We start from the raw sequence: 72089 nt of genomic DNA, 5'->3' as shown, positions 1-72089 counted from the left end.
TCTTGCCCGCTGCTGCGAGGCGACAGCAAGTCTCCCGTCTCCGTCTTTCCGGAGGCCGACCCACCTCAATTCCGTTCTCCCTCCCCCCCCCCCCCCCTCCCTCCCACCTACATTCACTACTTGCGCGCTTGGCCTGCTCCTGGCGACTCCTAGGGGACAACCAGGATACGTCGCCACAGCTGTGACTTGCCAACCGGAGGTCTCGAAGGCACTGCGCAGCGCTCGCTGCTAACCCTCGCCTATGGTCGCAGAATCTTCCCTGTCGGCGGGAATGTCAAGTCGAAGTGAAGAACGAGAGAGACCAGAAACACATATACGAACAAGTGGACGCTCGATTCAGTGAAATTCGTGTGGAAGGAAAAAATAACTGACGTCTCAGTTTCAGTCTGAAGCAACCTCGACGTTGTACTCTACAGAGTGATGTAAACACCCTATGAAGACTGAAGCGATGAATCAAAATTTGTACCAAAGTCAGGACTCGAGAAAAAGAATTCAAATGTGTGAAATCTTATGGGACTTAACTGCTAAAGCCATCAGTCCCAAAGCTTACACACTACTTAACCTAAATTATCCTAAGGACAAACACGCACACCCATGCCCGAGAGAGGACTCGAACCTCCGCAGGGATGAGCCGCACAGTCCGTGACTGCAGGGTCACAGACCGCTCGGCTAATCCCGCGCGGCGCAGGATTCGAACCCAGGTCTCCTGCTCACTAGTCAGATGCGCTAACCACTACGCCAGCCTGGCACACTGTCTTCCTCCAACTGTTCAGACTACACTAGCTTGCCTCCCTCCTCAATAAGAATTCCAATTTACGCTTCAACCAACTTGGTATTACCCATAAACTAAACAGCATTGCAGACTGAGCAACATAATCCATAACAAAACTGCTGCCTGAAACTAATTTTGAAAGACTTCCAGACAAGTAATGCTACTCGCGGATATATGTCTTTACACTGAGTGTTGCTCCTTTTCGTAAGACAGTTACATGTCACTGCAGTATACGTTTAATTGTAGTAAACAATTCTGAATGCAGTAGTGGTTGTGTAAAATGCTGTATTCAGTTCAGGACACGATGAAGTTAATGACCATAATTGTTCCCAATAATTTGAAGAAAAAAATATAAAATGTCCACAGAACATTTTTCGGATGCCAGTATCCCAGCGAGGGAAAGTATTGAGTAAGTGTGGTCAAAGCCCCGCAATGTAAGTTTTTCTGATATTTTGGTCAATAATGGGTAGATTTTTCCGCGATTTCAGGTTAATGTCATAGGTTGAGTTCTTACCTACAACCTCTCCATATTCCATCTCTGTTTGGTTATTAACTAAAAAGATTTTACAGTTCAGGTAAAACAAAAATTGTGTGTTTCGACCCACAAAATGGTGTAAAGCCCGCAATGTGTGTCTTCCCTAATTTTGAGGTAAACATGGATAAATACAGATGAGTACACAATAAAAGCTTTTGAAATCAACCATTCTAACATTTTTTTAGTAAAGTTACGCAGTACAATATTGAACTGAGATGTCTCCTAAATTAGACCATAATGCTTAAAACTGCTTGTACAAAAATAATACTTTCTTCTTCACGAAGCGATAATTGGAAGGGCAACTTGAAAGTGTTCATTTTTTGAGACTAAACTATCTAGGGTATGGCTCTAGTTGGTTTTTTCCTTGGGATACTTCTTTGCCAAACAATAAGCCCATACCTATGTCTGAGCTGCTCTCAAGATGTGAGAAGTCAAAACTAGCTGCTTGATCTGTTTTCTTTCTTTGTTTGTCGTTGATGGAATCTAGTTTATGTCGCTTGCTTCTATAGCATCCTCTATTCTTCCCTGGCACGTCTTACCTTCTCAGTAGCAACTTTTTCTTGTCCCACGAATTCTTCTTCCATTCATTCGTTATGGGATGTGGAAGTTATAAATACAGATTTAAATGTTTTGCCGTAAAGTTTCTCCAAAATTTATTTTAGACAGTGGAATTACATCTTCAGGTGAGGTAATCGCACGCAGTGTGTCGTGAATGTCACCCTTTCCCGGTGCCATTCGAGAATTGTCGTCACATTGTTGGAGATGCGACGATTTACCCTAAAACGCCAGGCGGGATTTTCCCAATCTCGACGTTTTTTGACAAATGAATTACTGTTTATTTTGCGGTCCCAATGGAACAGCTATTTCCAGGCGACAGTGAAGCGTAAATGCAATAATGTCAACGAATAATTCGCTGATTCTTCTTTTCAAACCCTACATCAAACAGTGTTCAAGTAAAACGTCGTGATAAAAAATCGATTTAAAATATTAATACAAGCTAAATGGAAACAATGCCCTTATAACGAGTCTGACAAAGGGAATGCTGTATATTTTGCTACTCAGAACAAATATGTGTTTAAAGCTTTACAATTTTTTGAAGAGAATAGTATTTGGGAGATAGATGAGGATCAGAACTCCACGATACAAAAAGAAGTTAGTCTTTCCATTAACAAAGCTACGCATGTGCTTCAACCGTTTCATAAAAACAGCTTATTAACATAATTCCACAGGCTTCAAAATTACATTCCTAATTTAAAGTACATAAAATTCACCATCCGACACTTCCGATTGTAAACAGTATGAACAATGCATGTCATGAGTTAGCAAGGTTTCTCCACGAAACTATTAAAAAATCCTTTGTTTTTCGAAATAATTATTCTGTCGTCAATAGTCAAAATCTAGTCAGTAAAATCAAAGATCTACAGTATGGTGAGGATAATAAACTGTTTCCACTAGATTTTACGATCCTATATATTAATGTACTTGTTCAAACAACTATTGACATCATTGAAAAGAACATATGTACTTTTAAAAAGATATTTCTGATGAGCAGATCACTGACCAAATTCGTTTACTAAGAATAGTCATGAAATATATATATTTTGTCTTCAAACTGTACCATCAGCCTGACAATGGATAACCCACTGGCAGGCATCTTGGTTGATATTTCCGTTAATTCGCTGAATGAAAAATTCTTCAATAATTTTTGAGTTGATAATCTGGGTATTTTGTAGTGTTCTGGGTATGTAAACGACATTTTGGTCATATACAGCAGTTCGCTGGAAGGAACTGAACAGTTTGTTTGAAATTTTTCGTAGTCATCATGAAAAAAATCAGCTTCATTTGTGAATTAGAAAATACCGACCGTCGGCTTCGTTACTTGGACTATGGTATTGATATTGACAACAGACTTTATTTCGGTATTTTTCGAAAAGCCACTGATCAGATGGTGCCCGCTACTTCAGTGGGTCCTGATTCCCATAGAAAAGCATTATGCCATGCACTCATTCATCGTGCAGTTTCTATACGATTTTCACGTGACAGGCTTACCGTAGAGATAAATTTAGGAAAAATTATTGCAGTGAATAATGGCTATGATCTCTCGTTGGTTAAAACGATCTTTGTAGTTAAAACTAACGCTAAATTTACTAATTTAGGCACCAGTGCTGTTTCTTCAGTAAAGAGCAGAAAAAGTTTTTTCTTTTCCATTTTTAGACGCTATTTCCTATAGAAATCTTCGTCTTCTAGTTAAAAAGTAAGGATGCATTGTTACTTTTGTCACTAACAATAACTTGCAAAAAAATGCTGTTCGCAATCTCAAGTCCACATTTGCTCCTATACACGGTCCAGGAGTTTATCGTATAGGAGAATGTGGAAGATCTTTGAATACTACGTAAAAGGAATATTTGCTGGGAAAAAGAAGCACAAATGTACATAATTCCGCTTTCACTGTTCATCTGTTAATTTCTGGACACAAACCGAAAGGTATCGATGTAACTTCCATTTTTCACAGAGAAAAAAAAGTCATAAGCTCGATGTACTTGAAGAGCTGGATATTTCTGAGGACGGTAGGATCATCCTCAAAGAACAGTTACAATCACGTAAAAAATATTTTTTCAATGGTTTAATCCACTACTCGCAGAATTTTGATTCCTTTATTTTCTATGTTTTTCTGCCTCAAGTTCCGAAACATCTTTTTCTTCGAATATCGTAGCTGTATACTTCTAAAGTTACCCCAATGCACATATTTTTTCGATTGTGTAGCTTTTTGTATAAATGATTGTTAATTTCCTGTGTTATACGTATTTGTAATTTCTGTATAGTCTAGTAGATGTCTCTGTTATACTTCATTTGCTCGAGCTTTTTGTATTTTTAAAAGTACATTAATCTCTCTTCATTTGTATTTTGTTTTCGTAATTGACTGTTGTTTAATTCAGTTATTCCTCTTATAAAGTCTCAAATGGGTACATGTCACTTGTCGCGCTCGATAGACGGAACAACTTGAACTGTTTCTGTGGCAGCAATGTAAGCAAATGGTTCAAATGGCTCTGAGCACTATGCGACTTAACGTCTGTAGTCATCAGTCGTCTAGAACATAGAACTAATTAAACCTAACTAACCTAAGGACATCACACACATCCATGCCCGAGGCAGGATTCGAACCTGTGACCGTAGCAGTCGCGCGGTTCCGGACTGAGCGCCTAGAACCGCGAGTCCACCGCGGCCTGCAGCAATGTAAGCCACAGCGCCTATAAGTCTGATGTTGTTCCTACCAAAGCATACGTGCCAAAGCCTTGAACACGTTTAATTTTAATTTTTGACTTGAGCATATCTGCTCGAAACTTTGACCATTGCTTTCTCGCAATGTAATTTGCGTAAGTAACCTTTGTACGCCATTAGCATTGTAATCTTAGTAATTTTGTCAAACTTCATTTTTCTATATATTTTGTAGGGTTTCTTAATATTTCATTATGGTGAAGACATCCTTAGAGGTGTCGAAACATAGCTCAGTGTACCAAACAGTTATTTGCAACCGGTTGACTGTGTAATTCCTGTGATGACAATTATACAAACTATACATTTTGATACGGTAAGAGTATTAGCACGCTTTAGCTTTGTACATTCGAAATTTTAAATTTCTTGCTTTACTAAGGAAATCTAAAGGCAATAGCTTGGATGTAATGAAATTTCAGATACACGGAGGTGACAAATGTCATGGGATTGAAATATGTACATTTACAGATGGCGGCCATATCGCGTACACAAAATATGAAAGGGCAATACATTTGGGGAGTAGGAAATGTACTCAAGTGACTTACGTGATTATGGCGGCATGACAGGAATTAACAGACTTTGAACGCGGAATGGCAGTTGGAGCTAGCTGCATGGGACATTCCATTCCGAAAATCGTTAGGGAATTCAGTATTCCGAGATCCACGGTGTCAGTATTGTGCCGAGAATACCAAAATTCAGACCTTACCTCTCATCACGGACAACGGAGTATGCGTAAAGTTATTAATACTAAGAGACAACCAGCACTGTGTAAGAAACTGAAGAAATGAATGTTGGACTGACGACTAACATATCGATAGAAAAGTGCGGTGAAATTTGTCTTTAATATGCTACGGTAGCAGAGGACCGACTCGAGTTCCTTTGCTAGCAGTACGACTTCGTCTGCAGTGCCTCTCTTGATCTCGTGACCATATCGATTAGACGACGGGAAAACCGTAGTACGGTCAGATGAGTCACGATTTCGGTTGCCGAGAACTGATGATATCGGTCGAGTGTGATGCAGACCCCACGAAGCCATGGACTGAAGATGTCAACAAGACGCTATACAATAATGGTGAGGGCTGTGTTTGCGTGGAATGCACTAAGTGATCAGGATGTCCTTTAATCCAGCTGAACCAATCATTGACTGGAAATGGTTCCCAAAAATATCACGGGTCACAATTGTTCTCGATTGGTTTGAAGAACATTGTGTATAATGGGGGGCGAATATTTTGAGCACCCAGATCGCCCTACATGTGTCCCTTCGAACAATTGTTCGACATAGTCGAGAGGTCAGTTCGTGCACAAAATTCTACATCGCGCAGCATTTTCGCAATTAGGGGTGGTTATAAAGGCAGCATGGCTCAGTGTTTCTGCAAGGGATTTCCAACGACTTTTTGAGTCCAGGCCACGCCGAGTTGCCGCAGTAAGCTAGGCAAAAGGAGGTTCGACACGATATTAGAAGGAATGCCATGAGTTTTGTTATTTCAGTGCATTTGCAACGAATGGTGCGTCTCAGTTAAGCCTAAAGTTACGTGCTCTAGCGTGAGCGGGCAAAACTTACACAGTGAAATGCAGTGGCTCCTGGCCAGTCATGGGAGCAGTTACTGATACATAACCAACACGGATTCAGGAAATATCATTGTTGTGCAACACAGCTAGCTCTTTATGCCCATAAAGTAATGAGTGCTGTCGACAAGGGATCTCAAATCGATTCCACATTCCTATATTTCTAGAAGGCTTTTGATATCGTTCCTCACAATCGACTATTAAGCAAATTGCGTGCAAATGGAGTATCGTATCAGTTGTGTGACTGGATTCGTGATTTCCTTTCTGGTCACAGTCCGTAGTGATAGACGGTATCATCGAGTATAATAAACTAATAGCCATTAAAATTGCTACACCACATGCATGACGTGCTACAGTCGCGAAATTTAACCGACAGGAAGATGATTCTGTGATATGCAAATGATTAGCTTTTCAGAGCATTCACACAACGTTGGCGCTGCTGGCGACACCCACAACGTGCTGACATGAGGAAAGTTTTCAACCGATTTCTCATACACAAACATCAGTTGACCGGCGCTGCCTGGTGAAACGTTGTTGTGATGCCTCGTGTAAGGAGGAGAAATGCGTACCATCACGTTTCCGACTTTGATAAAAGTCGGATTGTAGCCTGTCACGATTGCCGTTTATCGTATCGTGACATTGCTCTTCGCTTTGCTCGAGATCCAATAACTGTTAGCAGAATGTGGAATCGGTGGGTTAAGGGGGGAATACGGAACGCCGTGCTGGGTCCCAACGGCCTCGTATCACTAGCAGGCTAGATGAGAGGCATCTTATCCGCATGGCTGTAGCGGATCGTGTAGCCACGTCTGGAACCCTTAGTCAACAGATGGAGACGTTTGCAAGACAACAACCATCAGCACGAACAGGCAGTCACACAACTGATACGATACTCCATATGCACGTAATTTGCTTAATAGTCGCCTGTGAGGAACGGTATCGAAAGCCTTCTGGAAATCTAGGAATTTGGAAGCGATCTGAGATCCCTTGTCGACAGACAGGAGCGCCTGTGATGGTGTTCTCAACGACGCATCAATGGCAAAACGTCATTTTTTCGGATGACTCCAGGTTCTGTTTACAGCATCACGATGGTCGCATCCGTGTTTGGCGACACAGGGTGAACGCACACTGGAAGCGTGTATTCGTCATCGCCATACTGGCGTATCACCCGGCGTGATGCTATGGGGTGCCACTGGTTACATGTCTCGGTCACCTCTTGTTCGCACATTTCAGATGTGTTACGGCCCGTGGCTCTGCTATTCATTCGATCCCTGCGAAACCCTACATTGAGCAGGATAATGCACGACCGCATGTTTCAGGTGCTGTACAGTCCTTTCTGGATACAGATAATGTTCGACTGCTGCCCTGGCCAGCACATTCTGCAGATCTCTCACCAATTGAAAACGTCTGGTCAATGGTGGCCGAGCAACTGGCTCGTCACAATACGCCAGTCACTACTCTTGATCGACTATGGTAATGTGCTGAACCTGCATGGGCAGCTGTACCTGCACACGCCATCCAAGCTCTGTTTGACTCAATGCCCAGGCGTATCAAGGCCGTTATTACGGCCAGGGATAGTTGTTCTGGGTACTGATTTCTCAGTATCTATGGTCTCAAATTGCGTGAAAATGTAATGACATGTCAGTTCTTGTATAATATATTTGTCGAATGAATACCCGTTTATCATCTGCATTTCTTCCTGGTGTAGAAATTTTAATGGGCAGTAGTTTAGAAGTGATATTTGGCGTTCCGCGAGGTAGTGGCATAGGCCCTTTGTCGTTCCTGATTTACATAAACGATCTAGGTGAGAATCTGAGCAGCCCCCTTGGACTGTTTGCAGATGACGATGTAATTTACCGTCTAGTAAAATCATCAGACAATCAATTCCAATTACAAAATGATCTAGAGATAATTTTTGTCTGGTGCGAAAAGTGGCAATTGACAATAAACAAAGAAAAGTGCCAGGTTATTCATATGGGTACTAAAAGAAATCCGATAAATTTTGGGTATACGATAAATCAGACAATCGTAAGGGCTGTCAATTCGACTAAATACCCAGGAATCACAATTACGAGCAACTTAAATTGGAAATACAACATAGATAATATTGTGGGGAGGGCGAAACAAAGACTGCGCTTTGTTGGCAGAACACTCAGAAGATGCGACAAACCCACTAGAGAGACAAACTACACTACACTTGTCCGTCTCTGCTGGAATATTGCTGCGCGGTGTGGGATTCTTACCAGGTGGGATTGACGGAGAACATCGAAAAAGTGCAAAGAAGGGCTGCTCGTTTCGTGTTATCGCGTAATAAGGGTGAGAATGTCACTGATATGATTGGGTGGGGGTGGCCACCACTGGAACATAGGCGGTTTTCTTTGCGGCAAGATCTATTTACGAAATTTCAATCACCAACTTTCTCTTCCGAATGCGAAAGTATTTTCTTGACACCAGCCAACCTAGCGGAAATGATCATCATAACAAAATAAGAGAAATCGGAGCTCGAACGGAAAGATGTAGGTGTTCCTTTTTCCCACGCGCCATTCGAGAGTGGAATGGTAGAGAAGTAGTATGAAAATGGTTCGATGAACCTTCTACCAGGCAGAGTGAATTGTAGAGTAACCATGTAGCTGTAGATGTAGACATGCTTATGATGATAACCCCTGCACGCGTTCATGAAATTGCCTCGAAAGGAACTTACTGGTAACATGGCGGCTTATATCCTAGAAACTGCTGTTCCTTAGGGTGCGCTACCCGTTGAGGATCTTTAATTTGGAGATGAGCATAGATTTCTGATTCTTCATATATGTCCATAAATCAATCGTTCTCCATTGTACGAAGTTCAAAAAATGGTTCAAATGGCTCTGAGCACTATGTGACTTAATATCTGTGGTCATCAGTCCCCTAGAACTTAGACCTACTTAAACCTAGCTAACCTAAGGACATCACACACACCCATGCCCGAGGCAGGATTCGAAACTGCCACCGTATCTGTCGCGCGGTTCCAGACTGAAGCGCCTAGAACCGCTGGGCGACTCCGGCTTGTACGAAGTGTAACGAGGTGGTTTTCGACATTTTTCACCCTGTGAGTATCATCTACGAATTGAGTTGTGAGGGATACCGGCTATATGCAGATGTGAGCGATTACCTAATGTACAGGTGTTTCCGTAATAGCGCGCAAAATTTAATAGGACGTAGAGGATGCTCCACTGAACAATTTGAGGTAGGGACCTGGGGTCGAAGAAATTAGCTTAAGGAGATAACAGGAATAAAATTACATTAGTGTCTACTTTTTTATTTACTTTACTTACATTTAACTAGAAATACCATCGCCGGCACAATGAACGTACCATTTGTACTGTACTGACATCGAAGAACAAGATTCTGACGCACACTGACAAATGTCCCTGCTGTATTTCGAACTACATATCAGGCAGCTACAGTTCTGGCAACGTAATTCAATTTCCGTGTCCACTGGGTTCTCATATTCAAGTGAGTTTAGATACCCCGATAGGATAAAATCAAGGGGATTCAGGTCAGGTGACCTCGCAGGCCATGGAACAAGGAATATAGTATCTATACGGTTGCAGACATCGACACTGAAGTGAGGCGGTGCACCTTCATGTTGTATCCACATCCTCTCACGACTGGGACACTGTAAATACATTACAACAGAGCCACCTTTTTGACAGCTAAAGTTAACAAAACCTGCATCATGACTTCCTAGAAATTAGACTCTTCCTACATGTTTTCTTGCAGGAAAAAAAGAAACTACATGTAAATAAAGAGCACAGTACGTGTAAACGTGTAAGCACGTGAGTTGTAAATAAGATGGAAAGTGGTAATTCTAGACAAAACAGAAGGCAAGTTCACTTCCTTATTTCCGGTACCTGCCTTGTCTGACCTCAGGTTTCCTACCTAAAAGTGTTTAGTGGAGCGTTCTGTATGTCCTGTTACAGTTTTTCACGCTCTTACGGGAACACCAAATATAACACAATTGGTATTTCATGAATAACTGACAGTTCACTAACCAGATTTGACCGTCGCATTACACCGTTTTCTCGTACCGGAAAATGGATATGTCACGCTTGATGATATACTAAAGGAGAATTAATAAGCCGAGGTGTAGTCATTATTTCATATACACTGAGGTGACAAAAGTCATGGGGTATCTCCTAATACCGTGTGAGACCTTATCTTGCCCAACGTATTGCAGCAATTAGACCTGTCATGGACTCAATAAGTCGTTTTAGGACCCCTGCAGAAATGTTGAGCCATGCAGGGTTTTGTGCACGAATTGACCTATCGATTAAGTTCCATAAATGTTCTATGGGTTTCATGTCGGGCTAGCTGGGTGATAAAAAACATTCGCTCCAACTGTCCGGAATGTTCTCCAAACCAATTGCGTTCCCGTGACATAGCACACTGTCGTCCATTAAAATTCCATCGCTTTTTGGGAACATGGAGTCCATGAATGGCTGCAAATGGTCTTCAAGTGCCAGAACATCCAGAGAAGACAGTCCATTATGTGCAAACACAGACCACAACATTATGGAGCCACCACCACAGTGCATTGTTGACAACTTGGGGTCTGCATCACACTCGAAACCTACCGTCACCCCTTACCAACTGAAATCATCTAGGGTCCACCCGACGTGGTCATGAACCCAGAAGAGGCGCTGCAGGCGATGTTAGCAAAGGCAGTGGCATCCGTCATCTACCGCCATAGCCTATTAATGGCGAATTTCGCCTCACAGTCCTAACGGATATTTCCGAGGTAGAATGATTTCTGCGATTATTTGCTCGTAAACTTTAAGCAAATGCCGATGCTCACGGTCGTTAAGTTTAGGCCCTCGGCCACTCCTTTGTCTTTGGTGAGCAATAATGACTAAAATTTAGTATTCTAGGCACACTCTTAACCTTCCGGATCTCGGAATACTCTGAATTCCTTGATGATTTCTGAAATATAATGTCCCACGCGACTAGCCCCAACTACCTTTCCGCGTCAAAAGTCTGCTAATTCTCGTTGGAATCTTTTCACATAAATCACCTGAATGCAAATGACAGCCCGCCAGTGTACTGCCCTCTTATACCTTGTGTACGCGACCTGTATACTCTGGTCAGCAGGAAAATTATGACCACCGAACGTTTATCTTCATAAATCTGTTCAGGCGTTAGCAGCGTCACGGACAAGGAATGTTTCCTAGTCAGACACACACACGGAGCTTGTAGTATCAGTGAGCGTGTTGTCAGCCTGTAGAATGGAGAACGTGCTTGATCCACCTGAGTTTGAGTCGGGGCAGATCATGATGGTGCGGAGTGCTGTGATGATTACCTTCAACACGTGGCGAAACCATGGCGAAACCACGTTCAGACGTCGTGGGGTTACGCGGCCGCCCCTCATTAATGATGTCGGACGTCGTAGGCCGGGTGTACTGAAAAAAAAAACAGGACAGGTGGCGAACTGAGGAGCGGACTAAGATCAGAATTTACTGATGGTCAGAGTAAAAAAGTGTCTGAACACATTGTGCACCGAAAACTCCTAATGAAGGGCCTCTCCAGCCGTCGACGCCTGCTTGTACCAATGTTGACACCTCAACATTGGCAACTACGACTGAAATGGGGACGTGTGCATCGGCACTGGACGTTGGCGCAGTGGCAGAGTGTTGCATGTTCTGGCGAATCCCGATAACTTCATCATCTTGTCGACGGGAGGGTGTGAATCCGTTGCCTTGCAGGGTAACAGCTGCTTGACACCTGTTCTGGGGGACGGAGACAAGCTGGTGGCGGCTCCATTACGCTATGGGGATATTCACGTGGGCATCCATACATTCATTGGCGATCGTGCAAGACACGAGTAAGGAGTATCTGATTGGAGACGACGTACCCCCCTTCATGACGATCACGTTTGTCGACGGCAGTGGCGTTTTCCAACAAGATAACGCGCCGTGTCACAAGGCCAGGAGTGTGATGTAGCTGTTCGTAGAATACAGTGGCGAGCTCCAATTGATCTTCCAGAAGTGAACCCGATTAAATACATCTGGGGTGTAATTGAACGAAGAGTCAGAGTTCAAAGTCTCCCTCCCCAGAATTCACAGGAGATGGGTGGCTTGTGTGGGCAGAGGTTGTGCCACCTCCCTCCAGTGACCTACCAAGGCTCATTGCTTCTATGCCACGACGCGTCGCCGCGGTTTTCCGTGATGAAGGTGAACATGCTGGCTGTTAGGTAGGTGAGATACGTGGTCACAATGTTGTGGCTGATCAGTGTACGTACATGTCGCTATCCCATGACTTTGTCCTCTCGCTTTATATGATTTATTTTGTTTGATGAAAATTCTTGAAACTTTTAATAAATGTAATTGACAAGTGGCTCCATACAGGACATTAGTGCCCTTTAACTCAGAATATATATATTAAGGTACTGAGTCACTCAATACTTTAATATATATGTGAGTGAAAAGTCACTTGCGGAAACGATGACGAAATGGAAACTTTACACCACTGATGCTCGAGCCACAGCATTTTGTTGCCGTCCAAATCTTACGGCTAATTTAAAGTGTCTCGTGAGGATAGTGCCAAATTTCAGCATGCGATGTGGAATCCATGAGTAGTCACGACGATGCATTTGGCTACATTAATATCGTCAGATCACCGATAAACCACCTGTGTAGTACCATCTTTAAAATTTTATGTCTAAAGACTGGAAATTGAGGCCTGCAGTGCGAGGCAATTTGGCTTCTAGGTCGATTATTACCAATAAATTGACTGATGTGTTAGAAGTTTCATATAAAACTCAGTACATAGCTCGTAAGAAAAACAATTACAATGTGTGGAAAATATTGATTTGACATCGAATACTTGGATGTCGGATAGTAGGAATAGTTTTTACTTTATCTGTTATTTCAAATAAGAAATAAAGTTGCCATCAAAGCAGTACGCAAACTGCGCAGATGCTAACGAGGGGAATGAACACCTTACATTTTTTCTCTCAACTCGGTTTGGTTGCCATACCTTCGGAGAAGTTCCAACCAGCGCAGACGCGAACGTAGTAAAGAATGTCGGACGTTAATTGAGCTTTTCCTGCCAACTCAGTTTCAACGAGCTTACTGTCAGCTCGGTTTACGAAACGGGCTAACCTGAGTTCAGATTTTTATTAACTCGAGTCAAACGCGTAGCATGGCGGGCGAGGCTGAGTTCTGACCCCACTGCCGCTGTCGCACTGACAGAACCCGGCATTATCCGAGTCAAATGTCAACACTGTGACTAACTCTGGCGAACTGAACGTCACTGACTTTGGTTCTTCAAACTGCAGTAACTTTTGATGAAATGTTTTATTCGATCTAAATTCGCGAAGTGTTTGATAAGTGTTATTGATTGTATTACTGGTATTATGTGACCGAACATTGCCAGGTCCTGAAAAGAACTTCCTCAATTTGAGGAGTTTTTGATTCGCCTATAGATGAAAAAGAGAAGTGCAAAAAAATATTCCGATACTTACAAATATTCTTAAAAGTATATTGATGCATCATATTTGAAAAAGAAGCGTCCTAGTCAATATTGTGGACTCTCAGAGTTAGACAATAATACTTCGATATTTGAATGTACCTATAATCGTTCCTCGAACACGGGTTTGCGACGAGCTCCGGTTTCTTCTTCTGTTCATATTGAACTTTCAACAGAACGATTACGTCAAATTCGTTTGACCGTGCCACGAAAAATTATGCAGAAATATAGAGATGATAGGCTGATTTGTATAACAGTTAAATATTATTAGCCACTGCAATTTATGGAGAGTGAAGTTTCTGCGAAAACACCTAAATATTAAATGCTGATTACAAAGTGACTTGAAAAAAAAAAAAAAAAAAAAACACTGAGTTGTTAGGAGGAAAGTATAATACTGAGTCTGCAGCTTATAAGAAAGTAATGCAGAAGGTTGAACATACTGCGTTAACATCTAATATTTGGAGTCCATAAATATATCTGGACTTGAAAAACTAACAAGTGTTATGTTAGTGTGACTGCCCATTTTACAGGAGAACCATAACTGCAGTTAGCAGTGATTTCTACATCGGAAATACAAGTCGAAAAGATAGCAAATATTATTCGACAAATATTGGAAGACTGGTAGATAACAAAGTAGTGACAATTGTTAGAAACAACGAAAAAAGCTATTAGTGACATTTTAAATAAGTGACATCATTTCTGTGTCATTTATAGTCTCAATATTACAGCAAATAAATATCAGTTGTTCCAAATGTTAAATAAATGCCGTACGACTGTCTCATATTTCAAATACAGCACAAAATCTTCGCACGTCTTGGATGGCAGGCAGAAGCAAATGAATTTGGATGCAATCAAACTAAAGTAAGATTTTCGAATTAGCTGTAACAGTTCATTTTACGTGCTTGATCTTCTACTTAAGTCCAACATTCTGCTACTTTACCAACATTGGAATCACCTCCGACGAATTTGGCTTCACAAGAGTTGTTATTGGTTGAAGACCGCATAGCTCTCTTACCTCTGACTAGGTAACTGCAGTTTTATCTGTTAAAAAATATCCGTCACTATCATCTATTATACTACTTGTATTCGGTCTACAAAAAGTCTTAAAGAGCGAAACCACAACGACAAGACAGGCAAGTACTTACAAAGAAATCTTGCTAGTGCATTAGAAAGGCGACTTGGGGTTAACGATACTAATGAAATTTGAGGCGTTTTAGACTAAAAAATATCAGTAATTTTTGGGCAGTCCAATTCCACTTCATTTTGTACAACATCTGCGATGGTAAAACTACATACTGAATTACCGCATGCAGACAGGGAACAATGCCCTTCCAGTTCTAGAGCGAAAATGACTCTACCTGCTACGCTGCTTAAAATAGGGTACAAAAATTTGTGCATACCGGAAGACTATTTTCGAAAGCAGGTATTTTATGTAATGAACGAAGAAACCCACTAAGGCCCAAAAAATTCAATAGAAGTCTTTTCCCCAACACAATTATTAAAAATTACTTTTTGAATAAATTTTAAATTAATGTAGTAACCTTTGGTCACTAGATTGAAGTAATCATATTAAAGCATTAACATTTTATTCATGTATTAAACACAGCCCTCCCTCTTAAAGTTCCCATTTTCTTGTTATTTTAAATCTGAATTCATGTGCTGACTACCTGCTCTCGGTCATGGTACTATATTTTCAACAACACTGCGTCTAATGCATTATATCTTCTTTAAAGCTTATTATTAATATTTCTTCAGCAATTCTTAAAATCTGTTGGTAGATTAAAAACGTTAACTTAAGTCATATTTTGTGAACTTACGACCTGCAACTTTTAGTTAATAATACTCATTGATTTCCAAATCACAATAAATATTTTATTTATTGCTCAAAGAATAATTTTAATAATCATTGTTCAACACTAATTAAAGCAAAAGTATAGTGTGAGTGCATACATTGTATCATTCAGGACACCAGAACATATCATTTCAGAGATTACTCTCTATTTGACATACTGAAACTGAACGGTGACAGCTGCCATTGTACATACCGTCCCAAGATCACCTTGCAAATGGTGACTGTAATCAAAGCGTTCACGAGATGTATTCACGAGACGTTCTTCGTCGCATAGTAAAATACAACTAACAAGAATGCGTTTTAGACTGTATAGAATCTACTAACTGAAGAGCGTATGACATGTGAAACCAAAAGATCTTTTCAAAATTCATAATTAATTATAGTGTGAAACGTCCCCTTAGAAAAATTATACAAGACTGTGCTTAAACTGACACACAATATTTTTTGCGCAACGCAATCTGACTTTTAAAAATCCCTACGAAAGAATGGCCCTGACTAACATTAACCTATACCTTTCACAAATCACTTACCTCACCAAAAATCTTCGTTACTCGAACTACTGCAATACAGCGAGCGCCACTACTGCCAGCTAAATAAAAGATTCAAATTACGGAAGGCACTAACTACTGATAGGCACAGTTAGCAAATGAAAGATTTTAATAGAGAACAAACAATGTATTTACCTTAATAGTATATCAGTTCATGACATCCATTCTTCAAAATTTCAAAACTCCGCTACTGCTGGCGGCTCACCTCCAACTGCGCAACGCTACGCGCTGTTAACATCCAGCTGCCCAACGCTACAATGGCGAGTATTACAACAATCCCAACCAGCCACTGACTGCACACAGCACAGCCAGTGATTTTTCATACAGAGCGCTATGTGGCGTTACCAAAAAAAAAAAAAAAAAACCTTAGCAGCCTACTTACAAGTGTATATAAAATAAGTATTTGAAATTATAGCATTATAACTGAAAATAAAACATCATATATAAAGTAGGCCCAGGAATAACAAAAAACGCGTTATCGATAATGGGAAAGCAAAAGAAATAAACGGGCTTCTCACAGTAAATAAAACGATGAATACCCAGGGACTCGCATTTAATCACGTCGTTTTAATGCACGCTCTACACAACGTTGTTGGCACACATACAAGTACATACAGCAAAGTTGTCAGTTGGAACCTTCGGCTCTGCTTCACAATAAAGGCAAGATTTCTCTTCATTGTAAAAACGTTGAAATTTTTCGGCCTATGATGAAAAAAAACCAGAAAGAAACTGACTTTTATGAATTCTGAACGTTGTCTACATGAACCACTGTTCCAAAACAAATACGCTATATCCAATGACATTTGCCAATTATTAATTTTGCTGGCGTATACGGCATTTGTATCGTTGATTGAGATCTATTTTTCAGTACGTACATGCAATTACATTACTTGTAAAGTGTGGTCACATGTGGCAGATTATAGGAAACATTAAATAGATCGTCCAGTTGTTCAGGTGCTTTAAATCCGAGATAAAGCTTAAGACATTTTATTTAGGTAAAGGGGATGATGCCTTCAACGTCGCAAAAGAAACCGGAAATGAGCAGAAACTGGCAATAAGTAACAGACGAAGCAAAAAAGAATTTAGGGAAGCGTGGCAAGAAGAGAGATTGAACAGGCGTTTAACGACAGCAAACAGATCCTAAGGATAAGTACCGCGCACGTTGTAAGACAGTTGATAGTGTTTTATTTGTTAAGGCACATAAACTGCAATGTATACAAAAATTGAGGGCACAAAATCTTCATAATGGGTGCTGCAATATGCTACCAGCACGTGAAATGATGAACAAAACTTAATTGTGCTTATAAAAGGCAGTTATTTTATTCGAAAATCGTTCAGATAGTGACAATGCATAAAACCACAGCTGTCCAGCTTTATAAAAAATTGTTATTACTAAAATGGAGTCTGATAACTCAAATGGCGTACTTGGAAATCATAAGGTATTATTGTTTGTGTATGGTTAGAGTATCCAGGTGTCTGAATTTAATGTGACATGTCCTACTTTTTATGGCAATATCCTGCCAAAAGTTATATATATATTTATTTTTCGTCTATTGTTAAACGAATAATAAGGCTGTTTACTGATTTTTTTAGAGAGTGAGGATAAGCATGGTTAACGTTGCTCTCGCAAAAACTGATTGTAACTGTTTCTTAATAAAAGATTAAAATTCCTAGCTGTCCCTGTTTCTATTTAAAATAGGTAGTTTAAGTACGTCCAGGTGCATATGATATGTATGAAAAGTACTGTTACATTTCCGTTGGGAGTAATGCCTTTAGCTGTCGTAAGTTACAACCAAGTTGTGACTGAAGCAGTCGTGAATAACGGAGACAAGAAAAAAGTCCCACAAAAAACATAACTGCCATGGAAGCACATAATTTGATCGCAACACTATGAAAAAATTGCCTTAGATGGCCAAAATGAAAGCGAAGGATGATAAATTATTCATTGTTACTAAATGCACAGATGGTTCCCCGGTGGTTACTGCTACTTAAGTTGCAATCTAGTAAACCTAGAAAGGTAGAAAATTGTATAAGAATCATTGAATCTGTCGATGGACAAACGAAAGTAGACTGAAACTATCCTGCCAGGCACAAATACCTAGCGGCTCCTATGGGACGTGGTAGGAGAGAATCTAGTGCGGTAAAGTAGACCTGTGCAACCCCTACGTCGCCTTATTAAAAATGTAAACGGAGCCTAAGCCAGCTGAATCTGACCGTGATTTGAGAGACAGCATTATGTAATTGCCGAACAGCTATGACGCTCCTGGGATGACTCGAATTTCAACTGTTCGTTTGTCTGTCTGTCGTTTTAAAATATTTTTAAGAAAACAAGCAGCATCATAAAGCGTCTTTGAGGTGTAAAAAAACATCTTCAGTTACTGCTACTTACAATTAGGATTCAGCATGGTTCATACCAGTGAGACATGATATAAAAATAGCCTTATTCACGTGAAGAGAGATAAGTGAACTTTATCTTACTTTTACGTGTGTCTTTGGTTATATGAGATGTTGATAAATCTCGAAGCTGGTGATAAGTAAATAAGCATCTGGTTCTTTTTATTTTCATGAAAATATCGAAAATAGCATATGGGTAAAAAGCAAATTTGCTATTAATGTAGGAACCAAAATGTCGTTTATACCACGCTACAAATCGCTATTTACGATCTAAATTGCAGCTTTTAGCATGGTATACACGCTTGCATGTGAACAAGAATTTGGCTATTTTACGATTGCCCGATGGCTGACAAAATTTTTGCTTTGAATTTCGGATGGTTCACAAGTCTAGTTTCAAAATTTCAGACAAATGGACAGAAATTTGCGACTTGTAGCACTGTACTTATTCGTGTTACTGAACAGGAATTTGTCTACTTTACCATATCCCGGTAGCTGTCAAAATCTATGTAGTAAGCTTCAGATGGTTTACAAGCCTATTTTCAAAATTTCGAAAGACCACAAACTGCGGCCTATGGCGCAATATGCAGTGATGCTCGTGGAAAGGCGTTTGGCTACCTAGTGTTCGACCAATGGCTGTCAAAACTTGTATTCTGAATTTCGGGTGCCTCACAAGTCTATTTCCAAAGTTCCAAACCAAAATATCCAATATTGCACTCAGTAGTTCGGTGTGAGGTCACAATCGTGAACAGCTATTCGCCTCTCTGACTATCGCCCGATAGCCATAGAAACCTTTACACCATGTTTCAGGTTTTAACGAGTCTGTCTTCGAAGTATCAAGCCGTTAGACCAATGGTTCAGATGGCTCTGAGCACTATGGGACTTAACGTCTGAGGTCATCAGTCCCCTAGAACTTAGAACAACGTAAACCTAATTAACCTAAAGACATCACTCACACCCATGCACGATTCAATAATCGAACAGTAGCGGTCGCGCAGTTCCAGCCTGTAGCGCCTAGAATCGCTCTGCCATACCGGTCGGCTTATGTCGTATCCATGACACATATGACTATATGTAGAATCACCGACTGGAAAACCGTCAAGATCGGATCAATTAACTGAACTGAAATGTAATCTGCACAGACGTGAAAGATAGAACGGCGTTGAACGTTATCTCCTTTTTTCGTCCCAGCTTGGTTTACGGTAACTTTCAACTCGCTTAACTCACTTTGGCGTAAACCAGAGTTGGCCCATCGCTAGTGGGAGTCGGCTAACTGCAGATACTAGCTTACGGCACTGACTATATTCTACACTAGCTGCTAAATTTCATTACCTCTCGGGTTTTAAAAGCTAGTTATATCCCGTGAATTATAAAATACATAACTTTTTTATTTGTGTTTATTTCACTCAATTTAAGTAATTAAATTTCTTTCATTTCTAAAAACCTTTAATAAACTGTACACAATTGCTAAAAAAACAAAATTTTATCCAAGATAAAAGTATGTATTTAATTAGCAAATATTTTCTTAAATATTCAAAAGGTAGAAAATGACGGATTGTTTCTTCTTGTGATATTTTCAGATGTGCAAAGCCAAAGAAAAAAGGAAATGGAATTCCGATAATACGATAAATGCCATTATCGCAGTTTGGGGAAAAGAATGAGCTATACTTCAGCTTCCAAGAGAATCACTCTACCTCGTTCATCGTTATGTGATTATGTATGATAAGACTGACCTCACTGAAGCTGTAAAGTCTGAACACGGACTTAAACCAGCATCACCAAACGAACTTGGAGAAAAATTAGTTGAGTATTTACTAATGATGGAGAAAGAATGCTCTGGCTGCGCAAGCAATGATACGATTATTAAGAGGCTTGCATGGTCGCTGGTTGAACTGAATATTTCCAATCCGTTTTCCTTCGTGAAATAAGTCGCAGGTAAGGACTGGTTCAAACGCTTCATGCAGAGGCATAATAAGTCATCGCTGCCTACACCGACCGATACATCCGTTGCTGGGTTGAAGGCCTTCAATATAGAAAGCGTGCGAAAATTCCTTGACTCCTGCAATAAAGCAAGTCCATAACTATCCTCGTTACGTATATTTAGCGTGGATGAAGCGGACGTAACTGTCTTTCAGAGAAAACTGTTCAAAATCCTTCCTTTGAAAGGTGAAAGATAATTACCGTCAGCGACGTCTGCTGCGAGAGGTTCCTTAACTATAATTATATATTCAATGAGTGCGACTGGAATATATATTTCTCCTCTTATGATATCTCCATGCAACAACTTTTAACAGTTTTCTAGCAAGAGAAGGACCCCCAGGATCCATTTTCAGATCTCAGCTGTCCGAATGGATCAGTTCTGAAGCTTTTTTATACTGGTTTGATCATTTCGTTTCCACCAAAAAACCTTTAGAGTTGGACCGAGTTCTCCTCATCTTGCGTGGCCACTTCAACCGTACGAGAAATCTTCATCTGATCAAGAGATCTTGGTAATGTCATTTCAACATTATTTGTCTACCACTTCATACCACTCACATGCTCCAGCTACATGCTAAGACCTTCAGAGGACCAGTAAAACATCTCTGCAGTTCGGCAATCAGGAACTGGCAATTGCAAAACAAACATGAAATAATGCAAAGTGAGACTTCTGAGCAATTTGGAAGTGCATACTGAAACGTTCACACAGGTTAAATAGCTCTGAATCGGTTCAGGACTACAGGACTATGTCCTTTAAACAGAAACATTTTCCAGCGTTATACGGAAGTGAAAACAGCGAGACACTTAACATCAGAATTGGGGATCGAGATGTAGGTGATGTCGAGGAATTCTGCTGTCTAGGCAGCAAAACAACCCATGACAGACGGAGGAAGGCGGCCGTGAAAAGCAGACTAGCTCTGGCCAAGAGGCCATTCCAGGCCAAGAGAAGTCCACTAGTATGAAACATAGATCTCCATTTGCGGACGAAATTTCTGAAAACGCACATTTGGAGCACAACATTGTATGGTCGTAAATCGTGGACAGATGGAAAACCGGAACATTAGAGAATCGAAGCATTTGAGATGTGGTGCCACAGACGAACGTTGAAAGCTCGGTGGACTGGTAAGGTAAGAAATGAAGAGGCTCTCCGAAGAATCAGCAGGAAAGGAATATAGGGAAAACAGGAACAAGACGAAGGGACAGTATGATAGGACACCTGTTAAGAAGTCAGGAAACAATTTCCATGATGCTAGAGGAAGCTGTACGGGGTAAATAACTGTAGGGGAAGACAGAGACTGGACTAACTGAGGACGCAGGATGCAAGTGTTATTCTATGAGGAAAGGTTGTCACAGGCGAGAAATTCGTGGCGGGAAAAAAGGGCAGGGAACCAATCGGATGAAGTCAACGGGAAGCCACCTCCACTAAACCCTACTAGTACTTTGCCATAATCGACGGTGTATGATTCCTGCATCTGCCCATCTATGCTCATATCGTGGGTAGGTGACTAATTATTTGTTTATAGCTCATAAGAGTACATTTGCTTTTTCTTCTTCTTCCTCAAGCATTAGTCTCGTTGAGACTTCTAGATCCGCCTAGCGTCTCTTAGGTGAAACAATTTTCGTTCTTCTTTTAGGAGTGTACAGCAGCAGTTGTTTTCAAATATGTTTATCACCTATTCTTTCTATATCTTCTTTCCATTCTATTTTGTAATCTTTGAACTTTTCTTTTGGGTTACAAATTACTACATTCTTCTTGATACTTCCATTTATTAAGCTCTCTCTTCTTCTTACTTTGTGGATTCTCCTCAATCTCGTCTCGGATGCTTGGAGTCTACGCCCAGGGCGTAATTTTCGCTTCTATAAAGGGTGTTACAAAAATGTATGGCCAAACTTTCAGGAAATATTCCTCATACATAGAGAAAGAAAATATGTAATATGGACATGTGTCCGGAAACGCTTACTTTCCATGTTAGAGCTCATTTTATTACTTCTCTTCAAATCACATTAATCATGGAATGTAAACACACAGCCACAGAACGTATCAGCGAGGCTTCAAACACTTTGTCGCTCCGTTAGCGAGCTTACATACATCCACGCTCCGTCGCATGGAATCCCTGATGCGCTAATGCAGCCCTGGAGAATGGCGTATTGTATCACAGCCGTCTACAATACTAGCACGAAGAATCTCTACATTTGGTACCGGGATTGCGTAGACAAGAGCTTTCAAATGCTACCATAAATGAAAGTCAAGAGTGTTGAGGTCAGGAGAGCGTGCAGGCCACGGAATTGGTCCGCCTCTACCAATCCATCGGTCACCGAATCTGTTGTTGAGAAGACTACGAACACTTCGACTGAAATGTGCAGGAAGGAGCTCCATCGTGCATGAATGATATGTTGTGTCGTACTTGTAAAGGAACATGTTCTAGCAGCACAGGTAGAGTATCCCGTATGAAATCATAATAACGTGCTCCATTGAGCGTAGGTGGAAGTACATGGGGCCCAATCAAGACATCACCAACCATGCGTGCCCAAACGTTTACAGAAAATCTGTATTGATGACGTGATTGCAGAATTGCGTGCGGATTCTCGTCAGTCCACACATGCTGATTCTGAAAATTTACCATTTGATCACGTTGGAATGAAGCCTCATCCGTAAAGAGAACATTTGCACTGAAATGAGGATTGACACACTGTTGGATGAACCATTCGCAGAAGTGTACCCGTGGAGGCCAATCAGCTGCTGATAGTGCCTGCACACGCTGTACATGGTACGGAAACAACTGGTTCTCCCGTAGCACTCTCCATACAGTGACGTGGTCAACGTTACCTTGTACAGCAACAACTGCTCTGAGGCTGACATTAGGGTTATCAGCAACGGCACGAAGAATTGCCTCGTCCATGGCAGGTGTCGTCGTCGTTCTAGGTCTTCCCCAGTCGCGAGTCATAGGCTGGAATGTTCCGTGCTCCCCAAGACGCCGATCAGTTGCTTCGAACGTCTTCCTGTCGGGACATCTTCGTTCTTGAAATCTGCCTCGATACAAACGTACCGCGCCACGGCTATTGCCCCGTGCTAATCCATACATCAAATGGGCATCTGCGTAACTCCGCATTAGTAAACATTACACGTTCGTGATGAACACTAACCTGTTGATGCTACGTACTGATGTGCTTGATGCTAGTACTGTAGAGCAATGAGCCGCATGTCAACACAAGCACCGAAGTCAACATTACCTTCCTTCAATAGGGCCAACTGGTGGTGAATCGAGGACACACAGTACATACAAACGAAACCAAAATGAGCTTTAACATGGAAATTAAGCGTTTCCGGACGTATGTCCACTTAACATCTTTTCTTTATTTGTGTGTGAGGAATGTTTCCTGAAAGTTTGGCCGTTCCTTTTTGTAACACGCTGTAGATGTTGTATCCGACTTCTTTGACACTAAGGTCGTTAGTAATAATACAGTCAATTAGAATACTCTGAATAAGTAATACTTCATTATTTACAACAAAACTTATCTCTGCCCACCAGGCTCGGCTGTAGCTGTGAAACTGCACGCGGGTACTTGGGGTTCAGAACACACGGTTACCGAGTGGCGAATTGATACGGGGTCAGCATGGCCATACTGTGGCTTCATTACTGTCACAAGAAAACACAAGTTCGCCGGTACTTGTTGACATAGTTCTGATAGCGTCCTGCGTAGGCACAGTCCACAGGAGACGGGATTCTCTTCAGTCCCCGCCTCCCCTCCCCCTGACGGTTGACACGGGCTGTGTCGTGACGAGTAGGCAGCACAACGACGCAACTCGGACAGGAACTTCCTGGAAGCAGGCAGGATCCGCCCACGAACAGAACTACTCTCCTGGCCTCTGGCGACGGTATTTCATGGTAGAGGCGCGGGGGTGGCGGCTCGTAATTACGAGAGGCACGGCTTCATCCTAGCATCTCATTGGCGCCTCTTGATACCACTTTCCTGTGCAGTATCTCTGTACAATACGCCGTTCTCAGCACTGGACGAGACTGCAATAGGGACCTATCTCTATACATTTTTAGCACTGTATCCATTCGTATTTTTCCCTTGAGCCTTATTATGGTGGTGCCACACATCACACTGAATCTCGTCAAAAAAATTAAAATATAAAAAAAGTTCTATTGTGTGTGAAAACTTATGGGACTTAACTGCTAAGGTCATCAGTCACTAAGCTTACACACCACTTAACCTAAATTATCCTAAGGACAAACACACACACCCATGCCCGAGGAAGGACTCGAACCTCCGGCGGAACCAGTCGCACAGTCCATACTGCAGGGCCCTAGACCGCTCGGCTAATCCGGCGCGCAACTGAATCTCTCAATGTTTCTTTCCAATATTAGCTCACCAAGATGTCACGCGTCAAGACTCTGAAGGCGACGATTTTTCAATACATGAATTTATATTTTTGAAGACTGAGCGCCTTAGAATGCTATGGGCTTGATTTTATTCGTCGATATGCTTAATTAATGTCGTTTTTGTATTCTACATAGCTCATACAAGGCTCTCTGTAAGGCATCTTCCTTATCCACAAATCCACAACTAGAATCACGTCACCAGCAAACATAAGCGTTTTTACAATTTTTTCCTTGAAGGATTCCTCTGCATTAAATTATACTATCCGTTATTGTTCTTTCCATTCCCTCAGGACATACTCTGAGCAGAAATTAAAACTTATCATTGAAGCACAACATCTGTGTCTGAACCCTGTATTAACACACTGCCAAAAAAAAAAAAAAAAAAAAAAAAAAAAAAAAAAAAAAAAAAAAGAGTGTCGTTCACAAGAGCTGTGTATATTGGCACCGAGTAATATTGCAATACGTGAATTTGAAAATTTTCCCGGTGAATTGACTGTTCAAACAAATTTCGGGCTTGCAGCCGGTTGTCGTTCAATACTTCGCACGATATTTCAACTGGGCACCCGCCAATCATCTCCAGGTGAGCCGTCGCAGACCGGCGACAACGTCCTCCGTTCCACGATACATAGAGTACTGTACCTATTCTGCGCATGCGCCGAAAATTTTATAGATGAACCACACTGCCCGCTGACAGCGCCCTCGCTGGTGCAATAGCGATTGTCCTGGTTCGAAGGAAGAATGATGGTTCTCTAGGGCATTCAGTTTACCGGAAACGCACTCATACTGATTTCTACCTGCAAGCATCGAGTTGCCATCACCCATCGCAAACCACGAGTTTGACCGGCCGGAGTGGTCGTGCTGTTCTAGGCGCTACAGTCTGGAGCCGAGCGACCGCTGCGGTCGCGGGTTCGAATCCTGCCTCGGGATTAAACAACAGCCTTGGGCTGGTTCATCACACGAGCAGTTTCCGTGATTTATGACACCCTTCCCAACCGATGCAGCACACGCATGCAGGACAATAGAGTATTTGACTGTTTTCTAGAAATTATCATAAATGATTGATTCTGTCATTTTATGCTCCTACATGCTTCTTTTCATCTTGAATTTCAATACTCTTTTACAAAAACGGAAATGAAATTAAAATATTTTGAAAGCCCTCTAAAACGCTCCATTCGACTCATGTGATGGCTGTGACGTCATTGGCTAGATCTCTGCTCCTTTCTATCATAATGCGATTCACAGTGATGTATTGTTTACGAATTTACGTTACGGCAAATGGGTTACAAAAGATGTGTAGTATCTTACAGTGCAAATACATCTATAAAAGCTCCTAAAAAGTAGGCTACTTACAATTTGTCAACAGTACCTTATCTATCTCAAGTAGATTTACTAGTATTTTATTCGAACTCGTATCAAAGACTCTGCAGCAAATCGATATTAAGCGTATTGATCTGCGATTATGCTGATCCATTCGTATTTACTAAGTTACCTGCGCTTTATTTCAGTCACCTGGGACTGATAAATTGAAGCTCAGTAAGGGGCTAATGCCGCAGCGTACTCTCCAGAAACAGAAAATTTTGTTTTGTGGCATCCACGGCTGTGGAATTGTACCATGATGAAAAAGACCGATTCAGCTGTATGATAAGTATTTATTTATGATCCAAAAAAGTTTCGCTGCGTTAGAGCCACATCATCAGGTATACATATTTATTTCACAAGTTACTTCTGGTTAATGTCTGAAATAAATTATGAAATGAATATGTGTCCCTTAAGATGTTACTCTGACACCGCGGAACTGATGAGATCATAAATAAATGTTTATCATACAGTCGTAGCGGTGTTTTTCATGACGGAACTCTCAATAAAACCGAATTTTCATTCGATGTAGACCTGGCGACTTGTTTGTTTACGACTTTTTCAGTTTCTCTTCTACGCCAGGGACGCCTATTTCTATGTCCTCTACTTGGGAGTTTCTACGACGGTTACGCGACGGTATGTTTATACTATCCACCTTCGTGCATTATTTCTTAAACGTGAAATTTATAAATTCAGCTATCCTTCTGTTGTCTTCGAGACTAGTCGATGAGTGAATCGATAGAATTCTTCTGTCCGCTTAGTGATTTTTGGTGTGACAAGAAATTTATCGGCTAGGTTTTTCTCTATGTTTTGACGGTGGAAGTTGTTACATGCTTCGCACATTGATTTTTCTTACGGACGCGATAATTTCTGCTAACATTAGCCTGCCGACATCTGCGTGTTTCTTTCTGAACATAGAGAGCTATTATCTCTGCTTTCTCAGCATTACCAAACCAAGGAAGGTCCTATCCATCTTTAATCCACTTACTTCGCACACACATCTTCTGAGAACGGTTTAAAATCAGTTCATTTTTGCCCGTAATACCTCTAAGGCTTTCATTATTGTAGCTCAGTGATATACATTCACTTGACTAATTTAAAGATTGAATACTATACAGCAATACTATAGAATATCCTAAAATGGAAGATGAACATTAATTATGACGTCTCACTATATTAAGTGAAAACAGCAGATAGCCGGACGCTGTGGCCGAGTGGTTCAAGGCTTTTCATTCCGAAACCGCGCTGCTGCTACGGTTCAAATGGCTCTGAGCACTATGCGAATTAACTTCTGAGGTCATCAGGAGCCTAGAACTTATAAGTAATTAAACCTAACTAACCTAAGGACATCACATAGATCCATGCCCGAGGCAGGATTCGAACCTGCGACCGTAGCGGTCACTCGGTTCCAGACTGTAGCGCCTAGAACCTCACGGCCACTCCGGCCGGCCTGCTGCAACGGTCGCAGGTCTTAATCCTGCCGCGGGCATGGATGTGTGTAATGACTTTAGGTTAGTTAGGTTTAGGTAGTTTTAAGTCTATGGAACTAATGACTTCCGACGTGAATTCCTATAGTGCTTAGAGCCTATTTTTAAGTCGGTAGATGTTACTAGAAAAATCCATGTTACTTTCGGTGAGAACGTTACAGTAAGGACTCTGAAGTAAAATCGTTAGGGCATACAGAATTAAACTCGAACGTCAAGGGACAACATATTATTATTTTGTTTGTCCTATCACACATAACACGACTTATACCACACATAAGTAACTATGTATTCTGACATGGTTGTCACATTTTCTTATATTTTAATTTATTTGATTGTTATTTATATTAGTCAATTTTTATTAAAATATTTTTCCACTGTTCCACTGGAAATACGAATGTATGCAGTACATCTGATGCGTTGCATAGCCTATTGCCGGCCATAGTGGCCGTGCGGTTCTAGGCGCTGCAGTCTGGAACCTCGAGACCGCTACGGTCGCAAGTTCGAATCCTGCCTCGGGCATGGATGTGTGTGATGCCCTTAGGTTGGTTAGGTTTAAGTAGTCTAAGTTCTAGGGGACTGATGACCACAGCAGTTAAGTCCCAAAGTGCTCAGAGCCTTATAATAGTACATTCCTTCTACTCAATTTACAGGGGCCTGAAGATGGCATCAGTGTAAAGCCGAAACTGTTAGCAGATAGAAGTTCATAAAATAAAATAAATTTGTACAATACAATGCTATAAATTATTGCATCAAGAAGTTCATGCCAGCCGTCGTCCCACGATCCTTAATGGATCAACGAATATTAAACATATTATTTGATCTGAAGGGAGCACATGAAAGCCTGAAAGTAAACGCTCTCTGTGTGCAGTACTTTACCCCGAGTGTGCTCTTGACGCAGACCGGCCCCGCCTCCTAAGGCCTGCAATTTCGCGTGGCGCCTTATCAGCGCGTCGTTGCCAGGCGAGTCGATCAGATATGCGCAGGACTGCGCGCCGTGGCCGCTGTATCTGCACAGGACACGAGCCGAGCCCGTATCGATTTCCTATAAACTCAATTAGCCTCCATTCACTGCTTGTCTGCCACCCACTTACCGGCGTATTTGCGCAAAAAAGTACTTGATTTTTCCGCTTTACTTCATCTCCTCGACTCCAGGAGAGCGAGCGCGGGAGGAAAAAGTCCGTCGCATGAAAAGGACTGCCTCTCCTCCTGTCCGTTTACTTTCCTCGAGAGCTGCTGGTTAGCGCAGTCTTTCTCACCACAACACAGACTTTTCTCTCAAAACTTCATAAGTAATCATTCCAGCTGCTTTACGACTGGCACGGAAGACCTGGCATCCATCGAATATTTTCCTCGGCGCCTTCAAGCTTGTGGATTTCTCTTTAGACGTAGCTCGCCTGCGTTGTGTCCAGCTGTTATCAAAGAGTTATTCGAAATACTCGGGCACCCCAGTATAGCCATCACAATACTTGTTTATAAATGTTTGTAGAAAACACGTCGGTTCCGTGTCTAACTTCACTAGTCCCTATTAAAATTGCTACACCAAGAAGAAATGCAGATGATAAACGGGTAATCATTGGACAAATATATTAAACTAGAAATGACATGTGATAACATTTTCACGCAATTTGTGTGCATAGATCCTGAGAAATCAGTACCCAGAACAACCACTTCTGACCGTAATAACGTCCTTGATACTCCTGGGCATTGAGTCAAAAGAGCTTGGATGGGGTGTACACGTATAGCTGCCCATGGAACTTCAACACGATACCACAGTTCATCAAGAGTAGTGACTCACGTATCGTGACGAGCGCCATTGACCAGACGTTTTCAATTGGTGAGAGATCTGGAGAATGTGCTGGCCAGGGCAGCAGTCGAGCATTTTCTGTATCCAGGAAGGCCCGTACAGGACCTGCAACATGCGGTCGTGCATTACCCTGCTGAAATGTAGGGTTTCGTAGGGTTCTAATGAATGATAGAGCTACGGGTCCTAACACATCTGAAATGTTACGTCCACTATGCAAAGTGCCGTCAATGCGAACAAGAGGTGACCGAGACGTGTAAAAAATGGCATCCCATACCATCAGGCGGGGTGATACGCCAGTATGGCGATACAAGCTTCCAATGTGCGTTCACCGCGACGTCGCCAAACACGGATGCGATCATCATAATGCTGCAAACAGAACCTGGATTCATCCGAAAAATGACGTTTTGCCGTATGTGCACCCAGGTTCGTCGTTGAGTACACCATCGCAGGCACTCCTGTCTGTGATGCAGCGTCAAGGGTAACAGCCATGGTCTCCGAGCTGATAACCCAGGTTGCTGCAAACGTCGTCGAACTGTTCGTGCGGATGGTTGTCTTGCAAACGTCCCCGTCTGTTGACTCAGGGATCGAGACGTGGCTGCACGATCAGTTACAGAAATGCGAATAAGATTCCTTTGATCTCGACTGGTAGTGATACGAGGCCGTTGGGATTCAGCACGGCGTTCCTATTACCCTCCTGAACCCACCGACTCCTTATTCCGCTAACAGCCATTGGATCTCGACCAACGCGAGCAGCAATGTCGCGATACGATAAACCGCATTCGCGATAGGATACAATAGGACCTTTATCAAAGTTGGAAAAGTGATGGTAGGCATTTCTCCTCCATAAACGATGCATCAAAACAACGTTTCACCAGGAAACGTCGGTCAACTGCTGTTTGTGTTTGAGAAATCGGTTGGAAACTTTCCTGATATGAGTAAGTTGTAGGTGTCGCCACCTGCGCCAACCATGCGTGAATGCTCTGAAAAGTTAATCATTTGCATATCACAGCATTTTCTTCCTGTCACGTCATCTTCGTGGTGTAGCAATTTTAATAGCCAGTAGTGTAACTTTTCTGAGTGATTCCGACTATATACTGAAAACATTTCTGTCTTCTTACACAGTGAGGTGATAGAAGGCATGGGATATCTCTTAATGTCGTGTCGGACTTCCTTTTGCCCGGCTCAGTGCAGCAACTCCGCGCGGCGTTGTCTCAACATGTCGCTGGAAGACCCCGCAAAAATACTGCGCTATAGTGCTTCAATAGGAGTCCGAAATACCAAAAGTGTTGCCGCTGTAGGATTTTTTCCACGTAATAATCTCTCGATTATGTCTAATAAATGTTCGATTGGTTTCACGTCGGGTTATCTGTGTGGTCAAATCATTCGCTCGGATTGTCCAGAATGTTCTTCAGACCAGTCTCGAACAGCTGTGGGCTGGTGACATGGCGCATTGTCATTCGTAAAAATAAAGTCCAAGAACGGCTGCAAATGGTCTCCAGGTAGCCGAACATAATGATTTCCAGTCAACGATCCATTCGTCGTGTGGGAGAACCTGGTCAGTTCCATTGAAACTTCTTAATGAAATTTTTACTTAAGCTGAAACAACTGAGATGGTGAAACTTCTCCATTTAATTCTGGAACTGCTGAGTGAAACTGAACGCAAGTGAACCTGTTAAACTGCTGAGTGAAACTGAACGTACTGTCACTTTGCTTGTCTTTATCGTTTCATATCTGACCTACAGAGTTATTCCTGACAAATACAGCTCAAACGAAATCTGACTACTCAGATAATTAACACTAGAAGAAATCCTAAAAAATAACTCATACATTTCATAAGTCACTTACCTCACAAAAATCTTCATTACACGAGCTACAGTAATGCCGCAAGCACCAATACTGCCAGCTAAATAAAAGATTCTAGCTACTGAAGGCTCTAACTACTAACAGGCATGTGGTTAGCAAAGGAAAGATTCTGTTGCAGAGCATACAATGTATTTACTAGATTTTTCCTCAATCGTGTGACAAGCAGTTCAAAAACTTATATAATCATCAGTAATAACTCTCCATGACGGATACATATTCAGACCGTCCGCTCGCGCTAATACTGCAAACCTCCAACACTGGTAATTATTAACCTCTAATCTCCATCACTGCTGACCACTCTCTCCCAACTTCCATCACTGCTGGCTATTCACCTCCAACAGCTAGTCCGACCAGCCACAGAGTCTGCTACAGAGTGCGCACAGCGCTGTCAGAGTCATTCATGCAGAGCGCTACATAGCGCTGCCAACATACAAACACATAAACAGCCTACTTACACCATGTAAACACAGTCCACACCATTATGGATCCACCACCAGCTTGCACAGTGTCTTGTTGACAACCTGGGTCCATGGCTTCGTGGGATCTGCGTCACACTCGAACCCAATCATCAGCTCTTACCAACTGCAATAGGGGCTCATCTGACCATTCAACAATTTTCAAGTCGTCTAGGGCTCAGGTGAGAAGCTCCAGGCGATGTTGTGGTGTTAGAAAAGCACTCGCGTCGGTCGTCTGCTGTTGTAGCCCATTAACGCTAAATTTCATCGCATTGTCCTAACGGATACGTTCACCTTACGTCCCTCGTTAATCTCTGCCGTCATTTCATGTTGTTTCTCTGTATGCACTGACAACTCTACGCAAATACTGCTGCACACGGTCGTTAAGTGAAGGTTGTCGGCCCCTAGTTTTATCCATGGTGAGACCTAATGCCTGAAATTTGGTATTCTCGGCGCACTCTTGATACTATGGCACTCTAACGACTTTCCGAAATATAATGTCCCATGTGTGTGGCCCCAACTACCATTTACACATTCAAAGCTTATTTATTGCCATGGCGCGGCCATAATCATGTCGGAAACCTTTTCACGTGAATCACCTGAGTACAAATGACAGCTGCGCCAATGCACTCACATTTTATACCTTTTTTACGCGATACGACCACCATCTGCATATATATATATATATATATATATATATATATATATATATATATATATATATATATCGCTATCGCGTGATTTGGTTCAAATGATTCAAATTGTTCAAAATGGTTCAAATGGTTCTGAGCACTATGGGACTTAACTGCTGTGGTCATTAGTCCCCTAGAACTTAGAACTTCTTAAACCTAACTAGCCTAAGGACATTACACACATCCATGCCCGAGGCAGGATTCGAACCTGTGACCGTAGCGGTCGCGCGGTTCCAGACTGTCGCGCCTAGAACCACTCGGCCACTCCGGCCGGCGGTTCAAATGGCTCTGAGCACTATGTGACTTAACTTCTGAGGTCATCAGTCGCCTAGAACTTAGAACTAATTCAACATAACTAACCCAAGGGCATCACACACATCCATGCCCGAGGCAGGATTCGAACCTCCGACCGAAGCGGTCGCTCGGCTCCAGACTGTAGCGCGGTGTCAGGCACCTTGCCACGGTTGTAGCGGTTCCCCCGTCGGAAGTTCGAGTCGTCCCTCGGGCATGTGCGCGTGTGTTGTCGTTAGCGTAAGTTAGTTTAAGTTAGATTAAGTAGTGTGTAAGCCGAGGGACCGATGACCTCAGCAATTTGGTCCCATAGGAACTTAGCACAATTTTCCAAATTTCCAATTTTCATCTACATTTACAGCTACCTTATTTACAGATCTACTCCAGAAGCCAGCTTAATTTTCTTGGCAGACGGCACCTCAAGAGCCACTCTTAATTTCCCACCTCTTCTTTTCCACTCAACGACGGTGCAATGGAACGACTGTTGTTAAAAATCTAAATGAGCTTCAGTTTCTTTGATTGTCTCCACTTGGTCATTCAGCTGAATCGATGAAAGAAGTGTAGTGCTACTTCTTAGAATACCTTACGCTGTGACAAATGCATAAGTATGAAGAGAATGTAGCATTTTCCTTGGGTGTAGAACCGTCGTACCTTGTGCAGTATATGCTATTTCTGCACGCTAACCGTCAGGGACCTGGGTATTGCACAGCGAGGCGAGTGGTGTAATTGCGTGTGGTATACAATTTCAGTAAGACTACCATAAATTAGTTACTTATTATTAATGTAACATGAGGTTTTACTTAATCACTGTTTTTCCCGGCCAATGAACGTTATTTTGTTAAAGGAAATCTCCACCTGGAAACGCGTAGCAATGTTGTCTGTCAAGCAGTGTAAATGTCGCCAAGTTCATCCACAAAAGTAATCATATATAACGAATAAATACGCTAGATGTATGATAAATAATCTGAACTAAATAAGAGTAATGATTTTTAGTAATTTCTGTACTGTTATTTAAAAGACTCTCTGCTAATTTCAGGTCGTTTATCGAATTTAACGTTACTGTTATTCGAGAAGGCATCACTTTCCTTTAAGCAAAATGAACAGTTTTGTCACACAATATCAAACGTACAAAATACTAATGTATTTTTCTGTCAAAATTATTGTAAAAGTTGGTACGAAATAACCAGTCTTCATACATCAGTAGATAAGAATTTTTTATGTGAGATGCTGGTTGCATTCATAGAAGTTCAATGTATTCAAGTGTAACTGGAATTTATTACCTCAGAGTGGGTCTTCGGCCACCAGGACACAATTGTTATCGCAATTATGACCAACAACATTTATGTCTGTACAGAAAATCAGTTTAAAACAGCTGCTGCAATATTGCACTAAGATCGCGGCTAACGTAAGACAATCACTTATAGATTCTGCTTCAGGCTGTGTTTTACTACAAACAAATATATTATATATAATCTTTTCGCACCTTCACCATATGTATTTGAAAATATTTCTCAATGTTACAAGACTTAATATTCACCATATACTAATAAACTGCGTATTAGATCAATAGCGCTAATGACTGCGCTCTTTTGTAGCTGAGCAGAAATATTAACATTTATGTAGATCGAGAATTACAATAACACAAAGCTCCAAAAAAAGAAGATTCACTTCAGTGACACATAAACTACTTTTTCAGGTATCGGTTAGCAACATACTACAGTTATTTTTACAGACCTGTGTGTTACATCAGTCACATCCACTGTGTGCAACAGTTCTAACAAGAAGGATTTTTCTTCAAAAATGATAGATAACAAAAGATTGAGATGTTCATTATTTTTTTTTACATGGGTATTGTCCGAGACATATTTTTTTTACTAAATATTAAATTAGGTCGTTGACAATAATTATTTATTATTTTATTAAAGATGAAGTCCTTTTTACTAGTATTACGAGAGTAGGATCAATGTTCAGTCACATTCCACATACAATGATGTCATGAACATTATTTTGAATAAAATATAGGCGTGGCTATTACAACAGGGTGAACACAGTTAAAACTTCAGTTTCAGAACAATGTAGAAAGAGAAATACTGCTCAGTTTGAGTCAAAATTGAACAGCATATTACTGACACAGAGGGAAACGCCATGAAAAGAAAAGAAAAAAAATATCGAAATTTGTCTTTGTAAGCGACTTAACATTAAACTGCTCGGCTACAAATGACAGACGAATCTTAGTATGATTAGTTTGACACTGCATCAAACACACTGTTCATTGTGCACGATTCTACGACTTCAACGGTCAGCAATTGCAGCACTGGTAGGTAAGTCCATCTACCAGATCATGGTCGTACCACATCGTTTGGAGAAGTAGGCTTTTAACTGTTTAACCACATTAAAATCAAAAAGACATCCGTTTTCAATTCCCCTGGGTCAAAAAACCGCAAAAGAAATTATATCTTTTTTTTTAATTGACCTACGGTCAAAAGGAAAATAAAAGCAAAATGATTTCGACATCTGTCTTGAGATTGCCGCAAAATAGTCCAATGTGCTGTGCATCGTTTTCTGCCACAGGTTGAAAACGTGAAACATCATGTTCCTCAACAGATCACGTCGAGAATGCGTTGTGCAGTGAATGCCTGCGTTCAGCTATGCTCGTAATTGGAGCACTGAACACAACATCTTTCAGATAGCCCCACTGCCAAGAGTCACACAGATTATGATCAGGTTATCAGGAGGGCTAAGCTGTAGAAAAATAACGGCCGGTTGTTCTAGCATATCCGATATGTCTCTGTAGCAACCATTTCACTGGCTATGTAAAGTGCCGAGGAGCGGAAGAAAATGGAGTGTCATACGATAAAGGATGATGTCAACTCGCACCACATAATCACCTTTGCAGAATGAAGTGGTAACGGCTGACGTGCATGCAGATTTTCCGTTGACCATACTCTGCAATTCTGCTTAGTGACGTGTCCTTTCAAGGGGAAATGGGCTTTGTGTGCCCACAATTGTTCGATGGCCATTCATTTCCAGTTCCACACTAGCAAAAAATTCTGGAGCGAACGTTTGCAGGAAGTAACTTAACCATGGGTGATTTTGTGTGTATAGCAATGCAGGATTTTTCATAGGATTTTAAGCACCGTGCTCGCAGGCATGTCTAGGGTTTGGGCAATTCCCCTTGTACTACACGTTTGCACACCATCGCTCGACCCACCCTGCAATGTTGTGGCCTCACCTTAGACAGATGTCGGATCAGCTCCTTTTTCTTCCTCTAGCCTGCACTTCAAAATCCCATATTTTCGAATTTTGCAAGTATTTTCTCTGCACCCTCAGCAGCTGTTGGACCAGTGCCTTTTTTTCATACCCTTGAGTGACCGAAACATCTAAAGAACTACTGCCACACAGCCATCGTTCTTGTAAAGGAGCTATACCAGCAGCGCGCGATTCTTCAGGCAGAAAGTCATAGTGGGCGTCTCGAACGCACACTGCAAACGGCCGTGTACCGCGCGTCTCTTGGTGTGCATATCCTGCCGCTTATAGCGCCATCTGTTGGTCAAATTTTGGTTAATTTCTTTATGTTTCGTGACGTTTGTTGTTGTTGTTGTTGTTGTTGTTGTTGTTGTTGTCTTCAGTCCTGAGACTGGTTTGATGCAGCTCTCCATGCTACTCTATCCTGTGCAAGCTGCTTCATCTCCCAGTACCTACTACAACCTACATCCTTCTGAATCTGCTTAGTGTACTCATCTCTCGGTCTGCCTCTACGATTTTTACCCTCCACACTGCCCTCCAATGCTAAATTTGTGATCCCTTGATGCCTCAAAACATGTCCTACCAACCGATCCCTTCTTCTAGTCAAGTTGTGCCACAAACTTCTCTTCTCCCCAATCCTATTCAATACCTCCTCATTAGTTACGTGATCTATCCACCTTATCTTCAGTATTCTTCTGTAGCACCACATTTCGAAAGCTTCTATTCTCTTCTTGTCCAAACTAGTTATCGTCCATGTTTCACTTCCATACATGGCTACACTCCAAACAAATATTTTCAGAAATGACTTCCTGACACTTAAACCTATATTCGATGTTAACAAATTTCTCTTCTTGAGAAACGCTTTCCTTGCCATTGCCAGTCTACATTTTATATCCTCTCTACTTCGACCATCCTCAGTTATTTTACTTCCTAAATAGCAAAACTCCTTTACTACTTTAAGTGTCTTATTTCCTAATCTAATTCCCTCAGCATCACCCGACTTAATTCGACTACGTTCCATTATCCTCGTTTTGCTTTTGTTGATGTTCATCTTATACCCTCCCATTCCGTTCAACTGCTCTTCCAAGTCCTTTGCCGTCTCTGACAGAATTACAATGTCATCGGCGAACCTCAAAGTTTTTACTTCGTCTCCATGAATTTTAATACCTACTCCAAATTTTTCTTTTGTTTCCTTTACTGCTTGCTCAAAATACAGATTGAATAACATCGGGGAGAGGCTACAACCCTGTCTCACTCCTTTCCCAACCACTGCTTCCCTTTCATGCCCCTCGACTCTTATGCCTGCCATCTGGTTTCTGTACAAATTGTAAATAGCCTTTCGCTCCCTGTATTTTACCCCTGCCACCTTTAGAATTTGAAAAAGAGTATTCCAGTCAACATTGTCACAAAGCTTTCTCTAAGTCTACAAATGCTAGAAACCTAGGTTTGCCTTTTCTTAATCTTTCTTCTAAGATAAGTCGTAAGGTCAGTATTGCCTCACGTGTTCCAACATTTCGACGGAATCCAAACTGATCCTCCCCGAGGTCCGCATCTACCAGTTTTTCCATTCGTCTGTAAAGAATTCGCGTTAGTATTTTGCAGCTGTGACTTATTAAACTGATAGTTCGGTAATTTTCACATCTGTCAGCACCTGCTTTCTTTGGGATTGGAATTATTATATTCTTCTTGAAGTCTGAGGGTATTTCGCCTGTCTCATACATCTTGCTCACCAGCTGGTAGAGTTTTGTCATGACTGGCTTTTCCAAGGCCGTCAGTAGTTCTAATGGAATGTTGTCTACTCCGGGGGCCTTGTTTTGACTCAGGTCTTTCAGGGCTCTGTCAAACTCTTCACGCAGTATCGTATCTCCCATTTCGTCTTCATCTACATCCTCTTCCATTTCCATAATATTGTCCTCAAGTACATCACCCTTGTATAAACCTTCTATATACTACTTCCACCTTTCTGCCTTCCCTTCTTTGCTTAGAACTGGGTTGCCATCTGATCTCTTGATATTCATACACGTGATTCTCTTCTCTCCAATGGTCTCTTTAATTTTCCTGTAGGCAGTATCTATCTTACCCCTAGTGAGATAAGCTTCTACATCCTTACATTTGTCCTCTAGCCATCCCTGTTTAGCTATTTTGCACTTCCTGTCGATCTCATTTTTGAGACGTTTGTATTCCTTTTTGCCTGCTTCATTTACTGCATTTTTATATTTTCTCCTTTCATCAATTAAATTCAATATTTATTCTGTTACCCAAGGATTTCTAGCAGCCCTCGTCTTTTTACCTACTTTATCCTCTGCTGCCTTCACTACTTCTTCCCTCAGAGCTACCCATTCTTCTTCTACTGTATTGCTTTCCCCTATTCCTGTCAATTGTTCCCTTATGCTCTCCCTGAAACTCTGTACAACCTCTGGTTCTTTCAGTTTATCCAGGTCCCATCTCCTTAATTTCCCACATTTTTGCAGTTTCTTCAGTTTTAATCTACAGGTCATAACCAATAGATTGTGGTCAGAGTCCACATCTGCCCCTGGAAATGTCTTACAACTTAAAACCTGGTTCCTAAATCTCTGTCTTACCATTATATAATCAATCTGATACCTTTTAGTATCTCCAGGGCTCTTCCACGTATACAACCTTCTTTCATGATTCTTAAACTAAGTGTTACCTATGATTAAGTTGTGCTCTGTGCAAAATTCTACTAGGCGGCTTCCTCTTTCATTTCTTAGCCCCAATCCATATTCACCTACTATGTTTCCTTCTCTCCCTTTTCCTACACTCGAATTCCAGTCACCCATTACTATTAAATTTTCGTCTCCCTTCACTATCTGAATAATTTCTTTTATTTCATCGTACATTTCTTCCATTTCTTCGTCATCTGCAGAGCTAGTTGGCATATAAACTTGTACTACTGTAGTAGGTGTGGGCTTCGTATCTATCTTGGCCACAATAATGCGTTCACTATGCTGTTTGTAGTAGCTTACCCACATTCCTATTTTCCTATTCATTATTAAACCTACTCCTGCATTACCCCTATTTGATGTTGTGTTTATAACCCTGTAGTCACCTGACCAGAAGTCTTGTTCCTCCTGCCACCGAACTTCACTAATTCCCACTATATCTAACTTTAACCTATCCATTTCCCTTTTTAAATTTTCTAACCTACCTGCCCGATTAAGGGATCTGACATTCCACGCTCTGATCCGTAGAACGCCTGTTTTCTTTCTCCTGATAACGACATCCTCCTGAGTAGTACCCGCCCGGAGATCAGAATGGGGGACTATTTTACCTCCGGAATATTTTAACCAAGAGGATGCCATCATCATTTAATCATACAGTAAAGCTGCATGTCCTCGGGAAAAATTACGGCTGTAGTTTCCCCTTGCTTTCAGCCGTTCGCAGTACCAGCACAGCAAGGCCGTTTTGGTTAATGTTGCAAGGCCAAATCAGTCAATCATCCAGACTGTTGCCCCTGCAACTACTGAAAAGGCTGCTGCCCCTCTTCAGGAACCACACGTTTGTCTGGCCTCTCAACAGATACCCCTCCGTTGTGGTTGCACCTACGGTACGGCCATCTGTATCGCTGAGGCACGCAAGCCTCCCCACCAACGGCAAGGTCCATGGTTCATGGGGGGGGGGGGGGGGGTGTCAATATTATGGTTTTCAAATTTGACGTCATTCTGACCTGTGATTGACTTTCTAAAGCGTTTTGGAACTGGAACTTTGATTATGGACGCTCTATATTTGTTTAGCATTACTCGTCACAGATGCTAATCACAAGACTGTTGGCTCACAACAAATTCTATCCCACAGCACGCTAATAAAAAAGCGTTAGAAAATTAGTTAATAGTAGTGAAATTGGATAAGTAAAGGTAACAGTCTCACCAGATCTTTCGTTGTTTTATTTTCTTCATTTACAGAGTATATCAGTGCTTCTCGAGATTGTACGAAAACTTTCTACAGATACCTGAATATCATAGCAATTGTATCTACCTTTAAGTTTCCTTTAATTTTCATCTATGGTTGCAAACTTTTTGTTAACAGATTACCGGTTTCGGTCTATAAAGACCATCATCAGATCTGCAGCAAAAAATGGGGAAAAACGTAAATACACTCGCAGATTGACTACAGCTTAAAAACAATAAATAGACCATAATAAAAAGGACTACTGACAAATACGAGGGTCGGTCAAAAAGTAATGCCTCCCATTTTTTTCTACTTAAAAAAATTAAGTTAAGTGAAAAATTTGAATTTGGCGCCATTCCTCAAACCTTCTTCTGCAATCCACTGCAGTAGTAACTTTCTGTGTCAACAGGTGGCAGCACAACAGAAGTTTGTAAGATGGCCGACATCGATGTTCTTTGAGACAGCGTTGTGTGATTGAATTCTTGAATGCAGAAGGTGAAACGCCCATACGCATTCATGAAAGACTGAAGAAGGTGTATGGTGTTGTGACAGTGGATGTCAGCACTGTTAGACGATGGGTTCGTCGTTGTAAGGAAGCTGAAGGGCAAACACCGTTGACTGACGAAAAGCGGAGCGGCAGGCCGGTGAGTGCAGTGACTCCACACAACATTCAGCAAGTTGATGACATCATTCGTGGTGACCGTCGGGTGACTGCAGATGAAGTGTGTCGCATTATTTCTCTTAGTAAAGGTAGTGTTATCACGATTATTAAACAATTGGGGTACTCAAAAGTTTGTGCACGGTGGGTTCCAAGAATGTTAACCGATCAGAATAAAGAGGCAAGGAAAACAATAGCCTCCCAACACTTGCAGCGCTTCCGTTTGGAGGGAGATGAGTTTCTGAAAAAAATTGTGACCGGGGACGAAACATGGGTGCATTTTTTTGAACCCGAATCAAAGAGGCAGTCAATGGAGTGGCGTCACACAAGCTCGCCGAGGAAGAAAAAATTCAAAACTGTGCGATCGGCAGGGAAAGTTATGGCAACAGTTTTCTGGGATACAGAGGGTGTGATTCTGGTTGATTTTTTGGAGCAGGGATGCACAATAAATTCTGTTCAATACGTCACAACCCTCAAAAAACTTAAAGCACGTCTTCAGCGATTTCGCCCAACAAAATCAATGGCAGATGTTCTTCTTTTGCATGACAATGCAAGACCACACACCAGCCGTCACACCTCTGACGAGATTGTCAAAATTGGATGGGAAGTTTTGCCTCATCCCCAATACAGCCCTGACCTGGCACCATCAGACTTCCATCTGTTCGGGCCACTAAAAGAAGCTCATCGTGGGATTCATTTTGAAGATGAGGAGGCCGTCATAACATCCGTGCGTCAATGGCTTAGGAAGCAGAGCTGTGATTTTTACCGTGCTGGGATACATGCCATTGTTCAAAGATGGACCAAAACTGTAGAGATGGGCGGAGATTACATTGAAAAATGACAAAATGATCCTCAATGTTGTGGTTTTCAACCTATGTAATTGCATTTAAATTTCCTGACAATTAAACGTAGAAAAAAAAAATAGGAGGCATTACTTTTTGACTGACCCTCGTATATGCATTTGTGGGCTTTCAGTATGAAGAGGCGTACCTGTTTTATAAAACCAAAGTCTTAATGTACTGCAGTCATAGTGGCATCGTCAAATGTCAAATGCATAATCAGCACCAGAATCGTCAAATAAATATAAATAACATCATATGCACGATCCATGTTGTCAGTAGCACTACAATTCAAAACAAACTGCCGTACAGTAGCCACAAGATGTTCGTGTTGTAAGTTCACCAGATGTCGCTAATGTCGGCAAACGCTAGTCATATAACGTATAAAAGGCATTACAGTAATGAAATTCGATGAAACAGAACACGACAAAAGTCAGATTGCTAAAAACAAGAAGAGTTTAGAGGCATTAGTTGGCATATGCTCTAGTGCCAATATTCTTGATAGTGACGTAAGTAATAAACACTTTTGATAGTGCACAGGATAATGTTATATATGTTTTGAACAGTAGTGCAACTGACAACATGACTCGTGCATATGATGTCATTTATATACATTTGACGATGCTGGTGCTGATTTTGCTTGACGATGCCACTATGGCTGCAGTACATTAGGACTTTGTTTTTGTAAAACAGGTATGCCTCTTCATATTTAAAGCGCACAAATGCAGTTATTTGTAAGTAGTACTTTTCATTGTGGTCTATTTATTGTTTTTAAGCTATAGACAATCTCCGATTGTATTTGTGTTTTTCTCATTTTTTGCTCCAGATCTGATGATGGTCATTACAGACCGAAACCGGTAATCTGTTAACAAAAGTTTGTGACCATAGATGTAAATTAAAGGAAACTTATTGTATATACGGGTCAGTTTTATTCACGACAATGTCGCAGCTTGTGCATCTCTGTTTTGTCATAAGCTGATAATAAAATTCGATATCCGTATGTCCTCTTTCTCTCTGGGAGCAAATTCACAAAACAATTGAATGGTAGCAACCTCGCAGACAAAATATGCGCTATTTGCTTTGCGCTCTTTTGTGAATAAGCAGATCAAAATGTGATATGAGTAACGCTAAACATGTGATTAATATAAAGAGACATAACCTGCTCCCATAACTCTGGATGTAAACATCTCCCTGTTGCACAGCCTCTCTCTAGTACTGTCGGCCAATGAAGTTTGTTTAATTATTCTGTATTGCTCTACGCTTACGGAACAAACACTTGATGAAACACCTCCGCTCTTCTTTCCGTAAGGGGCAATCAAATGAAAGCGAGACAGATTTTATAATGAGCATGGCGAGGACGCTGGTAACGAAGGAAATCGGCCGTGTCTGAAGTGGTTTAGGGAAATCACGGAAAACCTAAATTTGGATGGCCGGACGCGGGTTTGAACTGCCGCCCTCCCGAATGACGTTGGTAAAATAGGTGTGTGTGTGTGTGTGTGTGTGTGTGTGTGTGTGTGTGTGTGTGTGTGCTGGATGGAAGTGCTGTGTATTGTGTATTGGGAAGTATGAAGGGACAGCGTGAACATTCATCGCTGTGCCGTTCGCCTATGCAGTCAAACTAGTTTTAGGACCAAGCATTATAACAACGAAAACAGTAGCAGCTGCACCAGAAACAATTACGAGCCTCTTTCCAACGTTCAAATTAAAGTGTGGGAGCAACGCATAACCAGCTGGCTGAGCTTCCAGGCACTTTATTGTGAATAGCAGAGTAATTACGTAAATGTTGATGTATGGCGCGAAGAGAAGGCGTGCTGTGTACAATAGGGTTCTATAAGTGGAACACTACAATGTAGCATCGAGTCCTTTGGTTGATGACAGATCAATCTGGAACTTACTAACATGCTTTTCTGGACTTTATTTCTGTGAGAAGTGTCATGATAAGATTCTCTAAGATTCTCTGCATATGTCTGAAAGAAATTTTGTTAATTTTTTCTACTGTGACAACGACGGTCTAGAAAGGGTAACAATATTCGAAACTCTATTATATTAGCTACACAAATTTCTTTAATAAATTCCTATAATCTTTCAGGAGGTGGTATTGTTGGGCACCAGACAATGTCCCCCAAATGTATGTCCAGAAAAAAAGTACTTGTTTATATAAAGACCATATTGTCCTTCGATAGCCATGTGTTTTGAGGTGCCCATTGTGTTACCACTCTCCTCAGAGATACTCCCGCACTTGTCCTTAAATACTCACGAACATGCACGAACACACCTGTAAGACGTAGATAGAACATGCATCAGTTTTGTCTGAACATTGTCTATATTAGTGGAAATACAATATATGAAGCTAAGATCAGAAGAACGACGAGATCATGCTACTGAACCCTCAACATTTCCATCGCCATTAAGCGTTTGTGTTAAATATTGTCCTACAAAGCGTAGAAAATGGGCTGATTGCCTGTAATTTATGAAATACGTCCATTGATTGCAGGGATGCTACTCCACGATAATGCCCTTCCGGATTATACTAGACTGACACTTTACGGCACTTTGGTTTGGAAGTCATTCCGCACCCATTTCATTCAGGTGATCTTGCCCCCTCACAATTTCGACTTTTCCGTTCTCTATCGAACAGTCTTCAAGGAACATCTTTTCCGGATGAAAATGCGCTCCTAACATGGCATGATGAGCTCTTCGCCCTAAAACCACGAAATTTTTACAGCCGCAGAATCGAAAACTTACCCCAGCGTTGGCAGACTGTTCTAAACAGTGAAGGAGACTATACTATTTGCTATGAAATCTTCGCTGGTTATGAGCCGAGTGGTGTCGTCGCCTTGTCACAGCGTTTCAATGGATTCCTTATCCATCATCTTAAGGCGAAGTCGGAAAATAATGGATACGAATCCATTGAAACGTTGCGACAAGACGATGACGCCACTCGGCTGATAACCCGAGTAGATTTCATAGTTCAAATACGCCGAGGAAGCCAGCAATCATGACTACATTACTGGTGATTAGAGCCTCTGTTATCTACTCGTATTTCCATTGTGTGTATGAAACTTGTGGTTAAAAGCACCACTTATGCACCACTCTAATATTTGGTTATCCATATGGTAAAGAAATTTCCATGTACACTGGATCAGGTAACGGAAATTTAATTAGAAGCACGCTGCATCATCGTGTGCAACAGTTCTGAGTTGACTATTTCAGTCAAATTAGTGACGTCCAATCTGAATAGAAACAGTTCCGAAGTGTTTCCCTGGGGTAAGTCTGAATTTACATCTCCATTTCTCGACCACTCTCCATCTCAAATAACATGCTGTCCTCCCTACCAAGAAATCACAAATTTCGACACAAATTTCGCTCGATACCGCATATGATCAATTTCATTAGTAACTACCGGTGCAGTGCTAAGTCAAACGTAGTTCGGAAATCCAAAAATAGTGCTTCTACCTGGCTGCCTTGATCCATAGCATGCAAGACGTCATGTGAGAAAAGAGCGAGTTTGGCTCTGTTTTTCGGAACCCACTCTGATTGCCACCGAGAAGATCAGTCGGTTGAGATACTTCATTACGTTTGAGCTCAGAATATGTTTAAAGATTTTACAACATACTGACAAGAAAAGGGGATAGGCTACTAGACCATGTTTAAGAGGGCTAGCATTAATGTCGACTATAGCAGAGCGAGCCACAGAAGGAAAAAATTGTAGAGAAAACAAATCAAGACACATCAGTTGTTGATGAGATCAGCAAAAGCTAACATACATGCACTGATCAATCATACACTGCGTTACTCGTGTATTTTATTTTCATTTCTTGTACTGTTGTATTTACCCCGTCAAGCTAGGAAAACTAGGGTCCCTATTAAATCCACCCATATATTCTAGGTAAGCTAAAAGTTTGGGCATCCTTCCCTACATTTTGGTTCAATTTACCAATTGGCAATGGTTGCAATAGAAACAGCAAAAACAAAACAGAAACATCAATTCATGAACCTTGTTGATGTTTTAGAAAAGCCTCCAACTGTATTATTCACGATTTAAATAATATTACACTGCAATAGTAACATTTCTTCGTGCGTGGATAAATGTAACTGGTGCAGTTTGATGCGTAAAAAATGTAACTGGTGCTCTGTTATATTATTTACATAATGCAAAACAGTAAGAGATAAGCAGGAAAAAACCACTGTTTTCAAACAGTATAATTATACATATTATTTACAGGAAGGCACAATTCTACTAAGATTCGTGGAGGTACTAGAGGCGATGGAATAGAGAAAGAACAATGTCAAAATGGTTCAAATGGCTCTGAGCACTATGGGACTTAACATCTATGGTTATCAGTCCCTTAGAACTTAGAACTACTTAAACCTAACTAACCTAAGGACATCACACAACACCCAGTCATCACGAGGCCTGTGCGCATGGTGGAACCGAGGAAGAAGACATAGTGTATGGTAGTCAAGCTGTCTGGCAGCAACCATTCACATTGGAGAGTACGAGCACTGAGACTGTTAAACAAGATCTAACCTTCTATGGATGTCACAACTCGTTCTACGTTAAGTGACTTCGCAATTTAAAGCTTCGGCAGAACGAGTTCCTGCATAAGTTTCTATTCCACATCCTGTGGAAATGTGTTTCGGGTCTCCTGAGGACCTATAGGCAAGTGAATGTTATTTTGTTTCGGGTGGTAAAGCAGGAAGCTGGAGACATACCAGGGGAGCTGGGAATACTACTGTATATATAGACAATGCTATAACTGAACAATCAAACATGTTTACCTTTCTTTTGAGAAACAGTCACGTAGAACATAGCTTACACTCCCAGTCCGTAAGTAAAGTATTTTGTCAACTCAACACAAAACAATCTTCATAGCCACGCCGTTTCTCGCGGACCTAAGTGACTATGACGTTGGCAGCCACTGTACCGTGGAGCTGAGATGTTAAACTGACGAGACGATATGTGCTGACGAACTGGCATCCGAGCTCTGTCGTCGGCGTCCTTCATGCCACTGCCGGAGAGGGCGTCTGTTTCTATCAGAAGTGTGATAGCATAAGTCAATTTTTTGTTAAAGTTGGGAGGAGTTCCTTTACATTTCAGAATGTCCGCAGATACTGTCGGTCTGCTTGAGGGAATTTGACGACCAACGCACGAGTGGTGTCTTGCGATGACATCACAGATGTCTTTCCACACGTTGTGACAGTATTGGCTACACAGCTGACGTACGCAAATCTCGAAAGGAAGCGTAGAACGACGATATTATTTGAGATTTAAGGGCTTGGCGCATGGAAGATTCCACATTTTGTAAAGTCATATGAACATACTATAATCTTGTTACAAGGGAAAGCTCTCAGACACGGCCAATCGATTCGGCTCGTATTTGGCAGGTCACCTGTGTGCAACCTAAAATGAAAGTCTCTAAAATATTTCAGCTCAACGAACACTCGCTTTTGAGAAAACAATCCCTAAAGTTCAACTCGGAACTGACGACATCGGTAGATAATTGAAAACTTTACCTTTTTCATCAGCACTTAAACAACATCTTCCCACGACGTTGGATAGGACGCAGAGGCCTTGTAGCATGGCCTGCTAGATCACCGGAGTTAAACCCCCTAGGTTTCTAGCTATGGGGACATCTGAAAAGCGTTTTGTGTGCTGAACCAGTTCCTGATTTGCAGACCTTTCAACAGCGTGTTCAAGACGCCTGTCGTGCTATTCTGAGAGGCCGGACGTGTGAAAGAGCACAGCAGTCCATGATGCGACGTGAGAATACCTTCATTGCATCCTATGGAGGCCACTTTGAACATCTGTTGCGAAGTGGATGCGACGCAGCTCTGTACTGAGCTTGTGGACGATTTTTGTCGTTGCCCGCACACCGTCAATTTCCGAACACTTGCACATCGGACCTTTTTTTCCCTCAATTTTCCAGCCAGTAATGCGACCCTACTGTTTGTCGGTGTTATCAAAGTTCAACCTGCCCTGTAGACAGTGCTTCCCTCTATACTTGACAAATTTCAGCTGTCATCGCGTCAAACTTAGCCAAGGAATCGAATTCATCATAGCAACAATAGAGTGTCCAGATCTTGCAAACTATTTATAAAGGCGCAGCCCACGAGATCTCCAAGCATAAATGTGCATTCGTAACATAAACTGAAGGACATTGCCAGAATGTTGACTTGATGGCTGTTAGTTTTTTTTTTTTTTTTTTCTTGATACAAAGATTTCTCCTGTTTGCAATTCAACATTATGCTTACATATATTGCGAGGTAAACAAAAAAAATGTAATGACATTTTTGATCTGTTCATTGCAAATATCAAGAATTCAGCAAGTGTTTTATTCCTCACAGTAACCCGTACGTGGTCCTCAGCTTGCCCTTAGGCAGAGTTCACACTGGGTGGCAGGCTGTGCCACGCAGGCAACAGTCTGAATGTTTAATATTTCCGGCGCGAACTGACGGCCAGCGAAAGCCGGTGGAGATCGCTTCCGCTTGAGCAGTAAACAAAAGGTTTCCGTCTGTTTTTGTCAGAAGAGTCACAGTAAAAATTAATTTTTTGTTAAAGGTTGGAGGAATTTATTCACATTTCAGAACTGCTGAAAAAAATTACAAGTATGTAACAATACATAAAAAGCTGTTTCTCAGTTATAATGTTACCATAGACATACACATATCACCTATTTGCATAGTTTTCTAGCAACAGGGAATGTAAGAACCATGTTTCGAACATTCTTTTATTACTGTCTGTGTCAGTGAAACTGACTGGAAACACCGTAGACAGATGATACGTGGTACTTACTGGAATTAAGGAAAACATGGAAGAAAGGACCCACCAATATAAATTTCTTTTCACACAATACTTTTATTTAACAATATATAAACTGTGATTTACAGATAATCGGAGCAGTTAACCATAAAATTTTCTTTAACAAAATGAACAAATTTGCAAAGTTCTTTTCACCTTAAACCATAAGTTGAATAATCTTTTAATGTTTACAAAAGAAATCTAAAGTGCTGTATTGCAAAACAGCAAACAAATTGACAATGACTACAAGACGGTCGGACCAGCATCCCGCCCTTTATTAGGTGAAACAACGGTGTTTGCTGCAACACGTGAAAAATATATACGCACCATTGATGAGAAGAGTGGTTCAGTTACTCAGAACAAATGACTTAACTTTTGATTTGAGAGCTGTATGTCGAAAGGTGTGTGGTTAAGATGCTCACCTGTGCTTAGACGTGAAACTGATTAGCAAACAATATGACAATGATAAGGCTTATTTCAAATCAACCAACCACTTAATTTCAATCGGCAACTAAGGTGCGACTGGATCCCAATACGTCCCTAATGACGATTTATTCTGACCAAAGGCCTGGTGACAGTTCGCTGTTATTATTTTCAAAGTTAAACAGATTCTCAGTTATTAAGACCGCTCTGAAGGAACATCTTGAAACATTAATTGTGAACATTTATTACAAGAGAACCCACTCGGCGGAACCACAAGATCCAGCTAAAATGCACCAATTATGACCTGGTCTTTCAAACACAAAAACAAACAGCTTAGTACAACAGGTTGTCCAGATTATAACTAATGACTGAGAAATGCAAATACAAAACAAAGAACTGAACCGATTAACAACTAAATCTAAGCACGAGACCCGTCTTTAGTACAATTTTTCAAATGGCTCTGAGCACTATGGGACTCAACTGCTGTGGTCATCAGTCCCTTAGAACTTAGAACTACTTAAACTTAACTAACCTAAGGACATAACCCACATCCATACCCGAGGCAGGATTCGAACCTGCGACCGTAGCAGCAGCGCCGCTCCGGACTGGAGCGCCTAGAACCGCACGGCCACCGCGGCCGGCACAATTTTTCAAGCTGTATTTATGACCAAGGGCTGATTCAATGCAACATGAATGATCGGGTACAAGCCAGAAAGGAAACGCAATATAATAGCGGGACAAATTTTCAAACGACAACTAGTGTCTTAGTACAATACTACTGCTTATATTTACGACCAAAGAACCGACCGAGTAAAACTCTGAAGGTCGGGTACAAATCAGAAAATAATGATGGCAGGAAGACAATGAAACAAATCACCACGAGGGTTACGTAATGTTACTCCCCTTTATCAGTAAGCACTTCCATGGATCCAAGTTGCGTCGCAGCGGTTACAGAACGGTCCCGATGAAAGCCAGGCAGTAGAGGTCGGCCACGCCACGGGAAGCCGTCCGACAAGAATGTTGCCAACCAATCGACGGGATGTCGACCTGCTGCTTGTAGTCGACTCTGATCCCGGTCAAGTTCTCCGGTATCTTCGCCCTGCGCAGCTCGTGGCTTCGGCCGCTCGGACCTCCTAACCACCTCTTGTCGCGACGCTACAGCCATTCCCCAAACTTCGTGCCTACTTCCCGGGCCCACGAACCCCATATATACATCGGCACGCAAAGACCTTCTAAGGACAAAATCCACAGATACCAACTCTTCCTTATAGTTATTGGCAATGGGACTGCAAGAGGGATAATCGATACTACACCTGACCCAGCGGCCCCAGGCAGAACAGTCTACTAACTCAATGGCGCCATAGCTCAACAGAGTTACAAGGAAGATGTTAAATAATCTTGCAAAGGGAGATTAGCTGCTCAAGAAAAAAGTTCATCAAAACGCAGATCCGTTTTGCTTTTGTTTCAGCATATGAATCTGTTGTTGTTGTTGTTGTGGTTTTCAGTCCTGAGACTGGTTTGATGCAGCTCTTCATGCTACTCTATCCTGTGCAAGCTTCTTCATCTCCCAGTACCTACTGCAACCTACGTGCTTCTGAATCTGCTTACTCTATTCATCTCTTGGTCTCCCTCTACGATTTTTACCCTCCACGCTGCCCTCCAATACTAAATTGGTGATCCCTTGATGCCTCAGAACTTGTCCTACCAACCGATCGCTTCTTCTGGTCAAGTTGTGCCACAAACTTCTCTTCTCCCCAATCCTATTCAATACTTCCTCATTAGTTAAGTGATCTACCCATTTAATCTTCAGCATTCTTCTGTATCACCACATTTCGAAAGCTTCCATTCTCTTCTTGTCCAAACTATTTATCGTCCATGTTTCACTTCCATACATGGCTACACTCCATACAAATACTTTCAGAAACGACTTCCTGACACTTAAATCCATACTCGATGTTAACAAATTTCTCTTTTTCAGAAACGCTTTCCTTGCCATTGCCAGTCTACATTTTATATCCTCTCTACTTCGACCATCATCAGTTATTTTGCTCCCCAAATAGCAAAACCCCTTTACTACTTTAAGTGTCTCATTTCTTAATCTAATTCCCTCAACATCACCCGACTTATGATTGTATGCCGAAGGGCTGTAATTTGTCACAAGAATTGACCATAAACATTATTCGTTAATTTTCCTAATCAAGTTACACTGGCCACATCTCGATACTAAACTGAACTTGGTGTCTTGCTTCCACGAAGATTTACGTCTCCATTCATGGTTTTTGTAGTATTCTGTCAATGAAAACCGCGTAGTACGGCATGGCGCTCTTGTGACCTAAGCGCTTGCAAACGCTGTGAGTAGTACAGATAAATCAACAGCTAGTGCAGAACTAACCATTTAGCAGCGTAGTTTACGCCTTGAGCAGCTGCTGTCGTTAGTACACGAGGATAAAGACGTGGGTGGAGTCGAGTTTGCTGGGACAGGCGAAGGTGTGAGGAGGGGGGGGGGGGGGGGCAAGTGATTGAAAGCGTTGGCTTTTAACAAATCTTGATTTCATCAAACAAGATTTTACAACATCATGGCGCATACAAATGTAGTCACCCCTTGCGTTCACCTTTTTAAAGTTATGAAGGTAAAAAAAAAGTCCTGGAAAAGGAACAAAACAATCATTTGCCTCACAGTAATAAAATAATTTAACCTGCAAATGGTGCAACAGTAATGTACGGTGGGAACTTACCCTAAGAAACAGTCGTACACAAAACGGTTCAAATGGCTCTAAGCACTATGGGACTTAACTTCTGAGGTCAGCAGTCCCCTAGACTTAGAGTTACTTAAACCTAACTAATCTAAGGACAGCACACACATCCATGCCTGAGGCAGGATTCGAACGTGAGACCGTAGCAGTCTCGCGGTTCCGGACTGAAGCGCCTAGAAACGCTCTGCCATCGCGGCCGGCTCATGTTTCCAAATTCATATTAATAATTGTAGACTGAGAATGTATCGCGACCACACCGTGCAAAAACTCTCAAACAGAGTTACGCCACAAACAAATTCCACATGTTCTTGCTATGCTTCTTCGCAACAGGAATCATTACCAAGCCAACTTCACCGATCGCAGCTCGCACGGTCGCACTGTAGTTCCGTCAGTCAAAATGCTGACACCTGGCAGTGTTCACCCTCTGCAGTTACTTCACATCTGCAGGTCACTGCTGCTCTGACCTGTTCGCCGTAAATGTGTGTTTACATTAGTGCTGAATGTGCACCTGTGCTTCCCTCACGCGGATGCGGAGGCATGTCTTGCTTCACTGTTTCTCAACATGCTCGCTCTAGTGCTCTCATTCACACCTGAGTGCTCTCACTGGGCACCAGACCACGGCCCGCGACGGCTAGAAGTAGTGGGAAAAAGTAGTGGGAAAAAGCGTTTTTTCAATTTGCACACAGAAAAACACTTGAACATATATAAGACTACGCCAAATCGCCTCTTAAATTTATTATTTTCATCAAATGCTTTGCTTCCCTTGTGAAAAATAAACAAAGCTAGTTTTCACTTCGGTTGATTTTTTAGTTCGTAATGTTTCTCAATCGATTTTGAAGAAAGTATTCGGTTTCAAATTCTTACTTTTTCACACGCGGTAGTGTGGGATCTTAGGTTTTTAATAAATCGCTCGCCTTTTCATTATTCGCAACGTTAATTGTGAAATGACGCTATTACTCAAGTACATACGCTTGATATACAAATCTTGTATAGAAAAAACGTTATAGCATGTATCTTACCGTTTGCTACATTTTAAGCTAGACATTACTGCAAGTGAAATTTAGCTAAGTACTTTTAGCTAAAAAGAGTTTTTGAAATAATGTTGACATTGATATGTCTCCTTTCACAAGTAAATGCGATTTACCGAATGGCGTCAGTTTCCTGAGCGAAATCCGACGGGGTTCGCGGCAGTTGAGCGTAATGTCAATCACTACAAGACAGAAAAACAAATTACTGGTCGCCAGTGCAGACCATGTATCCGAAAATCGTATAATTTTAATAATCCACCTTCAGAAAACCATAAATACATACAGTTTCCGTAGGCAAGGAATTATGAAGCTGGTTCAAATCGCTTTGATCACTATGGGACTCAACATCTGAGGTGGTCAGTCCCTTAGACTTAGAACTACTTAAACCTAGTTAGGTTTAAGTAGTTCTAAGTCTAAGGGCATCACACACATCCATGCCCGAGGTAGAATTCGAACCTGCGACCGTAGCAGCCGAGTGGTTCCGGACTGAAGCACCTACAACCGCTCGGTCACAGCAGTTGGCCTATGAAGCTGGATCATGGTCTGCATCGTTATAGCATAAAAGGCAAGCAGTTAATTTCTGTCCATATATTACAGTTAAGGAGACTTTTGCCGTGGATGGACTATAACAAAAGCTTGTGACATTCTGTTTAATTGCTTTGTAGTTGGAATTGAAAAAGGGCAGATGCAAAAAACTGCTTTAAAACTATGGATGTTTTTATATATGTAGTGATTCATAAAGAAAATTTTTCTGTTTGGCGTTTTCACTTTCTTACTTCTGGGAGGGTACACTACCGCAATCTGTAATTAATTACCTTGCTTCACCTTTCAAAGAACTGTGCACATCTCTTAACACTAACATTTCTGTTAACAAACACATAATATTTAACCAAGGCCAAGTGAAACTTCCTTTCCATGGACTTTTTCTCAGATAATCTGATCTCACTTTGCTAAATTTTTAAATCTTCTAGCTAAGGTGGTTCCATTTCAGTTTTTCTATTTTTAAATAAATAATAACGGGCATGTCCCACACAGCCTCAAACAGGCCACAGGAATTATTATCAATCGATGCAGGTCTAGTGTTGAATCCTAGTGCAGTTTTAAACAGTGAGAAGCGTATATTGGTTTGTTTCTATACCGGCGTTCAAAATGAAAGCATCAAACCGCTGTTCCTCCATCCTGTGTCAAAGTCACGGTATAATCATACCAACGGTCAACAGGTGTTTGTACGATCGTTTTCTGCACGGAAGATAGCATTCCCGTCAACGGACAACCACGCCTGCGATGCCATGAGGGCACCCATCAAACTGGGTAATATTTCTCGGTTTATTCCACATCCACTATCGCTGTGTAAAGAGTGGCAGATGGTGCAGTATGGCCTAGAGAAGACGCCTACCAGACTCTGTGTAGTGGAGAGCCGAAGGAATAATTGAAAGAGGCCAATCGCAAACTGATGTGGCCCGATGATTTCCTGTGAATAGTTCTGTTGTTTCTCGGATGTGGCGACAGTTTTTAGAGACCGAAACTGTATCCCAGAGACCAGAACAGGGCCGACCACGTGTGACATCAGAAAGGCAGGACTGTCGTTTGGCCGCCTTAGTACACAGCGACTGGCATCTGACCTCGCAGCATCCACTGGACGTGTTGCATCGAGGCATGAGGGGAAGAGAAGGCTTTGTCAGAGTGGCCTTTACTGTCGGAGACTTGATGTAAGTGTACGTCTGGCGCGTCCTCTTAGAAGGAAACGTGTAGATTGGAGTCGTCAACAAGCCATCTGGACGGTCGAAGAGTGGCCCAAAGTTCTTTTCACAGATGAGTCCCGATTTTCTCTGGATTCTCGACAGGATCGCGTCTGGATGGAATGTGCATCACAATCTCGGGACCCAAACGTTATGGAAAGAGACTGCTGTCGAGGAGGGTTCTTAATGGTGTGGGAGGGATCATATTGAACATTCGAACAGCTCTTCTTGAAATTGTATGGGTGAATCGGGAAGGTTTAACTGCTGTCAGGTATCGTGATGAGATCTCGAGACCTCATGTGAGGTTGTTGCGAGGTGCTGTGGGCCCAGACTTTATTTTAATGAACAGTGATGCTCCACTTCATAGAGCAAGGGTGGTTGATGTTCTCTTGGAAACAGAAGGTGTTGCACGCATGACATGGCCTGCTCGCTTTTCCTATTTGAATCCAGTAGAGCATCCCTGCAAAACCCTACACTTCAGCAGGATAATTCACGACCGCATGTTGCAGGTCCTGTTCGGGCCTTTCTGGATACAGAAAATGTTCGACTGCTGCCCTGGCCAGCGCATTCTCCTGATCTCTCACCAACTGAAACGTCTGGTCAATGGTGGCAGAGCAATTGGCTTGTCACAATACGCCAGTCACTGCTCTTGATGAACTGTGGTATCGTGTTGAAGCTGCATGGGCAGCTGTACCTGTACACGCCATCCAAGCTCTGCTTGACTCAATGACCAGGCGTATCAAGGCCGTTATTACGGCCAGCGATGGTTGTTCTGGGTACTGCTTTCTCAGGATCTATGCACCCAAATTGCGTGAAAATGTAATCACATGTCAGTTGCAGTATAATATATTTGTTCAACGAATACCCGTTTATCATCTACATTTCATCTTGGTGTAGCAATTTTAATGGCCAGTAGTGTACTTCCTTTTAAGACCCTTGCATGAGACTTGTGTACTGATTAAGGAATGTTATAATGGAGAGTTGTGTGTAAGACAAAATTGTGGCTTACCGAAAGCTGTATTTTAGTTATGCGAAATATCTGTTAACGCACAATTTATTATGTACCTAATTTTTTTCAAATCATCTGTGAAATAATGTCGGTTATTTCAGAAAACTGGCGAGCTTAAGATAATGGAAAGACGAACAGAAAAAATACTTGACGTCCCTGTTGGTTCTCGTATAGAAAACGAATATTGGCTCCCAGTGTAGCCATTAACTATTTGTGCCTATAAAATCCGTAAAACTCATACGATTACCATGCATTGATACTGGCTTTCTATTTAGCGCACAACGTTTCAGAGATTTTCATTCGAGCCTCATGCTGTGGTGAGAATGGGAAATAGGCTGGTTGCAATTGTAGGTGGCTCCTTTATTTAGGATACCGGCAAGCTGAGAGAAGCCAATGTTATTCTCTTCCCGCCGTAAATCAATTACTCGGCCCACAACGTCGGAATGAAAAACAAATTCAGTTTATGACGGCTTTTGTTAACGAGATCTGGGATTCTCATTCTCGCTTCTCCTTCAGATTACCTTAGAACGCCATCACAAAACAAAATTGAATTTCTTATTTTTAGAGAAGCATAATTCTCTTTGCTCCCGACTTAAGGAGATAGGATTCGCTGCTTCATTTTATGAATATCCCTACAAATTTGGAGTTCTACGGGATCCAGTCATCAACGGGTGTCTTCAGTTGAGTGTGTCATACCTGAAGAACTGGACTTTCTTCTTCGCAGAATTGACGTCGTTATCACGGCTACGGAGGGTGTTTAAACGATATTAACGTGGTTTCTCCTGGGAATGACTAATTATTTGTTCGCTGAGTTTACTTCTATGTAGTGATAATCTGTTGCATAAGGATTTTGAGGTTTGTGCGGTAATTTCACCTACTAAAGTGGAGACTATTTGCAGATGGCGGTTTCTCGTTAATATGTTTGTTGACTGAAGACTTAATCAGTAACACTGGGTAAGATCATTTTGGGCTTTGCATGAAAATATGAATTTTTAGATAGTTTCTTAGAGCAGAATTACGTAATAATATATCAGATTTCCTCTTACACAGGCAGTTTTTATATAATTAGGTAATTCTGAATCTTTAACAATGTACAGCGATCGATATAATATATATACAGCAGCCAAAAATGATCAGTTGCAGTAAGATCTACAGGTGTGAGTTCTGATGATAAGTTCACACTGAAACACCGCTACCGTTTTAATTTCGCTCTGAGGTGTGGTTTTTATAACTCTAGCATTCAGCAGTGCATCATTCAGCATTCAGCAGTGCATTCAGTTCCTAAATAAGACAATGTGTGAACAATTCCAACTCGTTTTGTTTCATCTGTGGCTCATTTACTTTGAAATCAAGAAGGGAGAATATAATTTCATTCGTGGAAAAGCTTATCAAGCTTACTTTGGTAAACTCACACAGTGAGTGTCATATTTTTGTTGCGGTATTAAGGAAATGGATCGTAGGGAAGCAGAAGTCATTACGTTTTAAAACGATGATGTGGCGTGAGTAAACAAATGTCGTCGATGATGCCTGTTTTTGCGTAGAGAAAGCTGAGGGCCATGAAGAAAAAAGTATTGAAAGCATAGCGTATCCAAGCTTGAAAACTGTACGACACGGATCCAACATTCCAACATTTCTGTATCTGACCCCACAGTCATCATCATTGTCTGATTCTGCGAGTGACGATGAAATTATGGTGGCCACAGAAGAGCTACTTACCCAGGATGAAATAAATGAATCAGAAAGAATTCTGGGTTTCTCAAACGAGCTGACACAAATATCGTTTTTTTTAAATGACAAAATACTGCAAGATCCTGGTACAATTTTTTCCTGGTATGAAATAAGAGAAGGGGAAGTTTCGTGAGTACCTCGCTAAAGATATCTCTCTTGTTTATTGCAATAATATTGAGGGAATAATCTCAACACATGGAATCAGATACAACAAGGAAGAATGGAGGTTTATCTCTCGATGGAACGTAAAAATTGCCAAGCCTGTGTTCCTACACATACCAATAAGTATGGTTAAATACCATCAGAATACTCTTACGTCTTGTTGTAGGAAAACTACAAAATTCTTGCAATAATATTAACGGCAATAAAGTGTGGTGGTCAAAAGGTGGTAGGGATGCTTCTTGGGCAACAGTCAAGTATCATTGTATACCCTGCCTGTGGTGTAGTCTTGAACGTGAGTTACACTGGGTCAGAAAGGAATAGGCAACCAGAACAAATCTGTATTCGGGAGACAACAATTTTGCAAAAACAATTTTGGTGAAACTAGGGAAAATCGTTTTTCCATCCCACCATAAATAACTCGGGATCATGAAAGGAGTAGTAAAGGGGTTGAATAAAGTTGATGGATGTTTTAAGTACGTCTGTCAGAAATTATTCTTTCTGTCTGCTGCTAAACTGAGAGACAGAATCCATGCGGGACCACATATAATGAGTCTAATGACAAACGTACGATTTGTAAATTTCATGGCGTATGACGAAAAAATAGCTTGGGTACGATTCAAGAATGTGAAACCGATTTTTGGGAATCAGAATGAACCGAAATTACAAGAAATTTATAGATGATGTTGTTCAGGCTATGAAAAATTTAGGTTGTAATATGAGTATCAAACTGTATTTCCATCAGACCTATCTCGAATTTTCCCCTGAAAGGAAGGAAAAGGGGAACGGTTCCACCAGGACAAGAAAAAGACAGGACGTGGAACTCTGTGACGTTATTTGACTATTGCTGGTATACGAAGAGGAAGAATATGTAGTCGCAGCACATAAGATAATCTCGAAAATCACACTTCTGCAGGAAAAGGAAGCAAGTTTAAGTCACCAAATGTGTATTCTGGCCTTGATGTGCATAAACCAACGTTATATGTTGACAAACAATGTAATAAGTATACTGTCTTTAAAAAAATATTTTAAGGTAGTTGTCATTACTTGCTGTGCTTCATTTCCTGTACCGATATTATAGCGTGAGTAAATATTGAAATTGAAATTCTGTGATTCTTTACATGAAATATGACTTCAGATTCATGAACAGGTGGCAAAAATACATTAAAAATCATATTCCAGAAATATTACCCGAACTAGAAATAAATTTTTGTAGCTCTGTTTAATTAACTTCAAATTACAGTAAATGTATTCCTAGTTGCAAACATGGACCACCATCGACTATAAACTGTAATTACGAAAATGATAATTTGTGTCGGACTAGCACATGAATACGGATTTCCCGCTCCACGCAGCTGTCATCTTACCCTCTTCAGCTATCGTGGCACGAATCATGGCCAGGCAGAAACTTCATATGGCTTCGTCCGTGTGTCACAAAAAATTGGCACTGAGTACTATGGGACTTCTGAGGTTATCAGTCCCCTAGAACCGCTCGGCCATTACGGCCGGCAGTGTGTCACAACTTGCACTCGTGCGTTACGTTATTTCCGTCCTGGAGGAATATATTTATTGACAGTCGAGCGCCTGGCACTGGCGAATAAATGCGATATACCAGTGTCTGTCTTATTAGGAAGTGCAATGCAGTGTTCCTTTGGACATGGATGCATGTACGAAGGAACAGGCACTCCTGCGACTACAGCCGTAAGAAATACAGTAAATCTATTCGAAATCTTTAATATGCACCACCATCGGCTGTATATTGAAATGATAACGAAAATTTGTGAAGGACTGGGACTTGGATCCGGATTTTTCACTCCACGAAAGAGTTCGCGTAAAAAACGTCGGCTCTCCGAGCACAAATCGTGGTAAGACCTAAACTTACATATGTCATCGTCCATGTGTCTCAAACTGCATTCGTACGTTACATTTATTTCCGTGCAGGAATGACGTATTTATTGAGAGTCGATTGCCTGCTATTGGTAAGTATGAAATAGCAGTGCCTGTGTAATTCAGAAATGTTAAGCACTGTTGCATGTTATGCATGGATGTCTTTTCCTTACATGTAAGGATAAGTATAGCCCTCCTGTTGAAGAAGAGATGAAGTACGGCGACCCGAAAGTCATCGCTCGCTTCCTATTCGTTGACGACTGAAACTTTCGGTTCACATTGCGAGCAGCGAGAATTTTTACACGGAGTGATTTCATGAAAGTTTTGTAATGTGTTCTTTTTACATAATAATTAGTTATATTATGTTTTTTCTGACATGTTGTTAACTTCTGAAAACTAGTGATAACCTCATCGATATTAGTTTGCGTGAAAAGTGTGACAACCTTTTCGAGTCGTTCCAGCATTATCCGTAAGTCATCTGGCTTTCTTGTGCTCATGCAAGGGCCATATATATATATATATATATATATATATATATATATATATATATATATATATATATATATAGGAGAGCCAAATAATTACCTGCGTAACAGCGTGATGGTCCACCTCTGGAATGCAATATAGCAACTTCTTCGTACGACACGGATGCAGGAGGCTCTTGCTACGTTTCCAGAGGCATGATCAGACAAATGTCTACGCACAGGTTACCCAGTTTCAGCAAACGCATGCCGGCAGTTTGTACTCTCGGATCTGGTGCCCAATAGCCTTCTAGATGTGTTCCATAGTGTTCACAAGAGGCGAAGCCACGCATGATGCAACGACACGTACGGTGTCTTTCCATGTCATCCGCTCTAGTGATGCTACCAACATTTTTGACATGAACACATGGCCTTACCATTCAGGACAATGTACTTAGCATCAACGCTAGTGACCATGCAGACAGTGTTGCCACACTGTGCGATGATTTTGCTGGACTCTTTTCTGATAGCGTTGGTTGTGCCACGAACTATGCAGCGCATGTTGTAGTTAAGAACAATGCCATGCCTGTTTTCCGAAGCGCACGCCCAGAACCGCATGCATTGCGCGACGCCGTAGCTGCTGAACTTACGCATTTGCAAGACAGTGGTGTCCTTGAACATGTTTCGTCTTCGCCATGGGATTCGGCTATAGTGTGTGTGTGCATTCGCTAGCATGTTCCCCAAACTATTCTACGCGATTCTGGCCCTTTGAGGCAGACAGTTATCATGCTGGAAGATGCCACCGACATTGACGAAGACATCAAACATGAGGGGATGCAGGCTGTCCACAAAGATGTTCACCTAGTCCCCAGCCTTTATGGTGCCTCAAATTACTATCACATGTCTATGTGAAGCTCAGATCACTGTCCCCACTGCGTAATGCTGTCTCCACCAGCTTGCATCCGTGGGGCTTTGACCGTTTCGAGTACCCTTTCTCATGGCAGACGTCATTTCGGGAAACGACGATTGACCCGATATAGCCAGAAACGTGATACACCCGATCAGAAGACACGTTTCCACTGACGCCCACTCCAGTCTCGATGATCCCGCGCCCACTGCAATTTTAACTGATGTCGTCGTTGGTCCAACAAGAGAACATGCCACCTGCAACGGCGCGATTTATTCTTCTGCTTACGAAAATATTTCCACTCATTCGTGGTTATCTTCTCACCTCCTGTATCTCATAACACATCTTCCTTGTTAAAAAGCAAATTAGAGTTCCTCAGCGAGAGAAGCTTTAGTACAACCAGCGGCACTGAATGTGCGTAAGGGTCTCATAAAATTGTTCGAGTGTCAGGATTGCTAAGCTATTAAGGGATACATGGTTTCTGAGTGAAAAAATCAATGCATTGTTACTCATTTGATACAAAAACATCGCCAAGTCCGTGCTAATTCTAAACTCGAGTATCAACACACACAACCTCTGGAAGTCACTCGTAATAGCTAGCTTATGGTATCTAATCGAACCTGTCACTGGTAAGATTGGAAAAGGGATTGTCTGTGAAACAATGGTCGCTCAAATATTCCACAACTCGATGCCTCTGAATGTTCTAGGATCCGACTGGCACAATACATCACGCCCATTTTAATTAATTCAAAAGTCATAGTTCACACAGAAAATCCGGAATTTCTCACATTCGTCTTTAGCAATCGTACGTGATTACTTTGGGGAATTCCACAGTCAAGTAAAGCTCAAAATTCTGCGAAGTGATTACATCTATCCAGACCTTCTAAAATACACGGCCGAACCTGACGAACACTGCGCTCCACAATAAATTCTTCTAAACCACTGAGAAACAATGCAAGCAATTTTCTGTCAATAAAACCCGAACCACCCCGTCTCATCTACCACGAACCAGTCACAACATAACAGCTTCTCTAAGTAATTTATTCAATTAACAAGTATGTAAAATCTACAAGTATCAAAATAACTCCCTATTTAAATAAGTGAAGTGTCGTAAAATATTTCTTGTTTACCTAAGTACTACAAATTGGATAACTGCGCTTTGCAAAATTTCCAATCAGCAGATAAGTCACGATCTTTACAGACACAATTCCAACCTGCCATTTACTCAATTAGGAAATGGAACAATATTTCTTTATTATATTACTTTGCATTTCCACCTTCATTCACACTAATAACTAAACTTATTAAATGAGAAATGATTGGTAAAATACATACTATTCGTCGAAGACAAAAGTTTCATTTCCGACACACCTGGTTTTTGAATACTTAGCATTTCGTATGCTGTAAGATGCTGATACACTTCGGCCACAGCCACCACTTTTACCAATCACTGCTGGATCGGAGCGGACGTTTCTTACAGAAAATGTGACTCATCGTCTGTATGACGCTACACTCCTCAACAGAATTAAAGGATCACGCTTTCTAAACGCCGTAATTGTTTCCCATACCAACGCATATTTTGAAATTTGATTCAAGGTTGCTTACAACTTTTCTCTGTAATGGGTCAAATGCGTTGAGCCCTCCGACATCGCCATATGGCTGCATGACAGCAACCTGCCGACACTTGCGAAAAAAGGACACAGCCCAGAAGTTCTTGTGACGTGTAACGTGGATTGATGACGTCATACTGGTACCAAACTTCACGAAAATACTACCTGGTGCCGCAGTGGATGGATGTGTCACACAATGGAAATGCCATTGATTCCTACACATTTCGCAGTAGAAAACGACGGTTGGCAGTGTGATGACCAACAGGGAGACGTTCTTGACAACCACTGAAACCGACTTTTTATCGTTTCTCAAAGTGCATTGTGAGGCTGAATCCCCATTAAACGTGGTCTAACATCTTTGGAGGACAGGGCGACCGCAATTTTTGCTCTTGTGTACAGGGTGGAGATACCAGAAACAGTTCAAAATCATTCGACGAAATCTGAAATTTGTCCGTAGCATGAAAGAGAACTTACGCAATTTTAATTGCTCCTTTTTCGCAACCTCCTATTGCATTATTAAATGAGCATGCAACATTTTAATGGGCGTGAGCAAAACGACAAAGGGTCACTCTATGTCTGCAGTTCGGATTCATCCTGGGAATCATCCACGTACCTTAGCTGAGCAAGTCTGAAACTTCGACATTCATTAAACCTCGTGGCTGCTCTATTGCCTGAGGACGTGGCAAGCCCTTCGACATCGTCAGACTTTGTTTGCCTGCTCTTAGACTCTGGAGCAGCCACAAGTCAGAATGCGATTCGATGAGACAATGTTACATATTATAGTGAACTAATTATAACTAAGTGTAAGAATAGAAATATTTGGTACGCATACCCTACCTCGGTGTTACTTAACGCCATTAATCCTCTGGACACAAATACCGAATTACATGTGAAAGGAAGGCAATAAGTCTTAGACATATTGGCTAAGCATGGTGGTACTAATTTAATGGTAAAAAATTATGTACAAGTAAGTTCCTGCAATGCCTAATCCGCATATGTTTGTGAAATGTGTCAAACTTTAGAATCAGCATCAATCACCAACAATAGTAAGCTATGATGATACTTTCAGTGCTGGATATTCATGAAATGACGTTGTTATATACCTTGAGCGGGACGTACAGTAAGTTTTTAATCCCTCGCGCTTGAAGAATTCATTTGAAACGAAGCTTGCGTAATTCTCTCTGCGGCTCGGCGGAGCGCATATTGATCCCTGCGTTACAAATAGTGGGACCCAGTAATGAAAGCGGGACCGGTGTGAGCCGAATTAATGGGCTGTAACGAGAAGTGATTCATTGGAATCGGTGTACCCTTTCACAGGGGTGAGATATTGGCACGACTAGGTCGGATTGTTCGAATTATCGCTTCGCAGCATTCCGCTGTTTAATTGCTGCGGGCACAGAAACTCATCGGCAACACAGCATTCGAATTCTTAACTTAAATGTGTTGCGTAACACATGTGTTATCTCACTGGCGACCTTTTGTTTGGTTTTAAACAATCAGTTCACGTTTCGCTGACAATAAAGACTCTGCCGTGCTTACTGACTACTGCGGTTAGCTACTTTTCACACGTGCAGTGCCATAGTATTTCGAGAACTTTATGCTTGTAGTGGAGCTGATGGGAAAGAGCATGATAATTAACAATCCACATAAGTAGAAAGAAGCGACATTGCGTTCTACACCTACACTCGTGGAAATGGAAAAAAGAACACATCGACACCGGTGTGTCAGACCCACCATACTTGCTCCGGACACTGCGAGAGGGCTGTACAAGCAATGATCACACGCACGGCACAGCGGACACACCAGGAACCGTGGTGTTGGCCGTCGAATGGCGCTAGCTGCGCAGCATTTGTGCACCGCCGCCGTCAGTGTCAGCTAGTTTGCCGTGGCATACGGAGCTCCATCGCAGTCTTTAACACTGGTAGCATGCCTCCACAGCGTGGACGTGAACCGTATGTGCAATTGACGGACTTTGAGCGACGGCGTACAGTGGGCATGCGGGAGGCCGGGTGGACGTACCGCCGACTTGCTCAACACGTGGGGGGTGAGGTCTCCACAGTACATCGATGTTGTCGCCAGTGGTCGGCGGAAGGTGCACGTGCCCGTCGACCTGGGACCGGACCGCAGCGACGCACGGATGCACGCCAAGACCGTAGGATCTTACTCAGTGCCATAGGGGACCGCACCGCCACTTCCCAGCAAATTAGGGACACTGTTTGCTCCTGGGGTATCGGCGAGGACCATTCGCAACCGTCTCCATGAAGCTGGGCTACGGTCCCGCACACCGTTAGGCCGTCTTCCGCTCACGCCCCAACATCGTGCAGCCCGCCTCCAGTGGTGTCGCGACAGGCGTGAATGGAGAGACGAATGGAGACGTGTCGTCTTCAGCGATGAGAGTCGCTCCTGCCTTGGTGCCAATGATGGTCGTATGCGTGTTTGGCGCCGTGCAGGTGAGCGCCACAATCAGGACTGCATACGACCGAGGCACACAGGGCCAACACCCGGCATCATGGTGTGGGGAGCGATCTCCTACACTGGCCGTACACCTATGGTGATCGTCGAGGGGACACTGAATAGTGCACGGTACATCCAAACCGTCATCGAACCCATCGTTCTACCATTCCTAGACCGGCAAGGGAACTTGCTGTTCCAACAGGACAATGCACGTCCGCATGTATCCCGTGCCTCCCATCGTGCTCTAGAAGTTGTAAGTCAACTACCCTGGCCAGCAAGATCTCCGGATCTGTCGCACATTGAGCATGTTTGGGACTGGATGAAGCGTCGTCTCACGCGGTTTGCACGTCCAGCACGAACGCTGGTCCAACTGAGGCGCCTGGTGGCATGGCAAGCCGTTCCACAGGACTACATCCAGCATCTCTACGATCGTCTCCATGGGAGAATAGCAGCCTGCATTGCTGCGACACTGTACTAGTGCCGAAATTGTGCATGCTCTGTTGCCTGTGTCTATGTGCCTGTGGTTCTGTCAGTGTGATCATGTGATGTATCTGACCCCAGGAATGTGTCAATAAAGTTTCCCCTTACTGGGACAATGAATTCACTGTGTTCTTATTTCAATTTCCAGGAGTGTATTTGCTGATGCAGTGAGCCCCATTTTAAGGAACAATATTTACAAGTGGCAGAGAATACCCTGTAATTTGGGAACTTCCTCGTCGAAAATGATTTTGGCAATAGATAATTTGCACGAAAATTCTTACAGAAGTAAACAAAAACGGCAAACAGTAACTTTTAATCATAGTACTTATTAAAAACATATCGTTTTCTAAACACCAGTTTCTTCGTCAGATATACTTCACTTATTTAAAAATTAACTAACAATGTCTGATTGCCGGATTTAACATGTGTCAACTGACTTGTATGTTTACGCAACTGTGGACTCAGAAGTCAATTTTCAACAAAATAACTTTGTTATATTTTGTGTGTGTCACCAGCCTTGATCTCATTCGGTATTATTGTCTTCGAAAAGGGCTAGTGTTAACGTTTCCATATCGATAACGAAAACGAAATACGCTACTGGCCATTAAAATTGCTACTAAACGAAGATGACGTGCTACAGATGCGAAATTTAACCGTCTGGAAGAAGATGCTGTGATATGCAAATGATTAGCTTTTCAGAGCTTTCACACAAGGTTGGCGCCGGTGGCGACACCTACAACGTGCTGACATGTGGAAAGTTTCCAACCGATTTCTCCCTCACAAACAGTAGCTGATCGGCGTTGCCTGGTGAAACGTTGCTGTGATGCCTCGTGTAAGGAGGAGAAATGCGTATCATCACGTTTCCGACTTTGTTAAAGGTAGTCTATCGCGGTTCCGGTTTATCGTATCACGACATTGCTGCTAGCGTTGGTCGAGATCCAATGACTGTTGGCAGAATATGGAATCGATGGGTTCAGCAGGGTAATACGGAAAGCCGTGCTGGATCCAACGGCCTCGTATCACCAGCAGTAGAGATGACAGGCATCTTACCGACATGGATAAGATACCTGAGTCAGCAGATTGAGGACGTTCGCAAGACAACAACCATACGCACGAACAGTTCAACAACGTTTTCAGTAATACGGACTATCAGCTCGGACACCATGGCTGCGGTTACCCTTGAGGCTGCATCACTAACAGGAGCGCCTGCGATGGTGTACTCAACGGCGAACCAGGTTGCACGAATGGGAAAACATTTTTTCGGATGAATCCTGGTTCTGTTTACAGCATTATGATGGTCGCATCAGTGTTTGGCTATATCGCTGTGAATGAACATTGGAAGCGTATATTCGTCATCGCCATTCGTCATCACCCGGCGTGATGGTATCGGGTGCCATTGGTTATACGTCTCTGTCACCTCTTGTTCGCATTGACGGCACTTTGAACAGAGGACGTTACATTTCAAATGTGTTACGACCCGTGGCTTCAACCGTCATTCGATCCCTGTGAAACCCTACATTCCAGCAGGATAATGCACGACCGCATGTTACAAGTCCTGTGCGAGCCTTTCTGGATACAGAAAATGTTCGACTGCTGCCCTGGCCAGCACATTCTCCAGATCTCTCACCAATTGAAAACGTCTGGTCAATGGTGGCCGAGCAAGTGGCTCGTCACAATACGCCAGTCGCTAGTTTTGATGAACTGTGGTATCGTGTTGAAGCTGCATGGCCAGCTGTACCTGTACACGCCATCCCAGCTGTGTTTGACTCAATGGCCATGCCTATCAAGGCCGTCATTGCGGCCATAGGTGGTTGTTCTGGGTACTGATTTCTAAGGATCTATGCACCCAAACTGCGTGAAAATGTAATCACATGTCAGTTCTAGTATAATGTACTTGTCCACTGGATACCCGTTTATCATCTGAATTTCTTCTTGGTGTAGCAATTTTAACAGTCTAGTAGTGTACTTCATATTACTTAAATTCTAATAGTATTTCATAATGCTGTTGTTTTCATCGTCGATCTGTCGAACAACAAAATGAAGTTGCCAGGAATCTTTTCATATTGTCAGCTGTAATCATTGTCTCTACTTAACTATTGGACCGGACGTCTATATTACTAAACAACTGGTTGCAGGGTGGCTACCTGACGGCTTCCGGGGCCAATAAAAATTTAATTTTCAATATTTCAAGAAATTACTGACCAATTTTGAAAATTTAAGATTCTGCCATAATTACTCTTTTCTTCCTTACGTACTTAACGTCACATATTTTACACACTAACTCATCCGTAAAATAATCAGACGTTTGAAACTGTTTCTTAGACGGGAGTTCTCTAAACTATATGTTTGTGTGTGTGTTGGGGGAGGGGGGGGGATGTCAGCGGGCGTGTTGGTCCAGATCATTTAACTCTCGATGTCTTAGAAGAAGCACCATTAAGCGCCACCTTTCACCTCTTCTGGTAAGGGGCATCATCAGACTTCTATCTTCACGTATTCTTTTCAGTATGCTGTATAGTACCTTACCAACCCGGTAAGTTTTAACTTTCTTCGAAAGCATCATATTTTTAATGCAACTTCTTTCTCATCCTTCATGTTTTCGATTGTCCACATTTGACTTTAGTACATTCTGTATTCGAGAAATACAGTTTCAAGAATTTGTTCCTCAATCCCATATCGATTTCTAGAATCAGTACAGCTGCCTTGCCGAAAAGAGCTTCCTCCGCTTTTGTCAGTCTACTTTTACAAATATCCGAGCTTCGGTCAGGTTGTGTAATCTAGTTTCCTGGATAGAATTCTTTCACTTCTTGTACTGCCTTCTGTACTCCCCGAATTAACAGCCTAGCGCTGTTGCTGTGTCACTATAATGTAGCCATTGCAAATATTGTAGACGCTGCATGGACGAGTCTCTATCAGTTTACGGGTGATGTCTGTCGTTATTATCAGTGCTTCCTAAGTATGCTAACGAGTTGTTGCGTAGCTCTTTGTCAGGACATGGTTTTAGCGGCGGGCTGACACCTGTAGCTGTAAGTCATCCTAAATACGCTCGGTTTTGGGAATGATCTCCATTCGATTTCAATTACAGCTTTAATTAATGAAAACGAAAATTGTCCAACACTTTTGGCTCTCTACTTCAAAGAATAGAGAGGGCTATTCGAGATCAGATCCGTTGTAGAGCCAGATGCCAAGCGATCTGTTAGTACCGTAAAAGAAGTTTCAAAACGGATTCTCGTATGGGACAAGGATGGGAAGAACTTAAAAACGATTCAGTGAGTGGCTTGTAAGCCATTTCCCAAACATTTTTTCCAGTAAATCTAAGGCAGGCCACTGCTTTTCCTGGAATTACACCGCGCAAGACAATTGAAGGAAAATTTCTTTGAAACGTGAGTTAAGTTTGAGATTTGGTTCTAAGTTTCCTGCATCATTTTTCTGTAATTGTACAAAAGCGTGGCGCCCTGCGACATCACTCCGAGGGTCCGCGATGAATCAGATAGAAAGCTGTAGACACATGCGAAAGAAAGACCAGGGCTCAGAAGTTCAAGTGAGGAGTAAAATGCAATAATTACGTCTTATTGGTACCAAATATCACTAGAGTTCCGCCCAACGCCACCGTGGGCCTGTCAACGCCCCTCTCACAGGTATGTATAGCCCCCTCTGAACGCGCTGCGCACAACTTCAGAACAGCGACATACTCGTCGAAATCACGCAATTTCCTTAAACGCGACCGAGGAAAACACTTCAGATGCACCGTAGCTCAGGTGGTCATCAGTCTACTGACTGGTTTGATGCGGCCCGCCACGAATTCTTTCCTGTGCTAACCTCTTCACCTCAGAGTAGCACTTGCAACCTACGTCCTCAATTATTTGCTTGACGTATTCCAATCTCTGTCTTCCTCTACAGTTTTTGCCCTCTACATCTCCCTCTAGTACCATGGAAGTCATTCCCTCACGTCTTAGCAGATGTCCTATCATCCTGTCCCTTCTCCTTATCAGTGTTTTCCACATATTCCTTTCCTCTCCGTTTCTGCGTAGAAGCTCCTCATTACTTACCTTATCAGTCCACCTGATTTTCAATATTCGTCTATAGCACCACATCTCAAATGCTTCGATTCTCTTCTGTTCCGGTTTTCCCACAGTCCATGTTTCACTACCATACAATGCTGTACTCCAGACGTACATCCTCAGAAATTTCTTCCTCAAATTAAGGCCGGTATTTGATATTAGTATACTTCTCATGGCCAGAAATGCCTTTTTTGCCATAGCGAGTCTGCTTTTGATGTCCTCCTTGCTCCGTCCGTTAATGGTTATTTTACTGCCTAGGTAGCAGAATTCCTTAACTTCATTGACTTCGTGACCATCAATCCTGATGTTAAGTTTCTCGCTGTTCTCATTTATACTACTTCTCATTACCTTCGTCTTTCTCCGATTTACTCTCAAACCATACTGTGTACTCATTAGGCTGTTCATTCCGTTCAGCAGATCATTTAACTGTTCTTCACTTTCACTCAGGATAGCAATGTCATCAGCGAATCGTATCATTGATATCCTTTCTCCTTGTATTTTAATTCCACTCCTTAATCTTTCTTTTATTTCCATCATTGCTTCCTCGATGTACAGATTGAAGAGTAGGGGCGAAAGGGCTTGTCTTACTCGCTTCTTAATACGAGCACTTCGTTCTTGATCGTCCACTCTTATTATTCCCTCTTGGTTGTTGTACATGTAGTATATGACCCGTCTCTCCCTATAGCTTACCCCTACTTTTTTCAGAATCTTGAAGAGCTTGCACCATTTTATATTGTCGAACGCTTTTTCCAGGTCGACAAATCCTATGAACGTCTTGATTTTTCTTTAGCCTTGCTTCCAATATTAGCCGTAACGTCAGAATTGCCTCTCTCGTGCCTTTACTTTTCCGAAAGCCAAACAGATCGTCACCTAGTGCATTCTCCATCTTCTTTTCCATTCTTCTGTATATTATTCTTGTAAGCAGCTTCGATGCATGAGCTGTTAAGCTGATTATGCGATAATTCTCGCACTTGTCAGCTCTTGCCGTCTTCGGAATTGTGTGGATGATGCTTTTCCGAAAGTCAGATGGTATGTCGCCAGACTCATATATTCTACACACCAACGTGAATAGTCGTTTGGTTGCCACTTACCCTAATGATTTTAGAAATTCTGATGGAATGTTACCTATCCCTTCTGCCTTATTTGACCGTAAGTCCTCCAAAGCTCTTTTAAATTCCGATTCTAATAATGGATCCCCTATCTCTTCAAATCGACTCCTGTTTCTTCTTCTATCACATCAGACAAATCTTCCCCCTCATAGAGGCTTTCAATGTACTCTTTCCACCTATCTGGACACGTTCGATCTTGCTAACACCCCACGCACGACTCAGCCTTTCTATAAGATGCAATCCGCTCGAACGCGATCTGACCCCTTTGGAGGTGTTATTCGTCTGCAATATTTTATCTGATATACAGGTGATTTTACTAGGGGCCTTCAAAGCTATCTGACGAAATTGGAACGTCATCTTAAGCAGCAAAGTGTGTTTAAGCTCTTTCAGCTCTCCTGTTTCGATTGATCTTGTGGGGTGATCCCGGTGGGTGGGGATAGGGATATTGCAACATCATTGACGTGCACGTGAATAAAATAGCGAAGGGTCGCTTTATGGCCGCCCAGTTCGATAAACTCTTGATGCCAACTGCGCACCTTTCTTGAACAATTTAATAATATACCTGTGCGGAGCCATCGATATCCAGTCAGCTGAACGGCGCTCCGTTGCTGCTTTAGCGCCTGAGGGAGGGCAACCCGCACAACAGCCATTAGATTTCTGGTTGCCGCAAGCTGAAGTGTCAAAAGGAATCGTGACAAAGTTCCCATTTGCGATGGCGCTGGGGAAAATCGTGGTCGAATTTGGTGCCAATGTGACTCCCTTAACAAACCTTACACCTCACATGAACTCCAAGGCTCCGGCCTTTGCACCGTTACAGAGGATGGTTGTAGGCACTCTGGAGCCAAATTTTAGTGTTGCAATGGCGTTTCAAAAAAAGTGATCCTTTAACTGTGTTACGTAGAGTGTTTTCTTTGTCATTCTACTTTAGATTTCTCAAGACCCCTGTAGTACGGTAGTTTCGATTCCAATGATTAATGAACAGTGCCAAATATTAATGGTTCAAAAATGGTTCAAATGGCTCTGAGCACTCTTAGGTCATCAGTCCCCTAGAACTTAGAACTACTTAAACCTAACTAAAATAAGGACACCACACACATGCATGCCCGAGGCAGGATTCGAACCTGCGACCGTAGCGGTCACGCGGTGCCGGACTGCAGCGCCTAGAACCGCTCGGGCACCGGGGCCGGCGATTTATGCGTAAAACGTTATAAGTTATGAGTAAAGTGCAGGCCTCACCACTAGTCACCGGTTCCCTGTGTCCGCCTACTTAGTTGGGTGGTAACGTGCTCGCCACCCATGCAAGCGGGCCCGTGTTCGATTCCCCGACGCGTTGGAGATTTTCTCCGCATCTGGGATTGGGAGTTGTGTTGCCCTCATTATCATCTCATCTTCGTCGCTGACGCGCGAGTCGCCCAATGTGGCGTCGACTGAAATGAGACTTGCACTTGGCGGCCAAACTTCCTCAGATGGGGCCTCCGAGCCAACGATGTCATACGCTCATTTCCATTTTACCGATTCTCTGTGTGCATTCTTGCATTTCACTACAGTCAGTCTTCCACGTAACAAAAAGCATCGTGAACAAACGGCCTCACAGTGGTGCCGACGTTGTATCTGAATCATTCATACTGAATATATTAGATAGAGCTAAGGCACTAAACACTTCTTTTGTGTGCCACCCAAAATTACATTTATGTCAGTTAATTTCTTCCTAATAAAAACAACGAGTTAACTGCAATCTTCTAAGTATTCTGGATTCTCCTCTTCTACTGGCTCTATTCTGCTACTACGAGTAAATTGTAAACAAGATTATATATATATATATATATATATATATATATATATATATATATGTGTGTGTGTGTGTGTGTGTGTGTGTGTGTGTGTGTGTGTGTGTGTGTGTGTGTGTGTGTGTGTCTCAGTAGTTCTAGATTCCTCTATTAAATGGTAATAATTTTTATATTGCATTGTAACTCATTTATAATGAACTGTAATGTTGGGAGACTGAAGAAAAGCGGAAAAGGGAAGGAGAAATAGCTTAGCTGGGGACAGTAGAATGGGTAAGACCAATGAGAGGCAAGCA

Source organism: Schistocerca gregaria, chromosome 4 (assembly GCF_023897955.1).
Source record: "Schistocerca gregaria isolate iqSchGreg1 chromosome 4, iqSchGreg1.2, whole genome shotgun sequence".
Lineage (NCBI taxonomy): Eukaryota > Metazoa > Arthropoda > Insecta > Orthoptera > Acrididae > Schistocerca > Schistocerca gregaria.
The sequence above is the reverse complement of the archived record's forward strand: the minus strand, read 5'-3'. Positions refer to the sequence as shown.